Here is a 58,399-nt window from a genome sequence, read left to right as displayed (position 1 = left end):
TAAACCCTAAACCCTAAATCCTAAACTCCACCATTTAACTCTAAACCCTACGTTTGTGACTTTTGATAAAACATTAAGTGTTATTTTTGTGACTTTTGATCTTGAGTGCTAGTTTGGGAACATTATCTTGATTTATTCCTATTTTTGTCTTTTTCTCAAATAAAAATACCAAAAATAATAATTAGAAGATGAAGAACATCAACAAGACTCATGATCGCTCACGAGTCACGACCGTGGAACGGGACACTATCGAAAGAGAAGGTTGAGTAGTAGCTAACGAATTGAACCACCACAACAAGGGACAGGAAGGCGAACACTACGCCTGACTGCCACCACCACGAACTTTCCTCATGAAATTTTTTTTTTTTGATAAATAAAGGGTTAAACCCGGGTCTATTAAAGACACAGACCTAACCCCCGGGTGGGAGGTGCAACCCACGGATGGATCCTCTCCCGGGTATTCAAATGGGCCGTAAGCATGAGCCAATATCCGCGTGGCCACATGTGGAGCTAATAATTTCGCACTAGTTCCTCGTGAAAATTGAAAACTCAAAGAGATTCACGATGATCTGATGGATTGAAGTCGCCTTGTTGTGCAAAAAAAGCCTTCGTCTCCAAGAGGTGTCAATGTTTGGGCATTGTTTTCTTGATTTTCAGGTGAGAATGGCAAAGGCTGATCAGAGAGTAACAAAAGGAACATATTCAATGAACAATAAAAGCCCCAGTGAAGTCATCATTTATGATTTTTTCAAATAATATGTGAATATGTATATTTATTAATTTATTTGATACAAATAAGATCAGATATTAATTTGTGTTAGTTTTACAGATGAAGTACTGTAATGGTGCAAAGAATTATGTATTACATAGTGAAATTATGGCTTCAAGAAGAGTGACTGTGGGCACATATGGATGAAAAATGTATATGATATGTTATATTTTAATTTTTTTTGGTCATGTATTTATAATTAGATTCTAATCCGCGCGGATGCGCGGATATTGTTGTCATTTTTACTACAAAATTTAAATTAATAGTAATGTAACTGATTTTATTATTAAAAATAATGTTATATACAAATAGGTGAAATTTATTTTTGTTACAGTACTTTAAACCTTCATCACTATATAATTTTCATAATCTATATTTTAAACCTTCATCACTAACCTTCATCGCTATGTTCTACTATTTTTATATTTTTATAACAACGTTTTCTGTTTGAAATAATATACGGGATTTCAAAATATTGTGTATATATTTAAATGCAAAAACTTATGTAAATATGTTTACAATACATATATAATATATAGATATACCCACGGTTATGTAAACCAAATATATATTTGTAAAATAAATGTATTTACTATTTAAATATATAATATTTACCAAACTATTGTTAAGATCTTAGTCACAAAATCTACGATGTAGGAGAATAATACTTTCAATTTTCTTAAATATTAAGTAATATATATTAAGTTTCTAGTGAATTGGTGTAACAACATTTTTATAGTAATTTTCAAAAAAAAAAAAAAAAATTTTATAGTAGATAAAAATAGGACTAGATTAGATTCCTGCGTTAAGCTGCCTACGATGTCGTTTAACCTTACCACTTGGAAGTCTCTCGTTGATCAACGAGAAAAGAAGGAAAAGGCATTCACAAAACGGCTTCGTTTCAAATTAAGTAGCAATCCGACGCCGTTTACGTCACCGTTGGTCTGAGTGGGTTTCTAGAACTTTCTATAAAATCACGACGCAAGCTTCTTGCGAGTGTCACTCTCCTCTCCTCTCCTCTCCTTCTCAGGTAGCTTTCTCCTCCCTCCTTCATAGCCGTCTCTCTGTTTGTTTTCGCTTATCTTGCTTTCGTTTCTCCATTGATTCTGCTTTGTAACTTTGCCTCTCCCGTGCAACAAAAGCTGAACTTTGATCTACGTATAGGGTTTCATTTTTTTTATGTCTTGGATCTGAATCTTTCTTTCGGTTTAGTGTTCCTTTGCTATCATGTTACTCTGGTGTAGCTTAAAGCTTCTTGGTTGACCATTTTTTTCTCGGAAAGTAACCAACTTTTTGCAAACTTCGAACTTCAAACCATGTTTCCGCTTTGCTAGTTAGCTGTTGTCTCTGTGGTGTCTCTATGCTTTTGCCTTATCATATCGTCTCTGTGAATGTCTGACCTGATTATGAAGCAACGATGCTGAAGCTTTAGGGTTTTATTTTTTTGTTTCTTAGATCTGAAGTCATCTTCCGGTTTAGTGATTCTTTGACGTCGTGCTACTCTGTCTTAGTCTAAAGCTACTCTTTTGATGTTTTTCTCCCTGAAAGTTGCAATCTTTATGCATAAATCGAACCTGAAACCATGTCTTCGCTTGCTGTTGGTCTCTCTCTCTCTCTCTGATGTCGCTTTATATAACTTCTTTGTGAATGTCTTGTTGTGCTTGAGTCTCATGGAAAGCAACAGTCTTTATACTCTGAAGTAACGAACTTGAATCCATGTTGCCGCTTGCTAGTTAGGTGTGTTGTTTTTATGTTGTGATGTCTCTCTCTCTCTCTCTGATGTCGCTTTATATATCTTCCTTGTGTTTGAATCAGATGGAAAGCAACAGTGTTTTTACTCTCTTAAGAGAAACGTCTTTGGTTCCGCTTTACTTGGAGAATGTGTTATGGAACATTAGTGTGTGAGCAAGTTTCTTATTTGTTGCAGAAGATGTCTTCACGCTGTCATCCAAATTGCCAACGTGCAGCTGCTGCCAAAGAAGAGGATGGTAACTTTCATTTGGTTTTGCCTGATTGTTACTATATAGATGATGCATTTGGGAACTCATTTATGGTTTGTTTTCTCTGTCTTGTAGATTCTGCTGAGAGAGCTGCTACGGTAGCAGCTAATCTGATCAGCACTGCGCGAGTGATCCTCAAGCTGGACCGTGAGTTTACTGAGTACTCAGCTCAGTTCTTGGTGGACAACGCTCTCGTCGAGAAGGTGCCAAGTCAAGGTCCACAACGCTCCACGTGTAAGGTCGAGGACTGTCTTGAGTATCTGGTGAACATGGCTTCTCCCAAGACCGAGGCCGAGCTTAGAGAGATGGAGAAACAACAGCAGCGACGCTCCAAGATAACTGTCAAGGACTGCCTCGAGTGCGCATTCAAGGAAGGGATACCGAGATATGAGCATTGGGCTCATTTGGGATGTGTGTCCCCTGTTCCTCCTTTTGCTTCTCTCATACCTCGAGTTCCCGTGAAAGGAGAAGTGATTGAGGCTAAGGAACTGAAAGACGCGTTTGAGTTGTTAGAACATGGACCTGTAGGAGCAAAGCTGCATGTCTTCAGTCCTGAGATTGATCTTGTTGGAGAAAATGTACAGTGCCCTCTCTCCCTCTTTCTAACTAGTTTATATATTGATAAGAGCTTTCATCGAATCTTTGTTCTTATTGTGTTGGCAGGGAGTTTACCGTGGCCCGTCAAGTAACGGAACAAGCTACGTGGGACTTAGAGACGTGATCCTAGTAGCAGCGGAGAAGATCAAAGGAGAAGCAGTTGGGACTGTGAAGATTCGCTACAAGAAGAAAACTTCGTTCATGAATGTGTCTTTGAGTCAAATGTTCACCAGACTAGCGCAGAGTGGCGACGAGTCTCAGACCATTGAGCCCACGGGTCTTCTTGTGGACTTCATCGTCCTTCGCTTGTCCCAGTGAAAACAAGATCGTGGTGAGTATCTTAAGTAAACAGGATGTTGAATGATCTTGTTAAGTAAGTGTCTAGTGAACAATGGTATGTAATAAGTGAAGTAATCATGAAAACCTTATGCTAGTAGTTGTTGTGTGACTTTTGTTTGTAGTCCTGATCGGTTAAAGCTTTGTTCTAGGAGACTCGTATCTACCAGTAAAGATGTTTGTGATGAGAACTTTCTTATGACAAGTTTATTATCATTTTGTTAAAACTTGCGCTACCAATCATCATATCCCTCGTTGCATGCCACTTTTGAAAGTTATATTAACATGCAGGGGTAAAGTTATATACCATAGTTTTGTATAATAATTTTGAGTTACACTTTCTCATTAAACTAGAACAGCATATAGTTTATTCAAAATACCATTCTCGCTTTTTTTTTTTTTGGAACGCAAATTCATTCATAAATCTTCATAAAATATTTTATGTAGAACTATGGTTTTTAAATAATATTATGCATAGTTTTTTTTTTTAAATAACAAATCCATATTTTAAATATATATATGAATTTGATGGTATGGCTCACAAATGGTAGAAGAAGCTTATTATAATCCTCAACATTAAATGTTTCAAACAAGCAACCAGAAGAAGAAAAAGAACCAATTCAAACAAAACAACTGAAACTCTTATTCACTATTCTCCCCTTCTTCTCCATTCAATAACTGAAAGCTTCTGACTGAGAATCCCACTCATCACGAGTCACTAACGAGGTCAGACATGTCTTTGCTGATGTTGCTCTCGGGTGTCGACAATGGGGTTCCAGATATAAAAGCCTTGAAGAGCGCAAGAGCCTCCTTTGGTCTATGCAAAGGAACTTCATGGCCAGCACCTCTCACTGTCACAAAGTTTAGACCAGCATACTGCTGAGTCCACCCTCCCACCTAGTTTCAAATCATCACTACAGGTTTCAAAAACATAAAGACAAAGATTCTCAGTTTCTCGGTTGAGTTTGTTTTATACCTGTCCGTCTATGTACCAAGGACCGTAAGGACTCAATGGACGAAGGTTTAGTGCATCTATGCTGTACCGGGTTGCTGTTACTGGTACAACAGCATCTGCGTCTCCACTGTTAACCAAAGAATAAAACTACTCTAACCATCCAAACGCCATACTGAACTAAAAGATCACACACTATATAGAGGAGAAAGAGACCTGAAAACCCAAATGCGTAGACCAGCAGCTATAAGCTCATGGTAAATGTTTAGAACCGAGGAAGAACAGTCTTTCCAGTGTTCATTCACTACATCACTGCAAGCTCTCCGGATCAGAAACTGTTACAAAGCCAAAAGCTTTCTTAGGCTAATATTACCTGCAAGTATCCCATTTGGATGGTGCAAGTCCTGGCGGGACATGGAGAGCTTCTTGAACCTCTGGAAGATTGAAATACACTTTAGAGTGTTTCTCCGTGCAAGGATCATACTGTTCACTCACACGGCTAGTCCTCTAAGAAAAAACAAACAATGACATTACTTCAAAACCCTTACTATCATCTCCATCAAAACTAAAATTTAAGGTAACTTACTGGTCTTTTCTTTAGCAACATTTTTGTCTGGGAAGCATTCGCAATACATGCTGGTGTGAAGACGCTGTACTGGTCTATGTTACCTATCTCCTTGTCCGCTATCTCTTGAATCTTATCACACGCTTTGGAGGAGTGAATAAAAGATTCAAAACCACACTGAAGCTTCAGTAAGCTATATGTTTGGTCGGATATAAAACCCAACGACCAAATATACTGGAAAAGACCAAGCCTGTCATGGAAATCATCCATCAGACCGTTTCCTACCTGTAAAACAAAACATTCATCAAAAGAGTTTTATAAACCATTTAGATAAAAATAAAGAGGAGAGGCTCACCATGTAGCCCTTCAGATTGATAGTGTTGTCGCCAGAAGCTTTGTTATGTCTTACAATGGCTTGACTCAGCTGAGGAATGTAATGTCCTAAAACAATCAAGTGAGAGTTTAAGTAATTATAAGGCTAAAACGTGAGGTGAGGTTTGATATTTTTTTTACCAGCATAGCTCTCTCCAACTATGTAAAACTCTCTTCCTTTATACTCCGGATAACGCTCAACCCATTTCAGGAGAAACTTCAGTGAGTCTTGAGCTGTGGAAAATCATAATAAAACTCGCTAAACAAAACAAGAGGATCTAAATAGACAATGAGGTTAAGGAGGTATAAATCATCATATTACCAGTTCTCTTATCACCGTTGCTACGCAAATCGGAGGAAGTGTTTGAGTATGAATAGCCAACTCCAACAGGTGCATCAAGGAACAAAATATTCGCAGCTGCAAAAAAAGAAAAGAAAAGAAGTTCTAAGCTTTTTGAATCAGAACACACTGCAACATGTTACCATCATTACCTTGGTTCCAAGAATATTGGTTAAGGTAAAGAGTCTTCCCATCTGACTTAATGTGAAAAGGTCCTATCTCTTCTGCTTCACCAAATGCAACAGATGAACATCCTGGTCCTGTAAAGAGAGGAACTTTATTGAAGCTTTTCCATTTTTTTGGAATCAAAACAACATAGTGACAGTCATAACTACAAGAATCTACATGAACCCAAAAAGGGCAATCACGTGTACCATGCTAAAAGCAACAATAAGTAAACGAATCAAAACCAAAGTAGCTACAAGACAATCTCCAAAAGTAATTAAGATCTATATCATCATAATGAGTTGAGAATCCATTGAGGTACTATTGACTAAGACGTAAAGGAGAGAGCTTTCGAACCTCCATTGAGCCAGAGAACAAGGGGCTTGGAGGCAGCATCATCGGCGGCTTCAAAGAACCAGTAGAAGAGTGCTCTTCCCAGTTTCTCGTTAGTAGTAACAAACCCAGAGTAGTGAGCGAAGTCAACGTTGAAGTTCTGACCCGGCAACTTCGTGACCTTGTCCTGTTCTTTCTGAGACAAGAGAGCTTCACAGATACACAGATGGGTGATCGCTAAAAGAGCGACGACGACAAAACAAGATCCTCTGGTGGTTTTAGCCATTGTTGTTGTTCTTTGTTAACCTTGCACAGTTGCACAGGATCATTTGTGCATTTTTAAAGGCTGAGAGATTAGAAAGCACGTGGAAGATGACGTCACAAGCGTACTTGACTAATCCCCAAAGATTCGGACCTTTTTAGTTCATTCATCGTGCGTGTGTGTGTGTGGTCGTCATAAAACGAATGTGGCGTTAAACAGTAAACGCGGTTGGTCAAACGTGCGAACGCAGAAAAACGTATGGCTGCGTTTGCGTTGGGAGATGGTTGCGTGTAAGAGGCAGAAACTGTATGTAGATGTGTGGAACAGAAGCAAGTGCCAAATGGTTTCACGTGTTTTCTGCTATTGGACCGTTTCCAAGCAACCTCACACTTCTCAACGAAATTATTGCTTTCTTTGACAACAACAAAAACAAAAAAAAACTGAATTTATACCATTCTTTACGTTTGGTAAGGTAATATCAGTCCATGGCATGTGAATATTTATTGTGTTCCAAAAAAAAAAAAGGCATGTGAATATTTTTTATAGGCTAAAATCCGTGTTCGAAAACGCGGGCGAGTTGACGATTACTCGGATGCGTATACGGTAAGCGGAGCATGGCCGCAGCGAAAAGGGTCTGATCGGGTGCTCTGTGCGGTAAGGCGAATTGTTTCCGCGTATCCAGTGTATTTGTGAAACGCGGGTGCCTAGATCCAAAACGTTTTACGCAATTAAGCCCAAGATTCTTTGGTCTGAATCCTAATCGAAAGCATTTGTCACGAAATCAAGAGAAAAAGTGAGAGGTGGAGAAAAAATCCAAAAGGGATTGAGAGTTCCAAACAAAATAAAGTTGAATCTTGTTCCTGCATCGTGTATCTTCTTCTGTTTCACGAAACCGAGGAAGAAGAAGACTTATTTACAAGTTTACCATTGAGTAAAAACAAAAGAAATATTAAATAAAATAAAAAAGTAATGTAACACTGTTCAAACTCTAGATAAATTGAATCAAACCACATTACTGTCCACTACATCGCGTTTACTACTCAGTTATCTTACAAAAATTTAATATATAATATGCCACATTGGTTATATAGTTACATACTTACATATACTCTTATATATATATTGAAATGTACATGTAAAAAAGGCTTGAAAACTAGTCCCCGCGTACTCCCCGTTTAATTTCCGATTTTTCAGTAACTCGGCTTGGACCAGCCGTCCGACTCACGCCTAGCGTAGTTTTGAACATGGCTAAAATGAAGAATCTTGTGTCGCCTTTTATTTTGAAAATCTTTATCTTTCATTTAAGTGACTATAATTGGAGCCTTCCTAGACGATGACTTGATAAAAGCTTGAGGGGTCCTGCATTATCGAAGATTATTTGTGATTGTTGTTGCAGTTCGTAGCATCCCTCCTTTAGCTTTACTTTTTGGTTTTTAATTATTCTTCTTTTTTGGTTTGGAGCAAAAATTATGTGGTGCAGCCGGGACTCCAGATGTATTCACAGTTTCACACTCTTATTATATAACTGCTAAATGTAAACTATAACCTTAAAATCACCTTGTAGCTCAAACAGATGACGCCGATGGAATGGATTATCTTAGTCGTGTAAAGAATATCAACTGATTAAGGAGACTTTGATACACACTCTTGTAGGTAAAAGCCCAAAACAAATGAAGCAGAGAGGCTAGTATGAGATATTTATGGGATTTTAAGTTTGTAACGAATCTTTATTTGGGTAATTAATTATATCTAAGGTAAATTTGGATAATTTTCGGTTTAGTAAAAATACAAAGTTAACTAGAAGAATAATGCTCTCTGTGCTATTTTCTCTATTGCGGATGTCAAGATAAACTGTAGGTTGAATTTGCCAAATGACCAAATTTGAAAATGAAATTAAGTGGAAAGTATTGATTTTGACATTATTAAGTCCATAACAATTATGTCAACTTCTATCCGGTACTATTTTTTTTTATTCAAGTTGAGAATGATAGTGAGAGAAACTGATGACATCAACAATTTAACACCCTACAATTAATTATCACACGTAATACAACAACACCACACTTTTGTTTAAGACATAAATATGCATCTGATTTTTCTATACCATATCACTAAAATTAATATGATTCAAAGTCCACTCACATCTAGTAAATACTAAAACTTCAAACCTCAACTCCTAAATACCAAACCCTAAACTTTAAACATCACCCTTTCATCTAAATAGTAAACCCTAAATCCTAATTAATAAATCTTAAACCCAAATATAAACCCTAAACCCAATTATCAAAATCTAAAAATAGTATATAATATTATGTAATATTAAACTAAATCCAAACTTAATTTTTGAATAGTATAGGACTCCAATCCAACACACAACTCCTCAATGCTAAACTCAGACCTAACTTTTGAATACTAAACCCAAAAATGCTATCATTAAACCCAAACCTAAACTCCCACCTTCTAAATACTAAACCCTAAACCCAAGTATATACTCTAAACCCAAATAGAATGAAGCAAAATACATAATATAGTACAAATTGGTGAGCGAAAAAGAACATTCCTTATTAATCGTCAAATGGAACATACATAATACGGTCAAACTCAAATCTCAACCCCCGCCTTCCGATCTAAAGTTTTGTCAAATGCATTAACAAAAATGTTAATAAAAGGCATTAGGAATTGTAGAGATGTTATATTCATTCTAAGTCACACTTTCTCTACAATTCCAAAAAGCTTAGAGATAAAGTATCAAAAACAGTAAACACTGTTTTGTCTTACTAGAAAAATGAGATAGATAATCAATACGAGTTATCTTATCAGATGTATTAATTAAAATAAAACAGTAACATTTTCTAAGATTTTTAGACTGATGGTTGAGTTTCAAAAATATCTTGGACCTTTCGGTGAAAGCATACTAGATTAGTAATTATGTTTCGAGATAAAAACAATAACAAAAAAAATCACGTTTTTACTCGTAATAAGATGTTGCAACTATTTGCTAACCGTGTTTTTTTACTTATAAATATATGTTCATGCTACTTAATATTCTCTATAATATATACGTAAATTGATTGAAAGTTTGATCAACTAACACTAATTCTATTAAACACAATTCATATAGTTGTATTATAAGTTTGGATATGGGTTTGATAATTATTGTGGGTCTACATTTTAATATATATAACCAGTGGGTTGAAACCGGAATACCTAAAGAGTTACAGCGTCCCGTGAAAATAAAATAAAATAATAACCTTCATAAAAACAAAACAAAACTATGCTTAGTTTTACTCCGTACATCACTCATATCCTTTGCCGGCAAGGTTCACCACCGTCTTGACATGGATTGACCCATCTTTGATCTCCAGGTACACGGCGGTGAACAGGCAAAGAGAGATAACCAGAAGGCTGTAAAGGGCAAGCTTGAATTCTGAAATCGTCTTCGTCTCCCGAGCTCGCGAGCCGCAATAGTCACTACTGCGAGTAACGACGTCGTTTAGTCAGTTACGGCCGGATTACACTTTTAATTAAAACTAGGTTCTAATCTGTGAAACTGCGCAGATGTTTTTTCATATTTAACATAGTAACATTTATAGATGACTAGGTGTTTTCCTGCATATGGTAAGTGATAATTTTTCCTAATTTTTCCTGCACCATGTGTGATAATTTTTTTAAAAGTTGAATTATATTTAAAATAAAATTTATTAATATTATATATTTTATTATTTTTGACTAATATTTAATATAAAGTTGATTATTTAAGCATAAAATTAAAAAAAAATTGTTTATTTTAAATTACATTTAGTAATATATATGTAATATATTTAAAATTCGAATCTTAGATAAATTTTTTATCTATTTATTTTGGTTAAATGTATTAAATCAACTTGTATAAAATTACTAAAAATCATATAAAAATCATATAGTTATTAAAAATTATAACAAAACAATATTTATAAAATTTGTAGATATCTAAAAGAAACTAATAAAATTACGATTAACTATTTATTAATTTTTTAAAAAAGATGTAGAAAATTTTGAAAATATTAGTAATAAAAATTGTATAATTATAAAAATACAATTAAATAATATATTTCAAAATTTATAATGCATATTTCAATATATTTATTTTAGTGATGATTTATAAATTATTACCATATTTTAAGTAGTTTAACAAAATTATAAATCAACATTAAATGTAATGTATTAATTATTGTCATATTCTATAAAGTGTACCAAAAATATATATCAGTAATAAATGTGATTGTCCATGTCATATTAACTATAAGCCATGTCATCAATCATGTTAGTTATGTCATCATTTTTTTTGTAAAAATAATTGTAGATAGGACATGTGGCAAAATCACTTCCCAAATATAGTCTAGGGGATTGACAATTTTTAATGTTTAAACAAATGTTCACTATTTATATTGCGTTTAGAAGTTAAAGCAATTGAAAAATACATTACATAATTTATTTGTTATTTGATCATATTTTAATATATGAACCATTTTCAATTGTATTTGTTTATAAATATAATTATTGAGTATACGTGCGTATGTTTATACGTCTATAATAGTTTACCAAATATATGTTATTTGTTTCAAAGTAAGTTATATGAAGCAATCACCTAAAACATTTTTAAAAAGAATTGTGCATCTTAAATTTATATTAATATTAAAGTTGAGATTTTTAATTTCAAATTTTAGAATTTATTTTGTATAATTTGCATCCCCTAAATTTCATCAATGAAAATCTAAATTATCAACTTTAAATTTATTTGGGATTCTATAAAATATATTTTAGTACACTATAATCGTATTCAAAAAATTTAGCATATATTTATCCTCATTAAAATACTTAATACATTTATGTCTATTTTATAAAATGAATATTTATAATTAATAAAATATTTTAAAAGTGAATATATATAACAAATCTACTTAGGGATTGTTATTGGTTTGTGATTTTAAAACTAAATCATTAAATTGAATTTTTTTTAACTCAAATGCAAGAGATAAAGCTCCAGTTTACAAAAAGAAACATAAAGATATAGGCCAAAGCCTACAATAGAAAGCATCAAAGAAAACAAAGGCCTACATTAATTAGCCCTAAGGGAAGGGTTTAAGAGTTAACCGAAGCAACCTGGATGAGATTATGTAACCATGATGGGGCTCCCAATGCAAGGTAAGAGTGGAGCCGTCCATGTCGCAGAACACTCTTTCCTATCTCTCTTACCACCTTGATTCCACTTCAAATGCTATAACTACAAATTCCGCGCATAATGCAACAATTTGACGAAGTAAGCATTGGTACCTTGGCCATCTTGTAGGATTCTGAATTGAGTCCACTAACCTTTGAGAATCAGTACCAATACTGACCGCCTCTAACCACAAGTCTCTCAAACTCCTACGAACCCAAAGCAAGCAATTCATCTCTGCCGATAACTTATCAGGTGATGGAAGCAGAGCATCCCTTGCATGCATACCAACATCACCTCTATGATCTCTTGTGATCCATGCTCCCCCTGTAAGGTGCCTATCATTCCTCCAATTCGTATGAAAGTTGCATTTCACTATTCCTGAAGCTGGAGCCACCCACTTTCTCGGTACTCCAAGATCGTTTGACATTAAACTGAATTTAAAAAGAGTTTTGATGATATATAGTTTCGAGACATTAAAAAACGACCACATACATTTGAGTACAGATTTTAACACTCACAACTTTTAACAACCAACTTTTAGCACTAGATTATTTTAAAACATGTAACTGGAAGTTTCTTTTGGCTTGGAAATCTTTTTTCATGTAATGACTGTCTTAGCGAATGGCAGGTGTGCTGTTGGGAACTGCTATATCCTGCGTAAAGATCATAAATATGTTGTTAAGATGTCAGCGAGCTATTCAACTGAATGAAATACCAAGTTATGCACATATGCTTTCTGGTCACGAGTACAATTCTTCATTATTTCCCTCTTTGTTATTAGCCATATCTACATTAACAAATCGAACCCAACACTGTCCCTTATCATGTGTATTTATGTTCCCATGTAGCGTTTCGTAGAGGCCAGTATATCTATCTTCTAAGCTGGGAAAAAAATGGGACAAGCTGGAAGCTGAAGTGAAGAAACATGTTCCTCTTTTAGCTCCAGAGGCTTTGGCTTTGTTTACTTTTTATACTATTTCTAACTATCGTTTTTGAAAGTATAGTGCAAGATAGGATGAAAAGCTAGATGGACATGCAGGTATATATGAGCAAGTTTTCCAGTGATATATTCAAAGTACGGATGAGAACGTGACGCAAATCATGAACAAATAAATCATTTGTAAGGTGGTGAAGCTCTTTTTTGATCTTCTTTTTAACAACTTATCCTTTGTCCTTTTGACAGACAATTTACTTTCTCGGGTGGTTTTGGGTGTGACGTTCGAAGTTGAGAATGATAATGTTGACTACAAAAGGGAGAGTGGTTAGGAGTCCGAAAGAGGACGAGAAGAAAAATTTCTCTTAAACCTAAGTTAAAAGGATTTCTTCGTTAAAATGTATACAGTCTTCTTTTTCTTTGTTGGACAACCCCATAGAGTATATCCTTTTCAAGTTCCAAAATATATACGAGTTATTCTTGGGTTTAATCCGTAGGGTGAATCTCTAGGTTAACTAACCAATAGGATTTCATTATTTCAAATTCGATATCTTTTAGAAAAGGAAATAAAATATTGTCAAGTTATATTATGTTTTTAAAATAAAAATATTAAAAAAAAAGTAGTTGCAGAAATTTTTTTTTAATTTTTTCTAAAAGTCGTCAGCAAAACACTAAACCCTAAATCATAATCCCTAAACTCTAAATTCAAAACCCTAAACCCTTGGGTAAACCCTAAACCCTTGGATAAACCCTAAACCCTTGGATAAATCAAAAACTCTAAATCAGAAACACTAAACCCTAAAACCCTAAACCCTAAATCTTAAACCCTAAACCCTTGAATGTTTTAGTGTTTAGTGTTTTTGATTTAGAGTTTAGGATTTATCCGAGGATTTAGGTTTACCCAAGAGTTTAGGGTTAACCCAAGGGTTTAGGTTTTAAAATTTAGGGTTTAGGGATTAGGATTTAGGTTTAGTTTTTTCTTGACGATGTACGTTAAAAATATTTTTTTTGTAATTACTACTATTTTTTATTTATTTCATTTTATCTTTTAATTTTAAAAACATAATATAACTTGACAATATATATTTTTTCCTTTTATAAAAGATATCAAATATAAAATAACACAATCATATTGGTTGGTGAACCTAGAGGTGAACCCAGAAGTTCACCCCAGGAGGTGAACCCAAGAATAATTCAATATATAATTTGAAAGTTGGTAGAAATATTGTATACACTTTGATCTAATACAAGTTTAGCTGTTATCCCTAATTGCTTACTACGTCCAACTCTTTTTACGGTTATATTATTGATCGCAATATCGTCGGAAAGTCGTTGGTATATACCGACGAATTTCCGACGAACGTAACGGTTATATATTTAATCGGAATATCGTCGGAATTGCGTCGGTATATACCTACGCACATCTTTGGTGGAAAGTCGTCGGTATATTTTTTGTTTTCGTTGGAATGTCGTCGGAAAATCGTCAAATGTGTCCGACGACTTTGTTGTCCGTCGGAACGTCCGTCGGAATATAGCGTGTTTTCTTGTAGTGCCTCTCTATTTTAGGTAAACTATAACTATGTTTTTTTTTAACTTGAGAGAAATTAGATGCCATGAATTTTCAGTTTATTATGGATTTATTATTAATTTTCCTCACTATTTCCCTGTGAGGAGAAGCGAAGAATGAAGTATATGTGATCTAATACATCCTGGAGGTACATGTTTAAGTAATATTAAAATATAAAACTTACAGAGAAGATCTATTGTTTTATAATTTAGTCTTCAAAATTGTTACCATTTTTTTTGCTTGAAACTTTTTTTTATTACAAACTTCAAAATTATAACTTCTTTGCGACAAAATCAAGATTGGACATTTCAATAAATGTCACGTCATTATTGTATTAACAAAGTGATCCAATTGGAGTTTGTACATCAGTGACCAAGAGTGATTGTTCAGATATCCGTTCGGGTTCGGATCGAGTATTGTGAATTTTTGCTATTTCGGTATAGAGGTATAGAATCTATTCGGGTATTTTTACATTTCGGGTCGGGTTCAAGTATTTTAAGTTCGAATTCGATTATTTCGGGTCGGATTCAGATATTTATATTTTGAAAGAAAAAAAATTAAATTTCATTATTTAAGATTTTTATATTTAAAATATGTGTTTTTAACTTAACTGATTTTCTAATTTTTATTAGAATAAACTATTAATAGATTTGAAAATAAAAAATTTAAAATAGAAAACACTAATTTAGTGGTTATTTTAAAATTTTGGATGCAACTTTTGTCAATGTAAGAAACAATAACTTGATATAAAGTGAGTAGCAAATGATTTTGTCCATAATTATATGTATATTATCTGATTTTAAGCAATGTGCAGAATCAATATAAATATTTTGAATAAAATTAGAGAAGTAAACTAGAAATATAGAGTCAAGCATTCATATATTTTTGGATATCTAGTGGGATTCGGATATTACATCTTCGGGTTTGGTTTGGATTTCAGTTCAGGTATATTCAATCTTTCTTAATTTAATACCCGTTCGGATATATCCGTTTGGGTATTTTGCTACTTTTATTCGAATTGTGGTTCGGATTTTTTAGATCGGATTCAGATGTCGGGTAAAATGTCTACCCATTATGGTGACCATGAAACTAATTTCATGTAAGAGAGAACTAGCATAAAAATTAAAAGGAAATGATAAGTGATCAAAGTAGAAAGAAAGCAAATGATGAATATTTTACCGAACAGTTGTCAGGGGTTTAGCCAAAAAAAAAAAAGAAGAAAAAATATTGAAAAATGCATAACAGATATAAAACATATTATAATTTGGACATGTGTAGCATATAGCCAACATATGATCAGGGGCGGACACAAGTGTATGGGTATGGTAGGAGGGTATGGGGTCCTGTGCCCCTTGCTCTTTTTTTGTTTTTCCTCAAATTATTTGGTCAAATGTAATTTTGTTTAGAGGAGAATATTAAAAGTGCCCCCCAGTCTAATTTTATTTTTGATACTTTTAACATTGTGCCCCCAACTACAAAATATGTCTATATGAGTGCCACTTTCTAAGTAATGATGTGAGGATTTATGAATCATACTCAAATTGTTAAACCTATACATGCTATTCGAGTTAAATCCACAGTAACAATGATGTGAAAATTACAAATCATACTAAAGGTTTTTCAAAAATCATCTTACATGAAAACATATACTAAAAGTTTTATTTATAAACAAATTTCAAGGCGACATAACATGCATGCCAACATCACTAATTAAAATGGCAAAAAAAAAATTATAAGGAATATAAGAGAGATCCAACTAGAATTTTGAAACCATCATGTCTTTATTATGAAGTGGAGACATAATTAATTGGAATTTGGACATGCATGGTGGGTATAAACCCCATTTGATGATGTAGGGAAACATATATAAATTATATGGTGATAGTAAGTGATCTGAGTTAAAATGAAACGAGTAATAATCATATTATCAAATAGTTCCAAATCTTTTTTTTTTAAGAAAGGTTTAATAGTCCAAAATCTTTAACAATAAGAATAGAAACATGTTGAAAATTCATAATATATATAATATTCAATGCGGTTTTAAATTTTATAAAATTAAAACAATTATTCCTCTACTTTAATTTCTACATGTAGAATGTACCTAATTTGATGAGTAGACGTCTAGGTATTTTTTAAAAAATTAGTTACATAACTAAATACAAATCAAATGCATGATTTACTTATATATATAATAGGAAAATGATTGTTTACTACACGAAGTATTGGCCATATCACATGGCTAAACATGCAAAATATACTAATGTATACTTAGCTACATGAAGTATATGTTACGCATGACAACATCCCTCAATTTAATGATGTTACGTAGTTAACATCACGAGTTTAATTTCATTCATCCAAAAACTGATGTAGATGTGAGAGACCATTTAAATATCTCGTTTTATCAATTAAAATATAACCGACCCGACTGTAATTTAACTAAAATTAGATTTTAACCCACCTTTTAAAAGTGTAAATTTTATTTATACATATCTTATATACAAAATCAATATCTTTTAACATTTTTTGATATGTAGTGTTTTAACATTTTTATTTTAGTGTATTTAAAAACTATAGAATTATATTATTTTTATTTATATTAAATATGAAAGTTATATAAGATATTATGTAATTTTGTTTTTAATTATTTTAATATGTTTTCTTATCCACTTTTAATAAAATTTCTATAATTTTTTTTAATAAATTGTGTGATATATAATTATTTGATAAATTTTAATTATAAACTTATTTGACATCAGTTTATTGACTCTTACATTTTATTTGCTTATTTGATGTTAATTTAAACCAAACATAATTTGGCGTATATAATTATTTATTATATACTTAAAAGAATAAAATAATCTGAGAATAAAAATATAATATGAAAGTTTTACTAAGTTTAAATAAATGTATTTTTTGTTTATGAAAATATAAATAAAATTGTTCATCAATTTAATTAATTTTATATTAAAAATAAGATGTTAGAGTCAGTAAATTGATATCAAATACTTTTTATAATAAAATTGATCAAGTAAATATATATCATACAATTAATCAAAAACTACATATATTTTATTAAAATTTAATTACAAAAAGATTAAAATAATTAAACAAAATTAAATAATACCCTATATAACTTTAATATTTAATATAAATAAATTGTATAACTTTAAAACACTACTTATCAAAATTTTATAAAATATATTGATTTTATAAATTAGATTTTGTTAAAAATATTTTTATGTTTTTAAAACGCGGATCAAAATCTAAATTTTGTTAAATTATTGTTAGATACGCCATATTTTAATGATAAAACGAGAGATTTAAACGGTCTGTGACATCCATATCACTTTTTGGATGAATGAAATTAAACTCGTGATGTTAACTATATAACATCATTAAGTTGAGGAATGTTCCTATGCATAACATATACTTCATGTAGCTAGATATACATTAGTATACTTTGCATGGTTAGCCATGTGATGGTCAATACTTGGTGTAGTGTATAATCATTTTTCCTATATAATATAACCTATATATTTTATAAACATACACAAGTATATGGAACCATCATATCTTAGCTATATTTCTATAAACAAAATTATAAATTTATAATGCTTTTATCAATATATAAAATTAATTGAAAAATTAAACTGAAGTTAACAATTTATAAGTTTTGTTCATATTTTTATAATTTTTGGTTCAAATCCACGCATGTACAAAAAGAGCCAAAAACAAAACTTAAAATAAATTTTCCTATATCTGTCAAAAGCCAAAACTGGCTTTTACTCATGGTCAATCGTATGTTATTCCCTCACATGTTACAACCAAAGCCAGGATGACAATCATTCAAGAAAAAGGTTTACGTCTTCTAAAATTAAAGAAAATAGTCTACAAAAAAACCAACAATTTAACATTGTTCCAAAGTAAGTAAACAATTTTATTTGCCATTGAGTTAAATATTTAGTTTGTTTAGTTATTAAAATTTTCACTTTTGAATTTTTCTATGTTTAAGACATCAATGATAGTACAATCTCTTCACCCCCACATGCCATAACAAGAATCACAACCAAGGCTAATTAAGGGGGGCAAAAGTACAACAGCCCTATATTTAAACTTTTGTCAACTTTATATTAATATTTAATAGCCCAATTTCTTTTATAAATTCACATAGTTACATACAAAAAAAATTAAAAATTAATAAATAAAATTGAAAAAAGTCCAACAATAATTTACGTAAATATTTTTATTTTTATCACCGAATATAAAAATATTCAAAATATTACTGATTAAATTTTTAAAAAAATTAAATAGATATTGAAAACAATTATCCTAGGGGCCGTTATAGCGTTGAGCAGACTATGATCACAACTTAACTGTTGTCTATAAACTAATATGAGATATATTATAATTAATGATTGCTATTACAACATCTCCAAGCTTACTTTTTTTTATAGAAATTACAATTACTGGTCCTCTCTACCATATTATTAGAGACTAATAATCTCATACATTAGTTAATTAAACGGTTACAATGTTCCTTTAGATGCAATAAACACATTCAACTTTCTAAAGTTATGCATGCAAATCATATTTTTTTTAGTTTTACATAAACTGCACAAAATTCACAAAATCAAAAATTAAACTAATTATTATATTGCAAAACACCAAACAAAAATATCAAACTTAAGATCAAAATATAATATAACTAATAAAGTCTAAAAACCCACAAATGAAAAAAAAAATCACATTGTAATTACACATCAAAATAATACATATTTATAGGCATTATCCGCGCGTAGCACAGAAAAAAGTTCTAATCAAATTAATAAGATAATATACTGGGGGTCTAAATATATGAAAAGCTATAAGTTAACAGTCAATAAAATAATTAGATTTGTGTTCTGTAAAGATTATTTAATCATTAATAAAGATAAATTGTTGAGATATTATGAAAATAATAAAAATAGACAATTAATAAACTTTTTTTAAATGATCCAACTTAAATATTTATACATGAACTTAAATATTACACCCTTTTTGTTTGAACAAAGTTAAATATTTATTGAGGAATCAAACCAGATTCCACTAATCCTGATTCACAAATTCGTAGCTATAAACACTTGTGCACATCGATATGTTCATCCGGTTCACCGTGTTTAAAGAACGGTTACATCCGGAGGGGAGAACTCTTGCTCCCCAACTGCCTCCACTATATGTCACCGGAAACTACCTCCGGTGGTGGTGTGTACAAGCTATCGCTCACCCGCAAACCACAACCCGGTTTGCTTACAAGAAGAAAAGAATAAGAAAAGAATCCCTAGAACTCGAGAATGAAACCTCCTCACTCTCTCTGTATCTCTCTTATCTCTCTCTCAAGAATCACCATTGAAAAAGTCTTGAAGAAGCTTAACTCTCTCTCTCTGTTAACTTCGTCAATCTCTCTGGTTCTTTTTAATAGAAGAGGCTTCTCACGTGTGACAACAGCTTGACCAGCTCTCGGCCTTCCTCTTCAACGTCATGTCTCTTCCTCTGTAAACCAGAGATGATCCTAAAATGAACCGGAGACCAAACCTCAACAATATTACACATGAAGTGAAGTTTTGTCTTTATTTTTCCATTTTAATACAATATATATAACGGGGCAAAATAAAAATAGTTATCTTTATTTTTTTACTTTTTTTTTGGGATCAAATGTTATCTTTATTATAAAAAAATAAAACAAAACTAGGCTTTTTATCTGCTCTCTCTTGCGCAGAGGGAGGAGATAGGCGAAAGGGTTTCTGATTCTCGTCTCTCTGTTTCGTAAAACTTACATCATCAGAAGTATAATCCCTCGTCTCTTCAAGCAATCGCGTTCGTTTGTAGTATCACATCTGCTCTTACGTCTTCTCGGGTTTGCATAAAGTTTGTTCCTTTTAATCAAAAACTGTCTTGGGTACGAAGCTGGTTGGTCTAAGGATCGTAGTAGATACATAAAGTCTTAGTCTTTTACAGATTCGTAATTGATTAGGTGAGTCTACGATGAGCTCAAGCTTCACTGATGATGGCAATGGCAAGCTTATTCTCTGTGTGGCTGAGAATGGCCACTCTTTTGAGTTTGAATGCAGCGAGAAGACGACTTCAGTTGAGTCTGTGATGCGTTTCGTTGAGTCTGTCTCTGGCATTGCCTTCTCTGACCAGCTTCTTCTCTCGCTGGACATGAGACTTGAGCCGCAGAAGCTGCTCTCTGCTTTCGGACTTCCATCTAGTGACAGAGAAGTGTTTGTTTTCAACAAGTCTATGCTGCAAAGCAACTCTCATCCGCCATCACCGGAAGATGTGGTAGATTCACAGGGAGTTGATGATGATCATGCTTTACCACCTGCTTCATTGCATGATCATCATCCCTTGGATGATGCGTTAGACCCGGCTTTAAAGGCTTTACCTTTGTATGAGAGGCAGTTTCGTTACCATTTCCATAGAGGCCGCACCTTCTACAACTGTACTATTGTGAAGCATGAGAACTGCGTGAGGTTAACGAGAGAGCAGAAGGTGCAGCAGCGGGCTGTTGAAGTTGCTACGAGGAATCTGGAACAGTATTACAGGGTGATCTATCACAACTTTCTTGAGTTCATGAAGCGTTATAAGCATCAACACCGCCTCCACTCTGATTTGCTGATGAATTTTGAAAGGGATATCGAGAGGTTGAGGTCGGCTAAGGTTCACCCTTGTCTGCTAACTGATTCGAGGAGATGCTTGCTGGACTTTGTCAAGGAGGATAACCTCAAGAAGGCTGTGGAGAATTGTGCAAGCTCTCACAGGCAGTTTGAGAATAAGATTGCTCAGTTCCAGCAGATGTTTGTGGAGGTCAAGCGCAAGGTAGAGGAGTTGTTTGCTTGCAGGGCTTCTTTATCGGTGAAGAACTTAGAAGCGACTGTTAAGGATCACGAACGCTTCATCGACGAGCAAAAGAGCATATTGCAATCTCTCAGGTTTGTTCATTTCGTAAACTGGGAACAACTTTTCTTTTGTCCCTTTTATATATATGGAATCTTCTGTTATGCTGATGGTGTTGTATGAATCTTGAAACAGCAAAGATGTCAATACGGTTAAGAAGCTTGTGGATGATTGCATGTCTAGCCAGATGTCCTCGTCTCTCCGACCTCATGATGCTGTTTCAGCCCTGGGTCCTATGTACGAAGTGCATGATAAGAACCACCTTCCCAAGATGCAGGCTTGTTATAACTCTATCTCTGAATTGCTGGGTTTCTGCAAGAACAAGAAGAACGAGATGAACAGCTTTGTACACAGCTACATGCAAAAGATAACGTATGTCACATATATCATCAAAGATGCTAAGTTACAGTTTCCTGTTTTTAGAGAGGCAATGGTGCGTCAGGATGACTTATTTGCAGACCTGAAGTTACTCCGTGGTGTTGGCCCTGCATATAGAGCCTGCCTGGCAGAGGCGGTGAGAAGAAAAGCCTCTATGAAGCTGTACATGGGAATGGCTGGGCAGTTGATAGAGAAGCTTGCTATGAAGAGGGAAACAGAGGTCAGGAGACGTGAGGAGTTTCTAAAGACGCATGGTCCCTTTGTACCTCGTGACGTGTTGGCCTCAATGGGTTTATATGATACGCCCACTCAGTGTGATGTCAATGTAGCTCCTTATGATACAAGTTTGATCAATATTGAAATGGCTGACGTTGATCGATATGCTCCTGAGTATCTAGTTGGGTTACATTCAAAGTTTGCATCCTCAAGGAGTTCAGTGGGCATGTCTAGTGATAGTGAGACTGAGGAGATAGGTTTAGACAGTTTTGATGATTACCTAGCGGCCTCTGAATTAGTGGAGATAGCTGGAACCAGCAAGATGGAAGTTGAGAATGCAAAACTGAAAGCTGACCTCGCTTCTGCAATCTCTAGGATTTGTTCATTAAGCCCACAAGTTGAATATGAGGTGCTGGATGAAAGTGAAGCAGAAAAGATGTTGAAAATTGCCGCAGAGAAGACAGCAGAGGCGCTGCAGGCCAAAGATGAGTATGAGAAACATCTCTTATCTATGCTCAAGGAAAAACAAAGACGTTGTGATTCATATGAGAAGCGAATCCGTGAACTGGAACAACGTCTCAACGATGATTATCTACTGGGACAGAGAAATATTAATAATAATACGGATGCGTCTGGCTTGAAAGTTACTGAGTACAAAGCAGAAGCTTCAGGTGACGTGGAAGGCAACAAAGCTCATGTATCTGGCTCGGAGCACATGGATGAGGAAGGCTCATGTGTTTCAAATCTTTCTAGCAAGCAGCCATGTAAGGCTCGGGAACGTATGGATGAGAATATGGTGGATTCCTCTCTGGTGCTCAGTCAACCGCTTGATTCATCAATGCTGGAAAGCCAGCAAAATAATGAGAAAGGTGGAAAGGATAATGTGATGGGGGAGATGGGTGTGTTTCTAAGTAACAGCTCGACAGCCGAGAGCTCACCAAAATCTTTGAATAATAATGTGGCGACTGGCGTAGGTTTAGATACCAAACAGAGTGATGATATTGTCTTGGAACTTAGAAATGAGCTGATGGAGAAGTCCAATAAACTGAGTGAGACAGAGTCCAAGCTAAATGGAGCTATGGAAGAGGTAGCCAGTCTGAGCAGAGAGTTGGGAATGAATCAGAAGCTTCTCGAAGAATCCCAGGTTTTGCAGCTAGTTCATCCTTTTTTTTTTCTTTTCTAATCCTTCCAACTCTGATACTCATTGCAGTTTTAGTTTAGGAGTTAGTCTTTACTTTTTGGTATGTTATCTTGTGATCATTTTCTGTGACTCCTCTGGTTGCTGGTATTAGCTTTGTCCTACACGTCAAGTTTTTGGTATCCAAGGTGCTTGTATCAGGCCTTTTTTTTTTCTGTGATCTTTGGTAATGAACTCTAGGAAGTTTCAGTATGCTTTAGCGTAATGCCTAAATTAGCTGAAGCCAATCATTTCCAGGAGCCACTGGTTGAGGCTTCATGAGATCTTGATCTTGGCATCACCAGATAGCTTACTATGTACTTTGCATGTTATAGGAGCCTTTTTCCCTAAATTACTCCTTCTGTATGTGATAAATATTTGCTATCTTGGTTGTAGATGAACTGTGCGCATTTGGAGAACTGCTTACATGAAGCAAGAGAAGAAGCCCAGACCCATCTCTGCGCTGCTGATCGTCGAGCTTCTGAGTACAATACACTTCGCGCATCATCTGTGAAGATGCGAGGCCTCTTTGAAAGACTCCGAAGCTCCGTCTGTGCTGGTGGTGGGGTTGCTGGTTTTGCCGAATCCTTGCGTACTTTGGCTCAAGCTTTAGCCAAGTAAGTTCCAGTTTGCTTCCAAAAGTATGCAGCCTAGTTCTTCCTCTCTTTTGGAGTTTCTTGTTTCTCATTCTTTTCTTTCTTGTGAATATCACAGGTCCATTAATGACAATGAAGATGTGGGTACTGTTGAGTTTCGGAAATGCATCCGAGTCCTGGCGGACAAAGTTAGTATCCTCTCCAAACACTGGGAGGAATCTTTTGAAAAGTGCCGGAATCTTGAAGCTACAAGTGACCAGGCAAGGAAGGACTTGGGGGAAAAGGAAGAGCTGGTGAAAACATTGTACACTAAGCATCAACTTGGGAAGCAGGTAGACAGGCTCCTGTTATCTCTAATCACAGTCATTGTTCTTTCAGCCCAAACTCTCTCTTTTGCTGCGCATATAAAATTTAGAGCGTCCTCAGTTTTGAATGAGCAAAATTGGTGAACTTTTTTTGTTGACAGGCTAATAGAGAAAAGATATCATTCGGTCGTCTTGAAGTCCATGAGATAGCAGCATTTGTGCTGAATCCAGCAGGGCATTACGAGGCGATCAACAGGAACTGCCCAACCTACTACTTGTCCTCTGAATCCGAGGCACTGTTCACAGATCACCTCCCAAACCGGCCTACATACATCGTTGGACAGATTGTCCACATCGAGCGCCAAGCAGTGAAGCAGCAATCACCGCTTTCAGCTTCTGCATCTCCAGAGGCGGGTAAGTCGGACTATCTCGGCTCAAGAACTCTGGCATCAAGCTCAAGGTCAACATCATCTTCAGGAACGACACCAACAAACCCTTATGGTCTCTCTTCAGGATGTGAATACTTCATTGTGACAATAGCATTGCTTCCTGACACTGCCATTCATCTACAAGCTTCCTGATCCTTTTGCTTGTTCTCAAGGCAGATTGATGTGATGGAAGAAACCCCTCCCTAAAAAGGAATTAAAAAATGTAAATACTTATTATTCAAATAGCACAACCATCTAGTTTGGGTGTTGGGTTTCATTTGTCTCTTCAAATATTGATTTTATTTCATCTCTTTCGTCGTTCTGTACAGCTGATGAGCACTGATCTTAGTTTAATAATTTTATCCTTGTACATATTCTGCTTTGCTTTATCGATGCTGTAACAGAAGAACAATATAATGGAATGCCTAAGCTTCTTGAGGCATTGTTTTATAAATGGGATGACTACATATATTCATTATCAAAACATGTTTCTTCAATTCCTTGTGGGGTTTAGTGACCAAGAAACAACTTTGATTTACAAGAAAAAACAAAAAAAGCTGCTAGTTCAGGTTCCTATACTTGCCAAATACTGAAACAGAAAGAAGGAATCTATATATATAATCATCTATTATATGCACCACCATCTTCTTCTGATATGTTGGACAAGAACTTTGGCAAGGATGTGATTCGGGGGAGATGCAATAGCAGATCGCTGAACGAGTCTTTCCTCAACATGCCCTGTGGTCTGCTGCTGGAAGCTGGATCAAGAACTCTGTTGTTGTTATTGTCCGGAACTATCCCCTTCAGATCACTGAGTTCAGACTTCAATCCAACCGAGTTTTCAGCACTGAGCTGTGAGTTTGCAGCGCCATTGAGATCCTTGTACAAGAGGTTGAATAAGGAATCAACACTTGGCATGAGAGACTTCTCATCTGGTGGTGCATCGAACTGGATGTTATCACTAAGCAATTGCTGTTTCATGCTGTCGAAATTCTCCATATGTTCCGGATGGTTTCCAACAGCAGAATCAGAGAGAAGTCCAACGAAGTCGCTCACTGACATGGATTGTTGTAGTCCAGGTACTTTAATCTGACTCGAATCAGCTATGTTTCCTGAATCAGATAGCAGTGCAAGGAAATCACTAACTGACATAGATTGGTGTAGTCCAGCTACTTCTTCAACCTGACTCGAATCACTTGTATCTTTTGGATCACAGAGAACTGCAAGGAAATCACTCAGTGACATAGATTGGCGCAGTCCTCCCATCTGACCACAATCAGTTGTGTTTCTTGAATTGACTGCTTCATTTGCACGAGCATCTATCACTAGAAATCAATCAAACAAAGAAAACACATTCACTTAACAAAAGTGAAAAGTAAAAGAAAAGTACAAATAAGACAGATACCTGAGCTGGGAGACGGTGCTTCATGAGACAGATACATATGTTCAGAGGATGACTGTGCTCCAACAGGAGATGCTAAGTTCTGAGTCCCAGATACCGAAGGACCTGTGCTAAGATTAAAGTTCCCAAAAGGATAACCCTTTGAATCATTCGGATCCTCAAAGATAGATTGCGGTACATCAAAGAAGGGAGAGTCCATAATTATCTCTGGCTCACGGCTTAAATACAACAGGCGGTGATCACACTGAACAAGCTTTTCCAAATGTTTGTTCATTACCCCTTCAGCACATTGCAGAAAATGCTTCCTAACAAATCACAGTGAGACTATCATAAGCTGAAGCTAGGACATAAAACATTATCCAGTCACAAAATGTATGTACCTGTACGTACTGGCTTGGCCATCACTAGTAAAATCTGAAGTTGCCTGCCACAAAGTATGTTTCCTAGGCTGCGGGTTTGTTTCTCGGAAAAACAAAGGCTGCCTAGAAAGCTGAAACAAAAACAAAAAAAAAAAAGAAACCAGATATTAGAGTTAAACAAAAGCATAAAAGAGCATGAGTGAATCCTTGTACCAGGAGAGTCAACGTCCCAGGTCCTTTTTCAGGACAGTTTGCTTTCAACCCCACAATATCTGACCATTGGATCTCGATTTTACTCTTGAGACCTCGTTCCAACACTTCCCAAACAAGTTTATGTTTTGCAAAGTAACACTTCGCCACCAAATCACCTTCATACCTCGATTTATACTAAGACAAAAAAAAAAAAAAGAACAGAACCATGTACAAGTCAGGTTCTGAAAGCAACATATATCAAAACAAAAGGTAAAAAGCTCACCTCCCACTGCCCGATCTTCAAAACCGTGGCAGGAAAGTTGGAAGCTTTCAGCTTCTCAATACATTTACTCTCTTGTTTAACAACACCAGAGCCTCCGGCTTTTGGGTCACCGCTTTGCGTTAGCCTCATCTGTATCAAATCCAGCAAAGATGGACTCTTTCTAAGGCTTAGTCCAAGAGGACTCGGCTCAGCAAGCGCCATTGGCGATGAGCTCCACAACTTATCATCCATTGCAACAAAAAATATCAATAATAAGCTAATTAAAAAGGAGAAAACTTTATATCAAATTAAACAGATTATTAGCTTAATTGGGAGTTAGAGAAAGAACAACAAACCTTAGATCGCTTCTTGAGAGGACCGTGCTCTTCTTCTAAACCGTCCTCCGCGATCTCCAGCTTCACCGGGAGCTCGTCTCGGCACTTCGCCGCTGAATCAGACTCGGGTCTCATTTCCACCATCCAAACTACGAAACCCTTTCTCCAGAATCAGATAACGAATTCACGAAAACAAAAAAAAAAATGGAAGAATCTTTCACAGAGAATCAGCAAAGCCTAGAAATTTAGAGTAGATCTCTCTCTCTCTCTACTTGATTGAAACGGTGGATTCTCCTGGCGGCTATCGACGCGAGTATCCGGCTATGTACTGACACGCGCTTGATTAAAAAGGAAATTGGAGTCCTTTGAAATTACGGAACTAGCCACCGCTTTGTGGCTCTAGAGGAGGGGTCATATGGTCATTTACATATTTGATTAGTTTGCTGGCGGACATAGAGCCAGTAATTCTGGATAATGGATATATTAAATGGGACCCGCATTTGTTTATTCCTTTGACGGCCATTGATAGAGAATGCGCCACGTGTCACTTGTCATCACTGCTTAATTAGCTAGCTCTTGTTGTAGTCATTAGTCATTAGTCAGTAGTCAAGTCAATAATGTGTTCTTAAGTCACTTAGGGTATTCAAACATAAATTTGATTACATTCTTATCTTAATCATATACAAGTCAAATCAAATATTTGTAAACTAGGTTTGCCAAAAGAAGACAAGATTATAAGGAAAACTATTTAACTTTAAAAGGAACTAGATTTTGACTCACACATCACACGCGGATGTATTTTTTTAAAAAAATATGATGCTATTTGTTTTTTATGTCACCATTTAGGGTAGAAAAAAAACTTGAATTCGAAGAATCGAACTGATCCCAATCCGAATAAGTAGTACCAAAGCCGAACCGAAATTGATTAAATATCCGAATTATTCAAAATTTTGGTATTTGAAGAACTGAAACCTAATCCAATCCGAAGTATTTTAGGTATCCAAAATACATTTATATACTTATATATATATTAATAATTTTTAGATTTAATATATATAAAAACATCCAGAATATATATGAAACTTTTAAGTTCGTTAAATACTTTAAAATATATACAAATAATCAAATGTAAATATCTAAAATAGTTAAAATATACTCAAAACTCCAAAAATACTTAAATAATTATTAATTCTCTATCCAAATATTCAAACCAAACCAATTTAAATGTGTTATCCAAATCCGAACCGAATCCTCAAAAATCTGAAACGAACACGAAATACCAAACAGACTCGAAAACCAACATGAACGCCCACCCCTAATCACTATTATATATCTTATATGTGTCATCATAGGTTATAAAAATATGTGTTATCATATAATTAATCGTATTTTATATGTACCATCAAATAAGTTTTTTTATAATTAATAATATTTTATACATACAATCATATAAATAATCACATATATTATATTTTTAAATTTCAAAGTGAAATATAAAAAGCATAATTTAAGTTGGTGTTTGAAATTGGGCTTTGCATTGTATATTTCTTATATATATTGAAAACATTTTTATAACAGTTATTGGAAAATATTATAGTAAAAATCAAATTTTGAATATATGTATATTTTTGAATGAATTTTTGATATAAATCAATTTTAAATTATTATTTTGATTTGAATATGTATGTCAAGTAACATAAACCCATTACTTTTTAGTATAATGTAATGGACTTTCAAGTTTTTTAATAGCATAAGCCCATAACTTTTTTTTCCTAACTTATTGTTATCCATGTTTCCAAAGAGTAATATTTTTTTAAACTGCTATCTATATTGTCAAACAAAAGCTTAAAGTACTTCTATTTTAATAAGATAGATATTGAAAATTGAATTTCTATTCTCTAACTGTGGCCGAGACTTGAGAATAGAACAAGACTTCTTTCAAACTTCCTTTTAAATCAAGCAGAAAATGCAATTAAATTCCTTGAATTCCATCTGTAAACGTTAATAACAAAAATACTATCGTATAATTACTGATAAACTTAATATCATAAACTTGTAAAAACTAATATCATAAACATACAAATCCTTAAAATTGGATCATACTCATTTTTAACTCTTGGTTTATTTGAATTCTAAACATGTAGAAGGGCTTGCAAGAACCATATTCTTTGCCACGTCCTATTAATAGTATATTAACAATATAGAAAACAAATCCCCAGAACTGGAATAGTCTAATTTTTTTTATGGTAAAGACAGTAAAATAAGTTTCCTCGCATTTTATCTTGGTATAATATGAGTTTACTCGTATACATGATGAGTACATATCATCATCTCTCGAATTAATTAAGATTGCAAAAATCTTGAAAATGATCTTGATCAATGTTATAGGTCCTTTATCTACGGACGTCCCTCTCCTATGGAATGGCATATGTAGAAAAAAATGACTAATGGCTATTCTTGTCAAATTATAAGTCACACACAAATAAAACAAATTAAAGCAACACACAAATATCCTCTTGTGTTTTCTTTCTCCTCATCGCTATTTTTCTTTGTGTGTGTGGGATTGATTCTTGTTTCAAGCTATCCTCTTCAACCCATCAACCTCATTTGTAAAAAAAAAACTTGAAAGAAGAAGAAGAAGGAGCAACTTTTAAAATGGAGGATGATTATAGTAGGATCTTGATCCTTCTTCAAATTTAAGATCAATATTTTCCTTAAAAGAACAATGCCTGTGCCAGATCCAGGGGCGGGGCGAGTATTCATCTTTCTCATTACCTTATTTCTTTTCCTATCAATAGCTGTCGGAGGTGGTTGTCTGATTGCATACACAATCCTCCCTTATCCTCCAGTTTGGCTCTCTTACCTCGGCATTTTCTTTGTTTGTCTCCCTTGGTCTTTTTGGATCCTAACCTTTGCATACCGCATTGTCTCCCGCACTTTTGGGTTTAGGATGGTCATTGGATCAGGTGGTAATAACAACAATGCGACCGGAGAGTCCAATGCACGTGATATTGATCCTCCTGAGCAATCTTTAGAGGCTCATGATGATGATCCTGAGGCGATAGCTCACCCACAAGGTCAAGTTGAAGGGAACCAATCGAAGAAAAGAATGTCAACCTCCAGCAATTCTACTGTCGATTCACATGAAAGTGAGATGCCACTAGCCATTTCTATGGGTTCATGATCAAATATGTTTTGATATGAAAAAGGGATCTTGATATAGATAGCATCATGATGGAGATGCTAAGCAGCCTCTTGGAAACATGGGAGATTTTGCTGTTTTTATTTTGTATCTTATACAAATAGATTTGTAGATTCGACAAAAAAGAAGAAGGAAAATTACACCTTTTACCATTACTAAAGGTTCTCCTAAAACACAAGCCCTAAAAATCAAGAGAGAAATGTTTGTTACAAAGGGGTATAGATTAAGTGTTTTGGGTGTGGTACATGCGTAATGCTGATATGACGTTATAGTAGGGTAGATTAACGTTTGAGATTCATGAAATTTAATTATGTACCTTTTGTATATATCTATAACTAGTTTGTTAATATAATTCTTGTTGTGAAGCCTTCGATTTTAGGGCTAACACTTGGAGTTTTTTTTAACTTGACTTACACGCCAAGATATCGGATGCTGGCGTATGCAAATGGCTCACTTTATAATAATGGTGAAACCAATATTATACTTACATCCCCTGTATTTTATTTGAAGATCTTTTAAAAAAATTGTAACCTCAATTTTGTATCAATTACAAAATAAATTTGTTTAAGTGTCAACTCCTAACAACACCACTTTGCTTCACTATAATGAATTTGAATAAATGTTACTCCAACCTTATATTTGCTAGGAAAAATTAGTATCCCCTATATATTATGTCCATGTTATACCACTTTTATTATCGCTAAAATGAATCACACCTCAAATCAATTATTTTGTGATGAAGCATTATAAAATTTAAACATCCTCGACATCAGTAGCAATTAAACATCTTTGCCATCATTAAACATCCATGATGAAAAACATCCTCGCAAAACTAACTTATGCATTGGTCAAAGTCTCCGCGAACCAGATCTAAAAAAAAATTAAATATCATTTTTAAATCCAATGAAATTTATGTTTAGTTTTACAAGCACACATGACTTCTCAATGAAAGTCATTTATTCGTTCTAGACCATAAATCATGAACTTGAGTAATTCTAATAAGACAACAAAAGTTATGATTTTTGGATGAAATAGGAAATAAAGTGAAAGGGAAATGGTTTATGTGTGTAAAAAATGAGGACATGGAGATGTATATGTTGATTTTAAGTGCATTTAGAGTTTGAAATTGGTTGTTCATGGTGGTTGGTGTTTTGATGACAATGAGAATGTTGTAAATAAATGAGAAAGACGAGGATGAATGAGTAAAACACTCATTTCCTAAAGAAAAAAAATAAGGGAGATTTGCAAAATATGACTCAAAACTTGACTTTGATTGCAAAAGTATATCCAAACTTGAATCAAATGCAAAAGTAACCTAAAAGCCTTGTGAAATTACAGTCAACCCCTTGTGACCAAACAAAAAAACAGAACTCATTTTTACGAATATAGTCCTGCTAAGTTTTCCGAGTCTTCTGAGATTCTGTTAAGTCTTCTGAACAACGTCCACACAAGTCGTCTGGTATAGTGGATCTTAAAAATAATTTATAAATTTTGTTAAAAATATTTTGATAAGCGAAAAATTAAAATCATGTAATTATAAACAATTTTAAGTGATATAAATTAAGATATAATAAAATTGAATTGTTTTCAACATAGATGAGTGAAAGTAGTAAGTCATGATATTCTTTGGTCTAGGGTTTGGAACATATGTTGTAGTATTGTATGTATTCTTAGGGTTAGATTTTGGAAAGCTTAAATGTTTTTTTGAAAAATTAAATTTTTACTTACATGTGATTATTTCTGTGTATAGTAAACACTTTTTAAGTTCAATTTGATTTTATGAAGTGTTTAGTTAGTTAATTTAGTTTTGGGGTTGCGTTTAGGGTCTAGACGACTAACATGTAAGTCGTCTGGCGATTAGAATACTTCTCTGAAACACTACAAGAAAACAGCGGCATACTGAGGGAAAAAATCGTCGGTATCTTGTCGGAATAACGCTATTCCGACGACATACCGACGAAAAAAGTCCTCGGAATATTCCGAGGAATTTCCGACGAAAAAAGTCCTCGGAATATTCCGAGGAATTTCCGACGAAAAAAGTCCTCGGAATATTCCGAGGAATTTCCGACGAAAAAAGTCCTCGGAATATTCCGAGGAATTTCCGACGAAAAAAGTCCTCGGAATATTCCGAGGAATTTCCGACGAAAAAAGTCCTCGGAATATTCCGAGGAATTTCCGACGAAAAAAGTCCTCGGAATATTCCGAGGAATTTCCGACGAAAAAAGTCCTCGGAATATTCCGAGGAATTTCCGACGAAAAAAGTCCTCGGAATATTCCGAGGAATTTCCGACGAAAAAAGTCCTCGGAATATTCCGAGGAATTTCCGACGAAAAAAGTCCTCGGAATATTCCGAGGAATTTCCGACGAAAAAAGTCCTCGGAATATTCCGAGGAATTTCCGACGAAAAAAGTCCTCGGAATATTCCGAGGAATTTCCGACGAAAAAAGTCCTCGGAATATTCCGAGGAATTTCCGACGAAAAAAGTCCTCGGAATATTCCGAGGAATTTCCGACGAAAAAAGTCCTCGGAATATTCCGAGGAATTTCCGACGAAAAAAGTCCTCGGAATATTCCGAGGAATTTCCGACGAAAAAAGTCCTCGGAATATTCCGAGGAATTTCCGACGAAAAAAGTCCTCGGAATATTCCGAGGAATTTCCGACGAAAAAAGTCCTCGGAATATTCCGAGGAATTTCCGACGAAAAAAGTCCTCGGAATATTCCGAGGAATTTCCGACGAAAAAAGTCCTCGGAATATTCCGAGGAATTTCCGACGAAAAAAGTCCTCGGAATATTCCGAGGAATTTCCGACGAAAAAAGTCCTCGGAATATTCCGAGGAATTTCCGACGAAAAAAGTCCTCGGAATATTCCGAGGAATTTCCGACGAAAAAAGTCCTCGGAATATTCCGAGGAATTTCCGACGAAAAAAGTCCTCGGAATATTCCGAGGAATTTCCGACGAAAAAAGTCCTCGGAATATTCCGAGGAATTTCCGACGAAAAAAGTCCTCGGAATATTCCGAGGAATTTCCGACGAAAAAAGTCCTCGGAATATTCCGAGGAATTTCCGACGAAAAAAGTCCTCGGAATATTCCGAGGAATTTCCGACGAAAAAAGTCCTCGGAATATTCCGAGGAATTTCCGACGAAAAAAGTCCTCGGAATATTCCGAGGAATTTCCGACGAAAAAAGTCCTCGGAATATTCCGAGGAATTTCCGACGAAAAAAGTCCTCGGAATATTCCGAGGAATTTCCGACGAAAAAAGTCCTCGGAATATTCCGAGGAATTTCCGACGAAAAAAGTCCTCGGAATATTCCGAGGAATTTCCGACGAAAAAAGTCCTCGGAATATTCCGAGGAATTTCCGACGAAAAAAGTCCTCGGAATATTCCGAGGAATTTCCGACGAAAAAAGTCCTCGGAATATTCCGAGGAATTTCCGACGAAAAAAGTCCTCGGAATATTCCGACGGATTGATGTTTCCTCGGAATTCCGGCGGTATATTCCGAGGAAATTCCGAGGATTTCATTTTCCGTCGGAATGTCCGTCAAAATACCGATGTTTTCTTGTAGTGAAAGTTTTCTAACTCCCGCTAAACATATTTTAGTTTCCCGCTAAAAATATTTTAGTTTCCCGCTAAAAATATTGAAGTCTTCTGGGCAACTTACAAGTAAGTCTTTTATTAGATGACTTACTTGAAAGTCTTCTGAACCGAAAATATTTAACCTTATTGAAATTTTTGTCTCCATATATAAAGAAAAATTTACACATTCTCTCTCCTCCTCTCAAATGGCTTCAACAAAATGATATGTTACTCATTCTAAAACTCTCCAACCTCTCTAATCTCTTTGAACTTATAAACATCAAACTTTATATCAATTTATTGTTTTTGTCTCATGTCTTTTTCACTAGTTTTTCTTGTTTTACAGGTTTTTCATCACATGGTTCTCATCTTCCATTCATTTAAAGGTAGATCTATTAATTTTAGATATGTATTTTTTTGTTCTATAAAGGTAGATCTATCTAATATTCCACTCATTTTCTCTGTTTTGAAGTCATTTGAACGTTTTTGGATATGCAGGTTTTTCAGATCTGAAATACTTCTGGGACGACTTACCTGTTAGTCGTCTAAAATATAATGCGCTAGAAGCCTTCCAGGATGACTTACCTTGAAGTCTTTTGACGAAGTCTTTTCACATGTCTCCCTTTCATAACAGATCTGAGCGTTTTGGTAAGTTTTATGTCTGATTTTTCTTCATTTGGTAACTGCATGTTGCATAAAGTTCTTACTTTTTTCTCAAACTAAAACACTCCAAACCCATTTGAATCTCTTTGACTTGAAACGCCAAACTTTATATGAATTTTTCATTTTTGTCCCATGTCTTTCTCACTAATCTATCTTTTTGTTGCATGTTTTTAACCAGGTGGTTCTAGTCTTCCACTTGGATATGTACTTTGTGTGTTCTATAAAAGTAGATCTATATAATCTTCCACTCATTTTCTCTGTTTTTAAGCCATTTGAACATTTTTTTATATGCAGATTTTTCAGATCTGGAGCATACTTTGGAAGATTTATGGAAAGTTTTCTTGGAAGTCTTCTGGCGGAGTCTTCTTCAATATCAAGTGGAGTCAAAGCTTGTCTTTGTAGATGAATGATCTATAGTAGTTTTGTTTCTGGTCTGTTTTGTGATTTGCATCTATACTCCTTTAGTTGTGATTTTTTTTTGTAAATTTGAAGAGATATTAACAAAAAATTTGGTAAATATGTTCATTTCCACAATATTATCTTGCCAAAATTGCTTGACATAATTGAAATTATTGATACAATTTTAATAACAAAACACAATAACAGAAAAAAATAATCAAATTTATTACAACTAAGGGAGAAGAATTCTCAAAAAAACTTAGTCAAATTCACAAAAGATAAACCATTACATAAGTTCATTGATATAACGCTTTCATTAGAAGTCTTATGGGAAGTCTTCGAGCAAAAAACATCATTGATGTATATAACAATAATGATACTTAAGTCATTGATACAACATATTAAAAATCATTTTAACCATTCTACTCACTCTTAGCAAAAAAACATCATTGATCTTTGCTACTGCTTGCAATATATTTAATTATGACTCAGCTTCCTCTTGAATTAGATAAAGAGTGACTAGCTTGACGTTTTTTCGGAGATTTTTCCCAAACAAGTTGTCTTTTGCCAAAACTTCTGACTTTTTTCAACAGATTCAAACAAAGAGTTGAGTTTTCTTTTGGCATTTGATCAGTCAATTCTAAGTTTGATTCAGTGGAATAGTTACTGGCGTTGTTTAGGCTTTGTTGCAGCTAATGTAGCTTATTGTAAGTTTATATTTTTTTGTTGAGGGGTTTGAAAGGATGACACACAGTGGTAAAAATGAAACTATAGCATCTCAATGTGCCAGTGCTAGGGTTGAGATCAATATAATGCCACAAGGAACTATTGACATGTATCTTAAGAAGGCGGAGTTCAACAAGGAACTATTGACATAAAGTATAAACTCCGTGTGAAAAGACCAATCTTGAGTAAGAACCGTCGATAACACAGCATGAGCTCCAACCACAAGATCAGTTTCTCATATTTGCTTCAGACGGACTATGGGAACAGCTGACCTACCAAGAAGCTGTTGACATCGTTCAGAACCATTCACGGAACGTGTGCGTTAGACCCATTTTCCCCAAGAAAAACAAACTTATTACAGAACCAAATACTGAGTCTGACATATGCCGTGAATGACCAACACAAGGGACAGATGTAGACTGGTGAAGATGGCCCTGCAAGCTGCAGCAAAAAAAAAGAGAGAAATGATATCTACTGATGTGAAGAAAATAGAGAGAGGCGTGAGAAGGCATTTCCATGATGACATCATTGTGGTAGTCATCTTCCTTGGTACCAATGTAGTGAGCTCTGCCAAAGGACCCTCTCTTTCTATGGTAGTCACTGTAGCAGTAATCTTCCTTGATACTTCCTCCCTCTTTTTAGATTCCATCTTTTGTAGCTAAATATATGCAATCTGTCACTCTTTGTAGGTATAAGAATGATATAATTGTAACGTGAAAGCCACATACTACTGACTAATGGAACTCAATTCCAGTGTAGGTCCTGTTACAATTGCTCATCAAATTGCTGAAAAGACCATGGTATCTATTATTGATTTTGTAATATAGGAAACAAATGGATGGGAAGGTGCTGCAGCAGTCATTATATGTTTTAGCTCTTCTGGAAGAGCAGCCAGCTCAGTAGCATTGTTTGCTTAATAAAGTATGTTTCCCTCATGATATTTTTACGTTTTGAAACCACAGCCATGTCATTTTTTTAAAAGATTTGGTGATTTTAAAATAGACATAATACATAGCATAGAAAAGAAATACATAAATATTAATAAAACATGTTGCATTACATAAAGTTTGATAAATTTTATGACCTTTAAATTTATCAAAGATAATTATTGTTTCATTAGTATTATATTGTATATTGAAAATGTGAAATTCAGTAATATATTGTATTAATTTGCCATTTACTTCCAACCAAATTTGTAAAGCTGAAGACAAACCATTTTTTTCTAATTTTCGAATCAACTGTCTCACCGTAAATGGCAAAAATAGTAGGAATAGTACATAAACTTAACTATTATGTCTTGATTTTTATTTACATCACGTTGATTCGCCTTATGTGCATCACGTTTATTTACTCGTAGTAAAAGCATTAATGAAACTTTCCCTCAATCCACCAATCCAATTCAGCACATTGTTTATGGGAAATTGAGTGAAACTGTAATATATATGAAATTGATAAAGAGTATATAGTATCGGGAAGAAAATACAAATTGGAGTTTTTAAATGAAAATTTTAATATTTAAAACTACTGGGCTTAACTTGACCCAATAAAAGCCCAATAGGTAGATTCTTCCGGTGCTTCTTGCGTTGCATCTTGCTTCGAGAATCAGTTGATCGGTGACTGAGTTTTACGCCTGAAGTTGGTCCAAAACCGTCATGTAATGAAATTTCCCGTTTATCATTTCTGAAACACTGTTGTGTTGGAAGCAGTAACTTCAAAGGTGAAGACTTTTTGATCTCTTTTAACGGATTGAGATCTACGACGTTGTGTAATTGAAGTTTAGGTCGCTCGCTCAGGTTCTGTTTTTTATACTTCTCTTGTTGATTAAATTATTGTCCTTTTCGGGTCTCTAGTTGTTCTCGAGTGGCTTAAGGTCCTCCAGATTGATTGTATCAAAGCTTATATAATCTTTAATCGATAGGATTTTCAGATTCCTCCTCATATTGTAACTTTTATGTTGGGAGTTGCAGCTTTTAGTTCTGAACTCATGTTTGAACTTTGTAGCTAGAGAGACGAGACAAGAAGCAGTCATGGTGTTGGTGTCTAATTCTAGCCATCAAAACAAGGAAATTCATATCAGAAGGAGAATCTCTGAGATGTATTCTTCGTCCCTTTCTTATTGGCATTGATCATTTATAGTCTGATAGGAATCTATAAGGCAATATATAATTCATTGACCACATGCACTTGATAAACCATGGATCTTTTTCCAGTATTTGTTTGGGATATGCTATGGTGATTGGTGACTCACTCACATGAAAGGAAGGATGGTTTTGAGTATCAATTTATTTTTTTTTAAATACGGAAATGCAGATACAATAAAAGGGAAGAGGATTTTCCATCACTTAAGGACTACAATGACTACTTGGAAGAAGTGGAGTGCATGGGTTTTGTCTCTCACTTGTTTCCCACCTTACATTCTCTGTATCTATATGTGTGATGATGAGACCAATGTATATTATTATATCTTCCATTCTACAGTATTCGATCTGGTAGATGGAATCAATGTTGAGGCCATTGAAGAGAAGATAAAGAAGTACTCTCAAGAGAATGCTGAACAGATTATGATCAACCGAGCCCGCAAGGTAACTACTGCCTTACTTTTCTTGTCTTGGTTAGGTGAATGTGCAGAACTACAAGGTTTTTTTCAAGTATTATGTTTAAGCTTTTGTCATTGGTCTTCCTACAGGCTGAGGATTTAACTGCAGCCCTGGCGGCGTGCAAGGCTCAACAACCACAAACTGATGCTGACACGGTAAATAGAGTTTTGATTTTTCATATCGACAAGAAGCTGTGAACATTTCTGACAAGGAGCTGAAACTTTTTTTCTTATTGTTTAGTCTACAAACAATGGGACTACGTCTGGAACTGCATACAGTCAGGCTCCAAGACCAACGGGAATGGGACCACAACCTGTACCTATAGGAGGAGGAGGAGGAGCAGATCATCAACGTTACTCAATGGAAGACGAAGCGATGATGAGGCTCAAAGCAGAGAGAGCTACACGGGCTGGAGGATTTTCTTTAGAGATAAGCAAGAAGAGGGCTTTGGAAGAAGCATTTGCAAGCATTTGGGTTTGATTCCTCGAGAGAGAGAGAGAGAGACTTTACTTTTATCTTCATTACAGTGACAGGAAGTCGTAACTGGCTGTTTAGCTATGAGTAGAGTATGGAAGTAACTAGACTCTCCATTATTGTCACAGTTTCTGGTGTGGTGTTTGTTTTCTTTTTGTATAGTTGTCAAACTCGGCTACAGCCAATCAACATATAACTGAAGTTTTGAACCATGGCTCAATAATGAAGCCGGTTTGATCTCCGGTTTACTAAAATTGGCAGAGCAATTCTAGAAACTAGAAAAGAAAGAAGCTATCTTGCTGTCAACCTCATTGCAAGGGGGTTCTCAATTGTGGCTATCTCATACTAATCAATGAAAACAATTGTATTTAAATTAATAGGTATCTCAAATGCCATCTTCTTCTATCGTTTTATTAAGTGAATAAATGTTTGGGGCTTTTACGAAAATACATAGAAATATAAGACCTTTTCTGTAAAATTAGAGGACAATGCCAAATCTTTTTTTTTTTTGACTCTTACGAATCTCCCGCCTTAATTTCCCTCCATATTTTTTGTGGTTTTCTCTTACCAAACTAAAAGTAACAAACTTCCCTTGTCCTCTTGACTTCACGTGTGAACAGCATGTTAGATCTGGACAACATGTCTATGTCGGCATCCGTGTCTCTCACTTGCTGCCCTGCTTTTCTCCCGGCGGCAACAGGGCCGGAACTAGCTAAACCGATCGATTCCCCGGGGAACATAGCCGTAGACTGCAATCCAGAACATAAACCGATGATTCCTCCTGCGGAAGAGGTCAGAGACATCAACAACGCCATCACTGTTTCTAACGGAAAACAAGATCCGTCTGAAAAGTCCAAGAAAGGGCTGGTTCTTGAAGATCATGTGAAAAATTGGGTCAAGAGAAGAGTTGAATCCGGAGTTTCTGAGTCGAGATGTGTACTCCCTTTCCTCGTTGGAGCTAAGAGAATGGTAGATTGATGTTTTCTGTTTATTTATTTATCAAAAGTGTTTTACTCTCACTGTTAAGATTGACTATGTGGTGGGTTTGGTGTCAGGGTGACTGTCTTGTTTGCCGTAAGCTGGTGTATCCTGGAGAAGAAGTGATGTGCTCTGTTCGTGGCTGCCAAGGGGTCTATCACTTGCTCTGTGCCAAAGAAAGTCTCGGTTTTCATAATCCTGGGAAGTTTAGATGCCCTCAACATGTAAGATCCTCATGTGTATTAGATAGATTGCTGTCTATTCAAAGAACTGATTCATCAGTAGGAAGATTATATGAAATGACATGTCATGAAAAAGATGCTTAATCGTTACTTCTGTTGGTAAAGAAATGGTGAATGGACTGGATTAGATTGACTTTGCAGTTATCTAATGGGATGCAATGTGCAGGAGTGCTTTGTCTGCAAACAGAGAACTCAGTGGCGGTGTGTAAAGTGCCCAATGGCGGCTCATGACAAGCACGCTCCATGGCCAAACGAGATACTTCACATGAAAGACCAACCAGGAAGAGCACTCTGTTGGAGGCATTCAACTGATTGGCGGCTAGACACAAAGGTCTATTCTCCAGTTTCTTGCTTTTAATTAGATATTATCTGTAATTTGTTACAAGCTGTATTCTCATACAGACTCACTTACAGAACTGATAAAATATAATGTTCGTTGAGCAGAGTGGAGTTGCACAAAGTAAGATAGAGGTCAGTGTTTTCTTTGACTCCTGCTACCGATGTGACTATTGTGAAATTAGCTAGTCTAGTGAAGAAAAACAAAGAGGGGAGAGTCTGGAAAGCTGGATATTGTTTCTTTTCTTTCACAATTTCAAGAGCTAAGCAAGTAAAATTTCATTTAATTTCAAATTCAGGAGGTGTTTTGTCAATTGCCTTTGCCATATGTGGAAGAGGAGTTCAAGATTGACTTGACATGGAAAGATTCTGTTGCCAAAGATGATCTGCCTCCTTATGTGCACATCAGGCGTAGTATCCTTTATAGTTTCAGTTCAGTAATTAGTTCTCATTTTTCACTACTGAGTCCTTGACTAAGTCAAGATATTTATCTTGTGAAGAAGAAACGTGATAATGCTAATGATGGTGTTGGGTGCACTAACTGTGGCCCTACTTGCTGTAGAAGCTGTGTTTGCAGGTGTTCTCTTTGACTAACTAACCAACCAACCTCTTCTCAACAACTGAAACTTTGCTTGAATGGTTTCTGTTTTTGAAACAAATTTGTTTCAGGGTTCAATGCGTAAGCTGTTCAAAGCGATGTGGATGCCCTGAAACATGTGGAAACAGACCATTCCGCAAGGACAAGAAGATCAAAATTGTTAAGGTAAACTTAGTATTTAGTTTCCTGATTCCTACATTATACACTCTTTTTTAGTCTTGACATGTCATGTTGTTGTTTCTTACAGACCAAACTTTGCGGTTGGGGGGTAGAGGCAGCAGAATCCATTAACAAAGAGGACTTCATTGTTGAATACATCGGTGAAGGTAAAGCTAAACTGATTGTGTATGAAAAAGAGAGAGAATGGTTTTTAAGTGATTGTGTTACACTCTATCCACAGTGATTAGTGATGCTCAGTGTGAGCAAAGGCTTTGGGATATGAAGCACAAAGGAATGAAAGACTTTTACATGTGTGAGATTCAAAAAGACTTTACTATTGATGCTACCTTCAAAGGAAACGCTTCTCGCTTTCTAAATCACAGCTGCAACCCAAACTGTGTATTGGAGAAGTGGTAAAGCATATATTATTACATCATATTAATATGTCAATAATGGTCAAGATAGAGTCAGTCTAATTATTGTATATGTGTGGTTAATACAACAACAGGCAAGTTGAAGGTGAGACCCGTGTAGGTGTCTTTGCAGCTCGTCAAATAGAAGCAGGAGAGCCACTTACATATGATTACAGGTCAACTTCTGGACCATTGGTGTTGAGCGTAAGCAATCTGTGATTCTGATGTATTAGGCTGTTTTTGGTTTTGCAGATTTGTGCAGTTTGGTCCTGAAGTGAAGTGTAACTGTGGTTCTGAGAACTGTCAAGGTTATCTTGGGACAAAGAGGAAAGAACCAAACTGTTTGGTTGTATCTTGGGGAGCAAAACGCAGAAGAGTGTCTCACCGACCTTTAGCCCATAAGTTGCAGCAAGATTAGCTTCAAAAAAACCCTGGAGAATATCTGTAAACAATGCGCTTCAATAGCTTTGTCTGTTGTAATCCTGTAGTAACCTCTGAACAGTTCTATCACTGTAACTTATATTTTCTTACACAGAAACGACTCTAATGAGCAAAAACCTGATTCTTTGTGGCTTATGCTTATAGTTTGTCTGTTATGTGATTGTGTTTTGATTATGGACAGTGGCTGATAAAAACACTTTTGCTTGTAATAAAAAGCTTAGATCTTCACAAAGGTTTAACAATGCTAAGATAGTTGTCTAGCTGTTAGCCTCTAAAATGGACTGGTTATGCTTGAAGATATGTGACTGAAGAACCTTTTTGGGCTGGGCTTGGCCACCGCCTACTTGTTAATGGTGGATGCTCTACCTGTAATTTATCTTATTTTTATGTTCTCTCAGGTATATAAGTTCATGCATTGGATGCTTGCCCCTGTGGTTGTAGTTGTAGTTACGAGGAAACTCATCAGAATCTCACATAAAACTTGCAACTATTTTTGCCACATGAAACCAATAGGAATTGATCAACAGTACACAGTCTCAACATATAAAAAAATGAAAAAAAAAAGTTCACATGCAAGCCTTTTTTTTTTTTGAACAACCAATTCACATGCAAGCCTAAACCCATTATATAAGCCCTTAGGCAGCTTCCTTCAAAGCCACACTCACTAGATTCAAACTAAAAATGGCGATAGGTTATCATGTTTTAACCGGTATAGTAATGATCCTTGTCATATCAGGAGAACTAGTTCCAGGGAAAGGGACGTGCCAAGGAGACATCCAAGGTCTGATGAGAGAGTGTGCGGTCTATGTCCAGCGTCCAGGTCCAAAGGTAAACCCTTCCGCAGCATGCTGCAAAGTTGTTAAGAGATCAGACATACATTGCGCATGTGGTCGTATCACAGCCTCAGTCCAGAAAATGATAGACATGGATAAGGTTGTTCATGTTACTGCCTTTTGTGGCAAACCTCTCGCTCATGGTACCAAGTGTGGAAGTAAGTCTATTACTAGTTAAGAAGCTTCATACCTTTTTTATAATATAAACCCAAACATAAATACAAACATTGCAAGATTCTAATGTGCTGATGTTCCTTATGTGGCAGGTTACGTTGTACCATGAGACTTGTGACCAGAACTTAGCCAACCGTTTGTGGAATTAATTGTTTGTGCTTGGGGCATTACTAGTCCCCACTTAAATCTACTCTTGTAATCTCTCTATCTACATTGAATAAACCATGATCTGGATTAGTTGACCAATATTGGACCCGTAGTATCAACCATATTGTTAAAACATCATATAAACTAAGCCTTGAGAAACATTATAACATGTGACATCACCGATTCTTAGACTTTAGAGAAATATGTTGGTCCATCTAAACATATACAATATTTTTCACTAAACAAACCATAAAATTAATTATGAATATACAAAAAATACTCTTCGTTCTTTTTTTCTTTTCTTTTTTTGACAGCAAAGCATTTACAGACTCATGTTGACTCTGTAAACCAGATTGGTAACTCCGCATCCATGTGAACGACAAAGGACAGTTGTTTCCTAGCACTGCGTGCTAAGCTATCCGCCCGAAAGTTCGCCGTCCGAGGTACATGGACGATGTCTGAGTTGAGGAAACTTCTTTTGAGAAGCTTGATGTCTTCCAGATAGCTTTCAAATGCTGGTCATTCTTCTGGTTCCGAAACCATCTTCACCAATTGAGAACAATCCGTTGCAAACGTTACCTGAAACTGTCTTAAATTCTTCATACATTTCATTGCCCAAATCAATGCCTCTACCTCCGAATGAAGGGGTGAAAGACATGTCCTTACATTCCTTGCCCCTAATAGACCATCAAACCCCGGTAAAGTACTATACCAGCATTGCCCTGAAAATAAGTCCTTATCCTTCCATGAGCCATCAATAAAACACCATCGACCTGGTGTCTCTAAGAGATGTCGCTAGGGGAGGACTGGTCTGTACCGAAAGCCCTCTCGTTGGGTCATTTCCCACATGTGCTTCTGCCCAAATTGATGATTCCAATTCAGCTAATTTAAGAGTGTCCCTCGGATCAATATCCAGATTACTAAAAACTTTGTTATTTCGGGCTTTCCAAATATACCATAAAATCCATGCAAACTGATGGTCATCCATCTTTGGTTGAACTCTCCAAAAAAGATGATTCATATTAGCAAATAATGAGCTGATAGGAAAGATATTAGGATGTGACGGAATCTTGGATAATGCCCACACTTGACGTGCTGGGGGACATTCAAAAAATACATGGTTTATTGATTCTTCCGGATCTCCGCATCGAGCACAACATATATCTCCTTGTATCCCTCTTGCCTTTAGATTTTTCATTACCGATATACATCTTGAGAGAAGTTGCCATAAGAAATGCTTTATTTTCGGGGGACACCGCACTTTCCAACAGAAAGCTTTAAGTATATCCACTGTGGGGCCATAAAAATCTGGTGGTTTTTCCCTATCAGGATAGACTCGTTCCACCTGATAACTTGATTGGACCGGATATTTCCCATTGTTAGTAAAATGCCATTCATTCCTATCCTCAATCTGATTCCTACTTAATGGAATACTTTCACTAATTTTTGCATCCTTAGGATCCATTAGAACCATGATTGCCTGTAAATTCCATGAGCGAGATTCCGAATTAATGAGGGAATCCACTGTGAGGTCCGGATAAATGTTGTGAAAAATTTTGTTTGCTGGTCTCGGGCGAATGGCTGGGATCCAAGGATCGTTCTTTCCTTAAATAAAATATATAGAATTATTTTATGTAATTAAAATATATAAGACAATTAGTGATCTTTAATAATAATAATCTGATAACAATCTATGTATCATCTATCATTTTTGTTTAATTTTATATTATTAAAATAAATTAAACAATCATATTAATCATTAAATAAAATTTAAATTTCTGTATATATTATATCTTGAATTTTTTAAAACGACTATAAATTGCTAAAACTAGTAAAAGTCTTACTAAAAATCTTTAATCAATGATCTAATTTTTCTTGTTATAAGAAGATACAAATGATCATAGAAAGTCACATTTTATAGATATTCAGATAATATATTAATATATATATATATATATTAATTTCGTTTAAACTAAACTATATACCACATAAAAATACATAAATATTTTAATTTTGAATTTTGCATTGAATAAATACTGAGAACTTAATATTTTAATTTTAATTTCACATTGAATGTTTTAAAAGAATTATAAAATTACTAATTCTAATAAAAGGCTGAGGATAAGCGACGGTCGGCTGAGTATAAGCCACGGTCGGCTGAGAAGGAGCCGGTGGCGGGAGGAGAGCTGGTGGCTGAGGAGGACCTGGTAACTGAAGAGGAGCCGCCGCAAGCAGCTGAGGCGACTCCACGAAAGAGAAATTTTCTGCCTTAGCAAAGTTTACATTCACAAGCTTATTGCGGTGAGAGACATCAAGAACAACTTAAATATATCAATATTTATCGATTTTAGTTCCTAGGGATTTTGAGACATTTTCTGTGCAGATGATACTTTTGACATTTACTATTTTTTCATTTACAGAACTTTTTTTGTCAACCTTTCTCATTTCTTTCCATTGAAAAGTTCATACAATGACCTATTGCTAGTACCAAGTAACTACATAACTTTGATTATTGTACCTAATTATTCTTGCTAATTGATCAACAGTTACAATAAGACTACTAGGCACTTGACAGAATCTAAAATTGTAAAAAGGAACCTAAAATTGTTTTTACAATCTATCCTTAGAATGTATCTAATGATGGAAGTTGCCTCATTGATGTGTGCTTCATGTATTCTTTCATCTATAGGCTCATGCTCTAACTTCTAAGCTTTTAAACAATTCGCCACGGTAACCTAAAAATGTAACCCTTTGATATGCAAGCCGGTTCACTTGTTATACTGCTAACAACAAGGCCATTGCTTCTGCTACCAGAGGAACTGGTAGGTTCAATTGCATAGCTCACTTGAAGTCTTGGAATGCCTTCTTTGCTGAGTAAGGAACACCTTATTCCAGCTTGATCAATAGGTGATTTACAAGATGCATGTACAATACAATAAAAATCTATTTCTTGTGGGAAAATCTCGAGAATTGTGCTTGGAAAAGAGACAATATGAACTTGATTTCGAGCTGTGTGATAGGACATGGTGCTTGTGTTATGAATTGTTGCGTCATCCCAGAGTTTTTGTCTAAGATTGTTGCACTGGATGACTTGGAGTTATATGGTCCCTTCTATTAAATGCTTAATCGTTAGAATAGAACTGGTGAATAGGTAGGGGAATGAACTGGATTAGTTCGAGTCTGCAGTATAATTCACAGTCATCTAATAGGATGCAATGTGCAGGAATGCTCTTTGTCTGCAAACAAAGAACTCAATGGCGGTGTGTAAAGTGCCCAATGGCGGCTCATAATAAGCATGCTCCTTGGCCACAAGAAATACTTCACATGAAAACCAACCAGGAAGAGCAATCTGCTGCAGAGTTGTTAAAAGATCAGACAATACGTTGCGCATGTGACAGTATCACAGCCTCAAGTACAGAAAATAATAAACATGGATAATGTTGTTCACGTCACTGGCTTTTGTGGGAAACCTCTCGCTCATGATACCAAGTGTGGAAGTAAGTCTATTGCTAGTTAAGAAGCTTCATACTCTTTTTTAATATAAACACAAACATAAATACAAACATTGCAAGATTTTAATGTGCTGCTGTTCCTATGTGGCAGGCTACGTTGTGCCATGAGACTTGGGACCAGAACTTAGCTAAGGTTTGTGGAATACATTGTTTGTGCTTGGGACCTTTACTAGTCCCCACTTAAATCTACTCTTGTAATCTCTACTATATTGAATAAACCATGATCTGGTTTAGTTAACAAACATTGGATCCAGAGTATCAACCATACTGTTAAAACATCATATAGACTAATATAGCCAAATCTTTAAACCAGTTTATCTATTAATTGCTACAACTTTGATTTGGTTCTAGCATCAATAACAAGAAACTAAGCAGCAAAAATCAATAATTTCTGAATACAAGTCTATGAAGTAATAATAATAAACGTTTGAGTCACAATAAAAACAATCCCATCTCAAAGGAACCAAAACAAAACTTTCATGTAAACCAGGTACTCTAAAACTATTTACCTATTGAGATGTTGCTCTCCTTCAAAGATTTTATAAGGAGAAACAATGTTACTCTCTTTTCCCCGACCACGTAAATAGATTTGCTTTTGATTCTCTTACACTTGTTTGTAGAACAGAACATAAGCTTGGTCGTGCAAAACCTGTTTTGTCCCTATGGCAGTCACAGACGCATCATCAAACCTAAGCCATTGATTGTTCTTTCGTCTAGCATCTGTGGTGTAGTGCCCTTTCGAAGGATCCCTTCCGTGGTGGGTAATGGTTGCCACAAGTTCATATTTTAATCCCTAAAAGAAGAAACCTGAGTTAAGTAATAATAGTTCAAAGTCATAGAAAGAGAGAAGCAAAGACAGTTTTGTTTTCAACTTCATACCCCGTTGGAAGGAGAAACAAGAAGGTACCGGCCTAGGTTGAGATCGAGGGGAAAGTGAACACGTTTATGGAGCTTAGTACTCCCTTGGTTTCCATAGCTAAAACGCATAAGGTGCAGTATCATTATCTTTGAGAGTTTCTGTATCTTTATCGACTTTCTAGCACTAACAACACCAGCCTGAAACAAGCAAATAGGCAAATTATTAAGGAACCTTTACTCAATATAGTGAGAAAGAGGAAGATAGTTTACCTTCCCAGTAACCGAAGCTCGATATCCTTCAAGATCTTCTGGGGCAGAAAACAAATGCAACGCATCTTCTATCGTACTAACAGCTTCTGGGTGGATATCAAGGTGAAGTAAGAGATATGGCTGTACAGTAGCAGAATCATTGTTCCCTGTTCCATGAAACGATACATTAAGTAAGTGCCTGATGAAAGCAGAAATTATCAAAGAATGCAAAATACCTTTTGCCTTCACTACGCTTCTTAGCTGCCCACCGAATATATCACTGAGCTGGGAAGGAACAAAGCTTTGTGTTCTTGTGACAGCAGATTTGTTTTTGGGTCCAACTGTTTCCCATTCATCATCCTCGTTGGCAGAAGAAACAACAGAGGACTTCGAAGCAGTGAGTTTGGGGGACACTTCCCTGAGTTTCAGCAGCTCATCGTGCATTTGGTCCATTATAAAGCTCAAAAATTCCTGAGCATCTTCCTGCCTGTCGTCAACACAAGCACACAATGTGTTGGAATAAAAATAGGTTAGGAACAACAAAATTTCAGACTGTGTAACAAAGCTACAGACCTTGGGCGGCCAGACATGTTGTTGAGTACATCTGGGGTAAAGTTTCTAAGCACCCTTTCAAACATGGCAGGTGTAAAAGGTCTACCAGACTCAACAACGGCGACGTTATTTCTGAAGCTTGAACTGCTTGGCACATCTAACTCAGAGATGAACTCAGAAAATGCAGCTAAAGTTGGAGACTCAGCCTGAGAACACAGAACATGAAAATCACAATAAGACAGTGAATACAAAAAAGTAGAACTAACGCAGAACATGCAGGTTACAAAACCTTTGGAATGTTTTGGAGTTGTATTCCCTGGAGGAGCTGCACAAAAGGAGAACAGGAGAGTAAAGCCTGCAGTGTCGCGTTGAGGAAGCACAAGTTTCCAGCGTTTATTAATCCTCTTGGTGTAAAATCTTTCATGGGTGGAATAGATTCAGTAGGAACCATCTGACTGTTCTTTCTTGGTATGGTAGTGCCAGATGAAGAATCATTTGAGAAAATATCGGTGTCCAGGGCTTGGAATTTTGAGCTAGAAGCTATACACAAAGAATCACTTTCACCATCTGACACACACAGCTTCTCCAAACCAATAGGATCGGCTGCCTTCTCCGCCACACCATTGTTGAGAGGTGGTTTTCTTTCAGAGACCTCTTTAATAATTCCATTTTCTTCCACGTGCTCTCCAGAGAGTTTTTTTGCAGCATTATCATTGATCTTATCAGAGCTGGAAGGTCTAGAAGCACCAAGTCTCTTTTGAGACTCAGCAGATTGAAAACTTTTATCTTCCTTATGAGAGCTTGAAGGTCTAGAAGCATCAAGGCTCCTTTGAGTCAGAGCAGATTGAAAACTTGTATCTTCCTTACGAGAGCTGGAGGGTCGAGATTTAACTGCCTCATCAGTTTGACCCTTCTTCAACTCGCCATTAGCGCTGTTAACTGGAGAATTTTCGGCGACAGGATTAAAGGAGCCGAATTGTATACTCTTTACGGACTTTTCTTTATGACTTTGAGGAGGGTTAATGGGTTTCTGCTCAAGCAGTGACCTTGTTTCATGTTCTGTAAAGGACCCAAACACAAATACCTGCCATGAACAAAAGCAAGTGTCAGTTAGAGAGGCTTTTAAGTAATAAAATGGCTTTTATAACATCAACTAGACAAATTTAAGAAACTAAAGCAATCTGAAAAGATAATTAATAGTCTCTTTGCATACACAACAAGTATCAACCAACATGATGATAGCTACAGAAAAATCAAAACTTTTAATATCAAAGCAAAGGTACTAGCTTTTGCCTCTTTAAAGTTCACAGCTTTTGTCGGGAACAGATCAAACACTTGATAAACGACAATAACAGAATCTCAGTTCAACTCTCTGCAAACACAAGATAGGTAAGAGACTCAGAGGCAGACAAGATGCAGGAAAGTTACCTTCTTATCACTCATGCTTGGCGGCACATACAAGGCGACGGAGAAGAAGTTGAAGAGCAGGACAAGGGCTCGAAAGAGAGATCCAACGGAGAGGAGATGAAACAAGTTTGAGAAGATTCAATAGCGGAAACAAAATCTCTTAGGGTTTGAGACCCATGATGAAAGTCAGCGACTTGAGAAGACATGAAAGGGGAGGAGGAGACAATGTGGAATCATCCGAATTTGAAGGAGGAGGTAAGCAAGAGAAGAGAGACGGATCTTTTTTGGGGGATTTGACAGAAAAATTGGGGTTCTTTCTCTTATTTTGTCGGATAGTTTTGAGAGGAGGAGTCGAGGACGGAGCTTTGTCTAACGCGTCGTCGCGTCTTTTACAGTTAACATCTCGGTTCGATTGTTAGTTTACTTCGGTTTCTGAACAAATTAAACCGTGTCTTTGACAAGAACAACTCCGGTTTGGTGTGGAGGTTGTTAAATTGTGGACCTAGGCCTGCGAATATGAGTCTTTACCCGCGGGGTCCGATCCGTTTGATCCGCCGCGGAGCGGGTGCGGATCGAACAATTTAGAAAAATCGATTTGCGGATGCGAGTGCGGGTTATGAGCATTTTATGCGGGGCGGATGCGGGTTGGTGGATTTTAAAAAGCGGATACCCGCCAACCCGCAATTTTTTGTTTTTAAAAGGATATTTTTCTTTTGTAAAAATATATAGTTTTAAAAGAAAATACGAGAATTTTTAAAAATAATAATCAAAATATTTTAAAATATTTAAAATTTTAATTATAAATATATTATTTATACTATATTTTACAAATATTAAATTAAATAAATATTTTTTAAAATAAAAATATAACCCGCGGGACTCCCGGGTTACCCGCAAAAATAAACGGAGCGGGTGCGGATACAAATTTATTTTTTCGCGGGTTGTGCGGATCGGATTTTTTGACAAAAAAAAATTGTAACCCGCGGGTTGATCCACAACCCAGCCCTATTCGCAGGCCTAGGTCCACAGGTGCGAACATTTGCATATACTGTATGATCAAAACCAAACTGATCATACCTCTTCCGGTTTGGTACGGTCTGGTGTTACTCCTTGCCACACTCGCCATCATTTTACTGCAATCGATGGTTAACAGTTTGGTACGTTATTCTGCTTTCTCGTTCTATAGATTTTTTAAACATCTCGGTTCGGTTTTTGAACAAATATAAATCGTGTTTTAACCAGAAAAACTCCGGTTTGTTGTGAAGGGTCTTGAATTGTCGTATGGTGGTGCAAGCCTTTTTGCCTATATGAGCCAAACTTATCACAACACTTCCGGTTTGGTACAGTCTGGTGTGACTTCTTATTATCTTTACAGCAACTCTTATGTCTCGGGTTCGAAGCCTTTCTTACTCTTTTTATTTTCTATAACTAATTTTAAAGAGAGCGTATAACATGAAGCTCACGGATTTTCCGGCAACAAAAAAAAAACGATATAACACGATCTTACAAAACAAAAAGCATAATTTTCCGCAAATCTTTATTTGTGAATTCTGAAACAGAAAAACAAACAGTATCAAAAGCCTGAGCCAGCAGTTCCAGTAGAAACAAGATCACGTTAGAAGAGATTACACTACTAACTAGCAAAAAGGCCTGTTTTGTCTTTTCAGAGACTAGTTCTAACTTCAAAGAAAGGTGAACTTACTTCAAAGTATTGGGCATCTCTTTAAGCAACTAGCTCAGCCTCTGGTTGCTCTGTATCAGCTGCCTTGGAAGGCTTATGGACAATCTTCGGTTCTGGTTTCTCAATTCCTTGTATATCCGTTATTCTCAACTTAGTTAATTCCTGGACACACCGCGTTAAACAATCAGAAACAAGAAAACATATACTTCATGAAAAAGAGCTCGAAGAAAGGCAACTGACAAAGCAAATAAGGGAGTTGTGAATTATACTTGTCGATGTCCTGTGGTTCTTCTGTAATTCTTCCTTCGCTTCTTTTTGAAAATGAGCACTTTCTCATCCAATGCCTGTCACTCACACAAAGATATTCAACTAAATAAACCGGGAAAACAAGCTATTAATGCACGAGTAAATCCTCTATCCCTCACCTATTCTACATCAAGACATTCAGATGAAAACACTTATCTAAGAACTTGTCTCTCTCATCAATCACCAGATTCAACGAGCAAAATCTCACAATAATCTTTCTTTCTTTCTTCTATGCAGATAGCTTCACTAGTATTATTATTATTATTATATAACACGAAGAAAGACAAGGAGACTACTTACATGCTCTTCCACAACAGCATGAACAGTGGCATCAGGCAAGATAGGCCTTCCAATAATCGTCTGGCTTGCCGAGCCCAATAGAAGAACCTTGGTCAGTACCAACTGCCACAGAGATATAAGGAGACAAGCTTCAACAACAGTTATATACCATAACAAAGATCTCAACTGTTAGAACAATCTTCATGAAGAAGCTAGCATACCTTATCATTGATGTCACAGAACTTCAACTTCTCTGTGAAGATGGAGTCTCCGTTGCTTACTTTGAACTGATGCGAACCAATCTACAGCGAGAGCAATACAAACATCATCAGCGAGAGTGTGCAATGCGAAATTCAATTCAACCAGAGAGAGAGAGAGACGAAACCTGAACAACGGCAAACACTGACTCGTAGGGTTTGAATAATCTCTCCGAAGGTTTCAGAGGACCCATCACCTTATACCCAATCTCCGCAGCCGCCTCTACTTTCTCCGCCGGTGAATACTCCCTCTCTACTTCCTCGTAGTCCTCATCATCATCATCTTCTCCTTCGCTGCTTTCATCGGTGTCCTTCGTTTTCGAGGAGAAATGTCGACCTTGAGAGCGATACCATGGCAAATCCCTAGTGAGAGATTGATTCTGAGATGGGATGCCATGAGTAATGCTGGTCCCGGGAAGCTCTAATCGACGAACTGATGAGATCGAGCGCGTTTGGTTGATCGAGAGAACCGTCGTCGAGCGGCGGCTTAGCACGCGGAGGCATCGGAGGCTCGCCATCTGAGAGCACGAGTACACTTAAGGTTTATGGAGACTAGAGAGAGGTTTTTTGTTGTCGTCTACTTGAAATGTTTCTGTAGAGACCCTCTAGATCAGGCAGAGACTTATCCACCGAGATAGATGTACAGAGTTGGTTTAAGTATATTTAAGTATAGAGTTAAGTATATTTACCATTTTCGCATTTGTGACAGAGTACAATGACTAACAAGAAACGTAATTGCAGTAATAAAACTAAGCACTACACCAAAAAACAGAATGCAGAAACACATCTAACTATGACCTAGAGAAACTACATCAAGTACGTAGCATTGCCTTGACTGAAAAGATAGGCAGCAAAAGGAGCCCCTCACACGAGACCAGATGCCGCCGTTGAGAGGGTGATAGCATTGATGAAGAACGTGAGCCCGGATCCCGTAGATTTCGGTCATTCCCGGTGCACACGTCTCAAAAAAATTGCTAACAAACCATTCAAACCTCTATTCCGAGAAGACCACCAACGCAAGGACACGCTCGCCATGCCGAGAATAGCTGCACATTTACTGGGGGAAAACGAGACCGGCAAGCTGCCACAAACTCTGAACCAAGCACAAGGTGACAAAGACCACCATGAGACGCGGATGCAGTCTCGTGGCTCGACACGCGCTACCACAGGAATCAACAAGCCTCAGACGACTACACCGAGAGAGAGTAACTCCTCACACGCTCCCGCCAATGAAAACCATAAGCAGGATAGACCAAGGTCCAGAAACAGAGAACCATGCGCCGTCACGCTCAGATCCAGAAACCCTAGATCCGTTAAAATTTGAAAACTACCTCCGGCGATCTGAGCAGACGGTTTTAAAAATACTTGGATCAACTATAAGGATAAATATTTAAGATAATAAATATATGAAATGAACTCAAATTCGAATTAGTATACAGAAAAACTGAAATAGCTATTTTTTTTTATCTAATTCACATATTTAAAAAAAATTACTGATTTTAACGATTTATATAAAAAAATTTGTTATTTTAAATATTTTAAAAAAATTCGGATAGCTTTTTATCCATGAATAGTTCAGATACTTTCCAATAGTATTTGGTAAAGTTTTTTGAATTTTTGAATGATTTTAGGCATTGAGTATTTTCCAATCCTATTTCGAAAATTATAGAACTTCAATGGAACTTAAAGCCAATAAAAAACTGATCAAAAAAGGTGACTGATGATGCAAAATAAGAAGAAACAAGATTAACATTCAAACCATTACTATAACTCTTATTTTTTGCTCAAACAACCATTACTATAACTCTATAAGTAAATATTATATAACAAGAACAAGGAAACAACTGAGTCTATCAAACTCTTAACTCATACGTACAAGGGATCATCAACATTGCTTTATTTCGAATCCAATGCTCAGCAAAGTCCGAGCTGATTCCATCACTTTCTCACCACCACCAACATCCACTCCTTCACTGCTCTGCTTCTCACTCTCTCTTCCCACCGAGCACTGCCCTGAGGTGGGAATGTTCACCTGATCCTCTAACCTAGTTCTCATTGATGTTGGTGCAGCTGCAGCCACAAGCGCTGAGCTAGGAGGACCATGGCGTTTCTTTGGCACCGGCATGTCGTGGTTATGTACTCCTTTGTATGTGATTACGACAGCTGTTCTGTTCTCTACTGCTGTCTCGATGTGTTTACGGACAGAACAACCAGCAGAAGTACATCTGTAGTAGTTCCTGATATGTTTTTGAACAATAATATATCAAATCATCCATGTATAGAGAAAACGTTTTAGAAAGAAATGGGTAATGTGTTTTGGTTTATACCTCGGATTGGGATTCCCCTTCACCATTTTCTGCCCGTATTTGCGCCATCTGTATCCATCACCAGAGATACCGACGTCACCAGCTGCGTGTACTACAACTTTATGTTTCTTTCCAGGTTTAGAGACAGTATCTGAACTTTGTGAGTTACTCTTCTTCAGTCTGAAACACAGGAGAGAGGAAAGTATGTTAGTTTTATCCCTCAATGTGAAGGGTAACAAAATTATACAGAACTTGCCTTCGTTTTGGCTCTGGTTCCTCCACAGCTTCGTTCTCACAATTTCTCTTCCCTTCAACGATTGCTAGCGACTGGCATACGTTTTCTTTAGTTGAAATGGACAGAGCTGAACCGGTAGGGACTACTGTATTGTCCTCCGTAACAGGCGGGATAACTGATGCAGCTCTAGTCTCTCTTGGCGAGAAGCTATTCTTCCGGAGAGGTTCGTGACTATGCGAACCTTTGTTAACAATCTCTATCACGTTTCCTGAATCGTTGGAGCATTCAATTTTCTTTGCGCAACAATCAGAATACGTACACCTATAGTAGCTCCGTGAGCCCCTGGGACTCTTAACCCGCTTCTGCCCATATTTTCTCCAATGATAACCATCATGAGCCGGTGTCCTCAGAACCGGAGAAACCGACAAGTTGCTAACCACCCGAGAATCAGATATTTGCTCCTGTCCAATCATCAATGAGAGAATCTAACTCGTCAGTGTTCATAAGTAGCCAATAGTCTCAATGTTCAAGCAGCTTTGCCTAGTAAGTAGTAACAAGTCATACAAACTATAATTATACAAGTCAATTTGATCCCTTGTTTACAAAGCGTAGGCCATGACATCGAGTACAGTGAAGTGAATTTGTAGATTTGGTAACTTCAATTTCTCCAGATATCAATGAGAGAATCTAACTCGTCAGTGTTCAGAATTCAGCTAAGAAATGAACAAATATTCAGCAACTCACCTTGACATCTTCACGATTTGGTTCCACCGACGAATTTTCTCGAACATCTGGTGAACACAAACATCATTTCATCAACAATTAAACACCCTCAGAAAATCAACAAAGAATCTTCGTTGGGGGGGGGATAAACCCGTTACCTTCAACATGATCCTTAGCTAGGGTTTCTCGCACCGGTAGACCTTCCATATTCGTAAGTGATTCTTCGCCTCTGAGTTGACTCAATCCATCATCGTCACCGTGACACAGCTCCTTCTCCGGATCCACTTTCTCGCCCTTTTCTGTCTCCGCAGCCGCGTAAACGTCAGCTTCGCAGCTGTCCTTGTCGTCCATGGACAATTCTCTTGTCCTTTGTGGCTTTGTTCTGTCTCCTCCAGGCCTGTCTGTATCGTGGGTTTTGTAAGGAAACAGAATAGATTCTGTAAGGCAACAAAGGTAGCCGCTTTCCGACCGATCACTAAACGCTGCGTTTCATCGGTTAAGCTTCCGCTCTAAAGCAGTCTTTCTTTTTTTTTTATCAAACTCCTTAATTTTTCTGTCAAATCATTGACGTGTTCTGTTTGATTAGTGATTTTGGGACGCCGAAAAACAAAATTTAGTGATTTTGGAATATTTTGATAAAAAAAAAAAGTGATTTTGGAAATATTATTAGTCTTGTTTGCATGATGGTTATGTGCATTGTGTTAAACTGTATTTTCTTGTAAAAGACACCTATTCTTTTAGCTGAAGTTGTGCTTTTAGCAACAGTCCCAGCGGAGCCTAATCAAACATACAATTTCCTATAGAAAAAAAGTAAATTACAATTTCAGATTGCGTTCCAAAAAGAAGAAAAAAACATTCTCAGATTGAAAAAAATAAAATACTATTTCCGATTAATAGTTTTACAAACGATTTCTTAATTGCGAAAAAGAAATTGTAACATATAATATCTAGAGAACACACGCATTTTATGTGATTAATTAGTCTCATAATGATGTCCATTGGATTTAGAAAGATCAGCATCTTCTTCTTTGTCTTAACTCGTCTTGCTTTTTATCAAAGCTTCACATGTTTGATTCCTCGAACCACTAGAAACTTTTTTTTTATAAACAGTGAGAGAGTCATATCCTATGATGAAGAAAGATGTTGATGTCTTGATGATGTAGACCCAATCAACGAGGAGATGAAATTGACATACCTCGGTGACTTGTAAGCGAAGCTTATAAACAAATACGACATCAAAGTGATGTGGAGGATTGATGTTTTCTGTGTCTTTGTTTTCCTTTAGTGTTTACCGATTTAACTTTCAGGCTTTTGTTTTATATTGCAACGTGTAAGAAGAAGTCGACGATGGATCTCTGGAGTCGGGAACCAAGTTGTGATGTGGATGTTTTAGAGCTTGTTTAAGGAAAATAAAGGTTTGACACTTGTTCAAACAAGGTATTTTAGGTTTTCATAATATGTCTAACAGTATGAACCTAGATCGTTTTGTAAATGTTATCTAAATCCTCTTTTTGATCATGTTCTTTTTGTTAAATAAATATATATATATATATATATATATATATATTATATATTTAAATGAGATCCATAACGTGATATTTTGACTTAAATCTTATCGGAGTGGTACATGTTAAAGAACGTAATGGAGATAAAAAGGAAGTTCACATACACATAGTCAATGCTATTATGCTTTGGGGACTCATTTTTATAATCAAATAGTCTTATAAGAATATATCATGATTTTGAAGGTGCATACAAATGAAACATTGTTCAGTACCCTCTCATGAGTCATTACATTCACAAGATGAGTGAGTTTATTTCTTAAAACTTACATTTAGTTTTATTATTTTCTCTGCTGTTTTTCAGCATCTATCTTTTATTTGTGTCTAACGTGCGCTATACAAATGTTTCATTAACATCTAAATAAACAAACTGATTTATTGTGCTGATGAATTGACTAACTTAGAAACTACTAAAAATGCTTGAAATGAGAATAATTTCACTTGAATATGTTAAATTTTAATCTAGTCAATATACCCCCAAAAACCAATTATATCTAAGAATTTTGACACCTAAACGCGAGAAAAACACCGATGACCATGACTAAGCAACTGAAAAACAATATTTTAGTCTATAGACTTCAACTTCTCTCATTCGTCTTTAATGGCAAATTCTCCCAAACAGAGAATGAGAATCAACTATGTGATTGTTACAGTTTTTATATAACAAATATAACAAATGCCCAAAACTAGCCCATTACAAAGAAGTGTTATATAAAACCTTTTAACAAGTTTAATTTGTTGAACCAGTTTTACAAAATAAGCTAAGTAATTAACACTTATTTAAAGTGAGCCACCATTTGTTTTGTTTTGGTATGTGAAGCACTTTTTTTACAACTTCACAGGTCGACAAATTAAGAAGCTTTTAAAGATGTCAAAACTATTTTTCTTTTCAAATGTTTTTAAGGTGAAAAATTATCTTTAGATGGACTCATTCACGGACATTAAAGGCAATGAGTGCATGAAACGACGTTGGACAAACATTCTCTAGTTGAGTTTTTATCTGGTCAATCACGTCTCAAATTTCTTAGTATCTTTGCTTGCCATTAGCCGTTGATCGGAGTGCATTATTCCCTTCTTCTCAATGAGCTTTTTGTAGTATCTGACACCAAACCCCATTGTCATTGCCTTCCATACCGAAGCTCATGTCGATCATTGTCGAGCTGGAAAAGGGGCATTTGGTTTGCAGCTCTCGAAGAAACAGTGGATTGAGCTCAGGATCAGGTGTTAATGTGCTTTGAGCTATAATCCTAGATTAAAAAACTTATAAAATATTATTTTTTATACAGAGGGAGAAAGATAAAATAAACAGGATATTATGTGATCTTTCTGAAGCCTATCCAAACATACGACTTCCTAATAAATTCAATTTCTGATTAAAAATTACAAATATTATTTCCAATTATTAGTTTTAAAAACCAATTTACTAATAGTAGTAAAAGGAATGTGCAACATATCTCTATATATATATATAGTATAGAGAAAAAACAATGGTTATGTGTTACAAAAAAAAAAAAAAAAAAAAAAGAAAACAA

The 58,399-nt window shown here is 35.8% G+C and overlaps 10 protein-coding genes, 1 long non-coding RNA gene and 1 pseudogene across 16 annotated transcripts; 7 read left to right on the top strand and 5 right to left on the bottom strand.

Annotated features, from left to right (window-relative positions):
• Window positions 1-1,737: 1,737 nt before the first annotated feature.
• On the top strand, window positions 1,738-3,882 carry LOC106334325. The gene is made up of 4 exons (XM_013772627.1): window positions 1,738-1,799; window positions 2,697-2,757; window positions 2,845-3,347; window positions 3,433-3,882. The coding sequence occupies exons 2-4, from the start codon at window positions 2,700-2,702 to the stop codon at window positions 3,682-3,684; spliced, it is 813 nt and encodes a 270-aa protein (XP_013628081.1). The 5' UTR covers window positions 1,738-1,799; window positions 2,697-2,699; the 3' UTR covers window positions 3,685-3,882.
• Window positions 3,883-4,194: 312 nt separating this feature from the next.
• Window positions 4,195-6,803, bottom strand: LOC106328067 (serine carboxypeptidase-like 29). The gene is made up of 10 exons (XM_013766424.1): window positions 6,454-6,803; window positions 6,084-6,191; window positions 5,914-6,009; window positions 5,733-5,825; window positions 5,575-5,660; window positions 5,241-5,504; window positions 5,028-5,161; window positions 4,871-4,966; window positions 4,679-4,784; window positions 4,195-4,599 (listed from the first exon to the last, which is right to left on the bottom strand). Exons 1-10 carry the CDS (start codon window positions 6,713-6,715, stop codon window positions 4,411-4,413), a joined length of 1,434 nt encoding a protein of 477 aa, XP_013621878.1. The 5' UTR covers window positions 6,716-6,803; the 3' UTR covers window positions 4,195-4,410.
• Window positions 6,804-12,357: 5,554 nt separating this feature from the next.
• Window positions 12,358-13,300, top strand: LOC106333317. 3 transcript variants are annotated; one of them, XR_001268337.1, is made up of 3 exons: window positions 12,358-12,637; window positions 12,740-12,966; window positions 13,075-13,300. It is a non-coding gene; the product is annotated as an uncharacterized LOC106333317 (long non-coding RNA). The 3 variants fall into 3 exon arrangements; XR_001268339.1 differs by having other exon boundaries at window positions 12,740-13,011; XR_001268338.1 differs by having other exon boundaries at window positions 12,740-13,016.
• A 6,828-nt stretch (window positions 13,301-20,128) lies between these two features.
• On the top strand, window positions 20,129-24,825 carry LOC106335002. The gene is made up of 5 exons (XM_013773416.1): window positions 20,129-21,366; window positions 21,467-23,069; window positions 23,499-23,719; window positions 23,817-24,030; window positions 24,165-24,825. Exons 1-5 carry the CDS (start codon window positions 20,417-20,419, stop codon window positions 24,582-24,584), a joined length of 3,408 nt encoding a protein of 1,135 aa, XP_013628870.1. The 5' UTR covers window positions 20,129-20,416; the 3' UTR covers window positions 24,585-24,825.
• An 81-nt stretch (window positions 24,826-24,906) lies between these two features.
• Window positions 24,907-27,289, bottom strand: LOC106335003. Its single transcript, XM_013773417.1, has 6 exons — window positions 27,003-27,289; window positions 26,668-26,886; window positions 26,406-26,579; window positions 26,214-26,323; window positions 25,837-26,138; window positions 24,907-25,756 (listed from the first exon to the last, which is right to left on the bottom strand). The coding sequence occupies exons 1-6, from the start codon at window positions 27,123-27,125 to the stop codon at window positions 25,053-25,055; spliced, it is 1,632 nt and encodes a 543-aa protein (XP_013628871.1). The 5' UTR covers window positions 27,126-27,289; the 3' UTR covers window positions 24,907-25,052.
• Window positions 27,290-29,652: 2,363 nt separating this feature from the next.
• Window positions 29,653-30,454, top strand: LOC106334102. The gene has a single exon (XM_013772448.1). It carries the CDS (start codon window positions 29,707-29,709, stop codon window positions 30,163-30,165), a length of 459 nt encoding a protein of 152 aa, XP_013627902.1. The 5' UTR covers window positions 29,653-29,706; the 3' UTR covers window positions 30,166-30,454.
• A 6,690-nt stretch (window positions 30,455-37,144) lies between these two features.
• On the top strand, window positions 37,145-38,831 carry LOC106331990 (CDK-activating kinase assembly factor MAT1-like). Of its 3 annotated transcripts, none has more exons than XM_013770433.1 (6): window positions 37,145-37,265; window positions 37,550-37,643; window positions 37,859-37,932; window positions 38,027-38,130; window positions 38,235-38,300; window positions 38,386-38,831. In XM_013770433.1, the coding sequence occupies exons 2-6, from the start codon at window positions 37,576-37,578 to the stop codon at window positions 38,623-38,625; spliced, it is 552 nt and encodes a 183-aa protein (XP_013625887.1). In that variant the 5' UTR covers window positions 37,145-37,265; window positions 37,550-37,575; the 3' UTR covers window positions 38,626-38,831. The 3 variants fall into 3 exon arrangements, with proteins under 3 accessions (XP_013625887.1, XP_013625886.1, XP_013625885.1); XM_013770432.1 differs by having other exon boundaries at window positions 37,145-37,341; XM_013770431.1 differs by having other exon boundaries at window positions 37,145-37,341; window positions 37,516-37,643.
• Window positions 38,832-39,211: 380 nt separating this feature from the next.
• On the top strand, window positions 39,212-41,960 carry LOC106332109 (histone-lysine N-methyltransferase ASHR3). Its single transcript, XM_013770580.1, has 11 exons — window positions 39,212-39,588; window positions 39,675-39,821; window positions 40,006-40,170; window positions 40,284-40,310; window positions 40,475-40,589; window positions 40,659-40,752; window positions 40,845-40,938; window positions 41,021-41,099; window positions 41,174-41,345; window positions 41,441-41,521; window positions 41,598-41,960. The coding sequence occupies exons 1-11, from the start codon at window positions 39,241-39,243 to the stop codon at window positions 41,761-41,763; spliced, it is 1,488 nt and encodes a 495-aa protein (XP_013626034.1). The 5' UTR covers window positions 39,212-39,240; the 3' UTR covers window positions 41,764-41,960.
• Window positions 41,961-42,467: 507 nt separating this feature from the next.
• Window positions 42,468-42,902, top strand: LOC106331147. Its single transcript, XM_013769479.1, has 2 exons — window positions 42,468-42,777; window positions 42,886-42,902. Exons 1-2 carry the CDS (start codon window positions 42,468-42,470, stop codon window positions 42,900-42,902), a joined length of 327 nt encoding a protein of 108 aa, XP_013624933.1.
• Window positions 42,903-46,753: 3,851 nt separating this feature from the next.
• Window positions 46,754-49,928, bottom strand: LOC106336319 (ubiquitin carboxyl-terminal hydrolase 24-like). Its single transcript, XM_013775117.1, has 7 exons — window positions 49,540-49,928; window positions 48,401-49,195; window positions 48,133-48,317; window positions 47,796-48,046; window positions 47,581-47,726; window positions 47,332-47,508; window positions 46,754-47,245 (listed from the first exon to the last, which is right to left on the bottom strand). Exons 1-7 carry the CDS (start codon window positions 49,552-49,554, stop codon window positions 47,057-47,059), a joined length of 1,758 nt encoding a protein of 585 aa, XP_013630571.1. The 5' UTR covers window positions 49,555-49,928; the 3' UTR covers window positions 46,754-47,056.
• A 1,050-nt stretch (window positions 49,929-50,978) lies between these two features.
• On the bottom strand, window positions 50,979-52,604 carry LOC106332251 (50S ribosomal protein L21, mitochondrial-like). 2 transcript variants are annotated; one of them, XM_013770728.1, is made up of 6 exons: window positions 52,170-52,604; window positions 52,006-52,086; window positions 51,806-51,907; window positions 51,469-51,543; window positions 51,221-51,361; window positions 50,979-51,068 (listed from the first exon to the last, which is right to left on the bottom strand). In XM_013770728.1, the coding sequence occupies exons 1-5, from the start codon at window positions 52,557-52,559 to the stop codon at window positions 51,242-51,244; spliced, it is 768 nt and encodes a 255-aa protein (XP_013626182.1). In that variant the 5' UTR covers window positions 52,560-52,604; the 3' UTR covers window positions 50,979-51,068; window positions 51,221-51,241. The 2 variants fall into 2 exon arrangements, with proteins under 2 accessions (XP_013626182.1, XP_013626183.1); XM_013770729.1 differs by having other exon boundaries at window positions 50,985-51,361; window positions 51,440-51,543.
• Window positions 52,605-53,778: 1,174 nt separating this feature from the next.
• LOC106328695 lies at window positions 53,779-55,727 on the bottom strand (annotated as a pseudogene).
• Window positions 55,728-58,399: the final 2,672 nt, after the last annotated feature.

The sequence above is a fragment of the Brassica oleracea genome, chromosome C3 (assembly GCF_000695525.1).
Source record: "Brassica oleracea var. oleracea cultivar TO1000 chromosome C3, BOL, whole genome shotgun sequence".
Taxonomy (NCBI): Eukaryota; Viridiplantae; Streptophyta; class Magnoliopsida; order Brassicales; family Brassicaceae; genus Brassica; species Brassica oleracea.
Note: the sequence above shows the minus strand (reverse complement) of the source record. Positions and strands in the feature narration are given on the sequence as shown.

Coding starts and splice junctions, on each gene's coding strand:
- LOC106334325 (XM_013772627.1), top strand. CDS start 2,700: ATGTCTTCACGCTGTCATCCAAATTGCCAACGTGCAGCTGCTGCCAAA. Junction 2,758..2,844: donor TGCTGCCAAAGAAGAGGATG/GTAACTTTCATT, acceptor TCTGTCTTGTAG/ATTCTGCTGAGAGAGCTGCT. Junction 3,348..3,432: donor TTGATCTTGTTGGAGAAAAT/GTACAGTGCCCT, acceptor TTGTGTTGGCAG/GGAGTTTACCGTGGCCCGTC.
- LOC106328067 (XM_013766424.1), bottom strand. CDS start 6,715: ATGGCTAAAACCACCAGAGGATCTTGTTTTGTCGTCGTCGCTCTTTTA. Junction 6,010..6,083: donor CCAATATTCTTGGAACCAAG/GTAATGATGGTA, acceptor CTTTTTTTGCAG/CTGCGAATATTTTGTTCCTT. Junction 4,785..4,870: donor CTACGCATTTGGGTTTTCAG/GTCTCTTTCTCC, acceptor TTTGGTTAACAG/TGGAGACGCAGATGCTGTTG.
- LOC106335002 (XM_013773416.1), top strand. CDS start 20,417: ATGAGCTCAAGCTTCACTGATGATGGCAATGGCAAGCTTATTCTCTGT. Junction 23,720..23,816: donor TTGGCTCAAGCTTTAGCCAA/GTAAGTTCCAGT, acceptor TGAATATCACAG/GTCCATTAATGACAATGAAG. Junction 24,031..24,164: donor AGCATCAACTTGGGAAGCAG/GTAGACAGGCTC, acceptor TTTTGTTGACAG/GCTAATAGAGAAAAGATATC.
- LOC106335003 (XM_013773417.1), bottom strand. CDS start 27,125: ATGGTGGAAATGAGACCCGAGTCTGATTCAGCGGCGAAGTGCCGAGAC. Junction 26,887..27,002: donor CTCTCAAGAAGCGATCTAAG/GTTTGTTGTTCT, acceptor ATGGATGATAAG/TTGTGGAGCTCATCGCCAAT. Junction 25,757..25,836: donor AGCACCGTCTCCCAGCTCAG/GTATCTGTCTTA, acceptor ATTGATTTCTAG/TGATAGATGCTCGTGCAAAT.
- LOC106334102 (XM_013772448.1), top strand. CDS start 29,707: ATGCCTGTGCCAGATCCAGGGGCGGGGCGAGTATTCATCTTTCTCATT.
- LOC106331990 (XM_013770433.1), top strand. CDS start 37,576: ATGGTGTTGGTGTCTAATTCTAGCCATCAAAACAAGGAAATTCATATC. Junction 37,644..37,858: donor AGAAGGAGAATCTCTGAGAT/GTATTCTTCGTC, acceptor ACGGAAATGCAG/ATACAATAAAAGGGAAGAGG. Junction 38,131..38,234: donor TGATCAACCGAGCCCGCAAG/GTAACTACTGCC, acceptor GTCTTCCTACAG/GCTGAGGATTTAACTGCAGC.
- LOC106332109 (XM_013770580.1), top strand. CDS start 39,241: ATGTTAGATCTGGACAACATGTCTATGTCGGCATCCGTGTCTCTCACT. Junction 40,311..40,474: donor TTGCACAAAGTAAGATAGAG/GTCAGTGTTTTC, acceptor TTTCAAATTCAG/GAGGTGTTTTGTCAATTGCC. Junction 40,753..40,844: donor TGTAGAAGCTGTGTTTGCAG/GTGTTCTCTTTG, acceptor AATTTGTTTCAG/GGTTCAATGCGTAAGCTGTT.
- LOC106331147 (XM_013769479.1), top strand. CDS start 42,468: ATGGCGATAGGTTATCATGTTTTAACCGGTATAGTAATGATCCTTGTC.
- LOC106336319 (XM_013775117.1), bottom strand. Junction 47,727..47,795: donor AAGCGTAGTGAAGGCAAAAG/GTATTTTGCATT, acceptor TTCATGGAACAG/GGAACAATGATTCTGCTACT. Junction 47,509..47,580: donor GAGCTTCGGTTACTGGGAAG/GTAAACTATCTT, acceptor TGCTTGTTTCAG/GCTGGTGTTGTTAGTGCTAG.
- LOC106332251 (XM_013770728.1), bottom strand. CDS start 52,559: ATGGCGAGCCTCCGATGCCTCCGCGTGCTAAGCCGCCGCTCGACGACG. Junction 51,908..52,005: donor TCTGTGACATCAATGATAAG/GTATGCTAGCTT, acceptor TCTCTGTGGCAG/TTGGTACTGACCAAGGTTCT. Junction 51,544..51,805: donor ATGCTGTTGTGGAAGAGCAT/GTAAGTAGTCTC, acceptor TGTGAGTGACAG/GCATTGGATGAGAAAGTGCT.